Source organism: Tauraco erythrolophus, chromosome 6 (assembly GCF_009769465.1).
Source record: "Tauraco erythrolophus isolate bTauEry1 chromosome 6, bTauEry1.pri, whole genome shotgun sequence".
Classification (NCBI taxonomy): domain Eukaryota; kingdom Metazoa; phylum Chordata; class Aves; order Musophagiformes; family Musophagidae; genus Tauraco; species Tauraco erythrolophus.
Genome location: NC_141470.1, coordinates 55,083,723 through 55,148,987, shown reverse-complemented (window position 1 = coordinate 55,148,987; position 65,265 = coordinate 55,083,723). Strand labels below are relative to the sequence as shown.

The 65,265-nt window shown below is 41.1% G+C and overlaps 1 protein-coding gene across 1 annotated transcript; it reads left to right on the top strand.

Moving 5' to 3' along the window:
• The first annotated feature begins 14,933 nt into the window (after positions 1 to 14,933).
• Positions 14,934 to 33,054, top strand: TC2N (tandem C2 domains, nuclear). Its single transcript, XM_086613518.1, has 11 exons — positions 14,934 to 15,000; positions 15,871 to 16,104; positions 19,228 to 19,392; positions 23,236 to 23,327; positions 23,934 to 24,009; positions 25,487 to 25,587; positions 26,480 to 26,596; positions 27,484 to 27,675; positions 29,583 to 29,697; positions 30,173 to 30,372; positions 32,829 to 33,054. Exons 1-11 carry the CDS (start codon positions 14,934 to 14,936, stop codon positions 32,937 to 32,939), a joined length of 1,470 nt encoding a protein of 489 aa, XP_086469644.1. The 3' UTR covers positions 32,940 to 33,054.
• The last annotated feature ends 32,211 nt before the right edge of the window (positions 33,055 to 65,265 follow it).

Sequence of the window (65,265 nt, the reverse complement as noted above, 5' to 3'; positions counted from 1 at the left end):
AGAATGGAAAGGTCGGTATTGCAGCCGTTCCTACAATGTACACTTCCAGTCAGTGCCATTGTAATTGTGCAGGAAGAGAAATGAGATCTCAAGGGATGTACACAGGGCCACAGCTGTGAAGTGCTTGGCCATCTAAATGATCCTGTGGGCACCTGCTCCTCAGAGCTAGATCCTTGCAGTCCTAACCCTCGGTCTCTGACCTGTGCAGGCTCAGGTTTTTCCCAGTAATGTTTGCTGAATGCATTGAGGTCTACTGCTTGATGTGCCTTTAGTTCCTTAGTTAGGTGCCCAAGCTGTCCAGGGATCCAGAAGTGAGGTATTCCTTGACAAAGTGCTCTTGGAGAGCCCAAGTGTCTTCAAATTACATATAGATGATCAGGGCCGCTTAAAAAACATGCAGGGGAGTATATTGTCATGCTTTTTCCCTCCTCCCTCCCCTCCCTTATTCTTTCTAGGCTTTTTCTAGAGCTGTTTACCAGACGCGAAGAGCCCAGTTCTGAATTTGCGTCTTTCATTTCTCAAGAGCCATAAGCCTGTGTGTTGTTCTGGGCTAGTTGTCTCTGACTCCTTGCTTATGAAACTTTTTCACCTTGCTTTCAACAGAGAAATATTCATTAGATGAACTATGATCCTACGACTCAGTGGCTAGAGTATGAATCCAGGAGTTTGATTTATAGTCCTTTTTCCAGCTGTATGTTAAAAATTTATTTGCAGAATACATGTGGTTAAGCAATATTGAATTTCAAGAAAAATATATTTGTTACTAAAGTGTCCTTTGATTCTTGCAAGTACTTGTAAAAATCACACCTACTAAAAATGGCACGCCTAAAGGGTATGTTGTACTCCACAGAAGTCCCATCAATTCCACTGCCCTTCCCTGCCCTTAATTAAGGTGATGGATCCCCAGGTGATTAAATCCTCTTTCTTCTTATGCCATGGAAAGAGTGAATGTGGGCAGGACTGTTTAATCAGTCGTGTGTGTAGGCTGTTAATTTACAATGTTGGAGAAAAAGCTCAGAGTCTGGTCTCTTTTTCTTTGTCCTGATCATTAGGTCAGTCACTTTACTTGTTTGTTCTGTCACTTATGTTTCCTATCAGCTGGTTTGCTTTTTGCTCAGCCCCTGTTCATCATACTCATAGGTGGTTTAGTTTCAGACATATGTTCCTCTAAATGCGCTCCCCAGGGTTGTTAGTTGGCTGTGAAAAAGATATTCCTGTTCTGGCCCTCTGTTTTCTCTGCTGTCTGTTCTGACCCCACCTTGTGCAGTCAATCACAGGGGGAGTTAGAAAACTACTTTTTTAAAAAAAAAAAAAAAAAAGTTTGTTTATTTTGGTGCTTTAGTGTTGCATCTAATCAGTGAGCTGGGCCAACTCATCGTGCAGCTGCTTGTTTACTAGATCCAACAGGAACAGTTGTTGGCAAGGGAGAGCTGAGCTGCCCCTCTGGTAGCAACCAGCCCTTTAGGTGAGTTCAGGACAGGCGGACGCAGCCCCCATGTGTGGTGGGCAGAGCCAGAGGACCTGCCTGAGAAGGGCAGCCTCCCCTGGGAAGCCAGGCATTGGCTGGCATAGGCCTACTGTCTACCTATAAATTCTACCCGGTTTGGCTTGTACCAGAAGTACCCTTTGACTTTGGAGGAAACATTTATGGAACTTGTTTGCTTGATAAAAATGCTATTTGTTTCATTTAGTGAATTTTGCATGATGCACGTCCTGACCAATTGCTCCCCTCTTTGGACTCTTGTTTAATTTTATGAAAACCCAACTTTGTTTGCTCTGAATTGCTGTCTCCCAAGATACCTTAGATCTGGTAAATATTTTCTCTCTAATCTAAGTAGGACAACACCCAATCTCTGTCAGCAGAGAACCTAAGATCTCGTCTCTTGAATGTGAAAGGCAAAGCGGGCTTTGACTTTAAGTAGGACAGAATGAGTTTGGGTTAAGCCATTCTGTCATTCTGGTTAGTAATGCTATTCAGGCTCCCTCAGAAAAATTGCTTATGCAGAGAAAAATTATGTTGATAGCCTTTTGCAGCTGGGATGAATCTTCAGACCTGAACTGAGGAGCCTTGTGTGGGAAGAGGTTCAAATCCTGGGTTTGGTTTGAACTCATCTGTGTTGAATCATATCTCTCACGTTAATGCGTCAAACCTTGTGGAATTAGTGAGGACACTTGTCTTAAGCTTAGTACGAATGTTTGCTTGTCATCGCAGCTAAAGTTTACATTAATTCACTGCCAAAAAAAATTTATGTCAGAAATCTGATGCTTATCTTTCCTGTAAATTGTACTCTGGTGATTTTGTTTTGAAGCTTTGTTTTTCAGTGATCTAATAGCCACACTTAAAATGGAGGGAACAGATAACTAGCCCCCAAACGAAAGCCTTTGGTGTTTGAGGGGTTCTTGTGGTCATTGCAGTGAGCTTTGGGTCTTGCCTGGAGAGCAAGTTCTGGAGATGCTGCTTTGGTAATTAAACCAGCTTTGAAGTCAAAGAAAGCAATCTAGAAGGACTATGACCCAGTGGCCTCATAACCCATTAGGCACTTAAATGACTTTGGCACCTCTGCTTTGGACACTGGAACCTGGATGTGCACTAGTACAGTGTGCTCCAGCCTGGGCAGGCGGGTGCCCGGCTCCCTGTGGTGCTGGGTAAGGCAGAGGATGGTGTGCCAGGCCCTGGAGCCCCTGTAGCCTCATCAGCAGAGCGTGCTTGGGATACGTTAATGCACATGTGGAGTGCCGCAGCTTCATCTGAAGCATGGAGAGCTAGAAGGCTGCTTGGCTTTTGTAGGACAGCCTTGTCACCAGAGCTGTGGGAGGGTCCCTTCCACTTGCAGGAATGCAACCACTCGCTCCCACAGAGCCCTCGTGCCTCCAGGCCAAGGGGCTGGATGTGGCCCTCTGCATGTTGAAGCTGGGCCAGCGTGCACAGCGTCAGGTGGCTCATATGGCCAGAAGATGGCCCAGCCCTTGACCAGGGCTTGGCAGGGGCTGCAGGGGGCAGATAAAGGGGTGCTAAGGACAGGTTCTCTTCACAGAATTCAGGCATCCAGTTGGCTGTGTGTGTACGTCTTCCAGTGAGGAAAACGCGTGCCATACAAAGAGGAGGGTTAGTCAGAGGGAGGTTTAAAAGTAGCTTGAGCTAGCAGCACTTCTGTGGTTAGTGGTGAACTGGTACAAAAACAAGTTGTGCTTCCTGTCTGAGAGATTCAGTGCTGAACATTTTATGAGCTTCTAGGTGACAACAAAACGTTCTCAAAAACAGTTTCATTTCATAATAGAAGAAAGTTCAAGATATCTTAGTTCTGGGTTGGGTTTGCTTTTTTTTTTTCCAATTTACTTTTGCAAAATGGTATTGTTTGCCTCTAGATTGAGGACTCTGTCAGTCTGCCTTTCATGTTCTCTGTCTGCTGAGGGGTGACCGGAGTAGTTAAAGTTTCCTCCGTGAAACCTTGATCAAACCCAGAACATCTCGCTGAATTATCCTGGCTTTTGTTCAGTTCAGTGGTATGTGTACTTCCAGATTTAGTCTCACCAATGTGTGAAATCATGGGTCAAAAATCTCCTCTAAAGAGTGTTGATTTAAACTCAATGAGATAAAAAAAAAAACCAAACATACATTCATGGTGTAGCTATTGTTCACTTTGTTTTAGGCATATCTGTCCTTAGAGGGGAAAACAGGAATGATAAGCTCATGCTGCCAACTTCTGCTCTGAGGACCTCTGCCTTCTCCAAAGGGAGGGGAGCCCCACCGCTGTGCCCCATAGTCGTAGCAGAATTTGGTCAATAATAATAGGGATGTTAGATGCTCCCAAAAAATTGAGACAGTTCTGATTTTTGCTGTTTTCTCCCAATGTCTATGCAACATTACTTACAAATACCTCTTTTATGCAGTGCCTTATTACCACTCATCTGCCTGGGCAGCTGCCAACTGCTCCAGCCAGTACAGCTCTTTGAGAGGCACTGCTGGGGCTGTTAAAAGTGGTTGGGGTGATTTAAAGGAAAAAATAATAAATAGTTGCACCTTATGAAGACAGGATACTTCTGGACTTTTATTTGAAAGTGCGCTTAGGCAGCTTCGTGAGCTCAGTGCATGTGCCCTGCAGAGCCATACTCCCAGTCTGTTTTGAATTTGAATTAATTAAGATGAGTTCCCATTTACTGTTCTCAAGTGATTAATTTAATCTGTTTTCATATATAAGATATACTGGAGTCACCTGTTTCCTTTCTTAACCTCAGCCATAGTCTTTTAGCCTTCATTTATATAACTTAGATGTTTCTTTCCTCTCACCACAATGTTTTAACTGGTTATAAAGTATGACAATGAGGAGCAGAACTGCTGAACAGGGAGTCCTCATCCTATGGAAACTCCATAATAAGTTTTTTGGTTTTGTCATGAAACAAGATAATAACTGTATGTAAAATAACTAATAAAAACCTGTTTCACTTAAAACAAAACCGTAGATGTTTGTGTGCAGGTATATATAAAGAAATACTCTTATCTTGACTCTTGTAGGTCCACAGGGTTCCCTTAAAGTAGTTTTAATGGTAGTGAAACTGTATTTTTCCATGCAAAACGGTTTGGGTTTTCTTCTTTTTTTCATATGTATGGCAGGAGCTATTTTTCATTAGCTGTCTGGATATTATATGTGTATCCATGTGTTTTCTTGTGGCTCTGTGGTCATGGCAGAGACTGAGGAGTCCTGGATGCCATTCAGTCCTCTCTTCCAGTTGGTTTCCAGGGGCCGTCTTTTCAAAGCTAGACACGTTTAGCCTTGTTAGGGAACTCCACTGCACAGGCAGATGCTCTTGCCTAAAATACCTTCTTGGCTGTCCTGTTGAAAAATGCATCCAGATGTTTCCAGTTCTCTTTGGTATCAGGTCTGTAGAGGGACTGCTGACAGTTCTATTTTTGTGGCTTCCTGGCATTACTGCAGATTGAGGAAAAAAAATGGATTAAAACCTGACATGGAATATGTAAAGAAAGTCTTAAGTTTTAAATTAGATTATAAAGTAATGATCAGTGATTGTCATGATTTTTTCCTAATCTGCTTAGAGCAAAGGACTTATCTTATATTGAATTCTTTCCATGTTCTCATCAAAAGCCAAGTTCTTTTTACAGATATTTCAGTCTCTGAAGTTTTCTTTTCTGGTGTCCTGAATTCAACTCTTGCTTTGCTGTTTTCCGTCTGAGTCCAAAATGATCTGCAGTCCAACATAATGGATTTATTCTTTTGTGTTTACTGCCCCAATACATACCATATTGTACATCCTTGTCCAAGTCAGTGAATTTATCTACAGTTCACAGGAACAGTGTTGTCAGTTCAGTAATTGGATGAATTGGTTACTTGCCTAATGCAGCATTAGGCAGAAACACTCTCTCAACTTTTACAACCCAGAACATAGGGGATTCAGCATATTAAATTCCCAAGTTTTAAGCTTTATGATGGGATAGATTTATAGTGTTCCCTTCTTAATTCAAATATAAATCTTGCATGAGAAAAATTGGCTCAGATTTATGAAAATTGTTCTTTTGGCCCTTGTAAATAATATTATTAATGTTCTGCATACTGGGGCGGGCTTGGATTAAGTCTGCATTTAAGGGCTGCAGGTGCAGGACTATAATGCTAAGCCAGACTCAGGGTGTCCCTGGGAGCCCTGTTAGTAGGACGACTTTGGATCATGTTCTCGTGCCAGCGCCTGTTCCCCTTCTCCAAGGGGTGCCTGGAAAGCAGAGGCAGTTGTTCCTGTAGCACAATAGCTCAAGCATACACACCTGCTCAGCTTTATTTTTCTTCAGGGAAGTAGGCAAGAGCAATTAGTTCTTCTTCGTGACGTACTCTGTGTGGTGGTCTGTGCCTGGGCTGTGTGCGCAGATGCACTCGAGGCCATTTGGCCTCCTTCAGTCTGGAGCCCTGGGAAGAAGCAGCTGTTGAGCTGAAGGAGACCACAGCTAGATTGCACAAGTGCTCTTTCTGTAGGGTTCAGCTCAGGGCCTGCGTGAAGGGAGACACATATTAGATCATCTTTGTCTGCGCAGAGAAGCTGGCGGGAGAAAGGACAGTTGCAGTGGGACGTGGCATGGTGTCTCACAACTGCATGTAGGAAGACGCGGCTGTTCCAGGCAAAGCCTCTGCCCTGGTTCAGTTAGAGCTGGACTTCCTTGGCAGGAGAACATATGAAGCAGCTTGTGGGATCACAGCGAGCTCTGCTTTTACCACTATGCCAACAGCTCAGCTAAGGATTGACTTCTGAGGTGGTTTTCTTTGACTCAGGAGAAGCCTGCTAAAGCTGAATAAGTAATATTGTACAATTGTCATGTCCTGACTGATAGCAGTGAAGTACTGAGCATTCCCACTGATTACAAGGGTGTTAAACTTTACGCACAACTGTTCTCTCTAGGAGATCTTATCTGAATGCTACGGCAGTCACCAGAGGGGCTGTGGAGATGCTCTCCGTAGGCTCCCATCTCCCTCCTCTTCTCCACTTGCTCAGAATATAGTCAGGAGGATGCAAAGGCAACGGTGTACCTTGAGTGAGATCTCAGTACAATGCTATGGGAATGAGAGCAATCTTGCCCTTACAAGTGAAATGAAATATATTCTCACCTTAGATTATCCTGTGCCGTTGTTGAGTCTGAAGTACATAGTTTAGGTGTGGTATCAGCCTGAATAAAACTGGTCAGAGAAGCAGGATAATGTTTTGAGAAGAACCGTACAAAACAGACTTGAATGGTGTAAAACCAACAGCTTTAAACTCATCTACATGGCTTGCTTTGGTCCACTTAGGTTACTGAAGAGAAATGTAAGAGAAGGCTAGATCCTCATCTTTTAAGACCTGAATGAAGAAAAGAGATACTACTGATAATTGACAGTCTTAGTACAGCAAAGACATAAAAAACTGGGGGAAAAAAATTAAACCGGAAATACAGTTAAAATATTGACAGTGAAGACAATTAGCTATTGTAATGTTCTCTGAAATAATACCCAAGTGTCTTCCTGTTCAAGTTGCTGAGTGTAGCGCTGGAGTGACTGGTTGAAATCCAGTGGTGACAGTAGCCGAGGAGGGTGGGACAAGGGCGCATAATGGGCCTTCTGCTCTTCAAAAGTAAGATTCTGCTTTACTAAACTGTAAGTGAATGAGAGGAGTTTGCAGGACTGGGCCGTGCTGGCTTGGACCGATGGTCTGGTCAGTTCAGTTCCCTGTTTCTGGGATCACCAAGAGGAACCCATAAAGCTTCCCCCAACGGGCTGTCGTGCCATCATTTACCAGCGCGGGAAGGTGCTTCCTGTGCCGGCAGTTAGTGGTTTCTTTGCATCAGGGAGCGAGACGCTTTTCCCAGCAACTTTTAACCGTCTGTTTCTGTTCTGAGATTTAATTGTGTAACTACTTAAACAATGCCACTAGGCTCGTTGCCCCAGGGGAGCTGTGCAACAGTCCATCATAAAATCCCCATCATCTAAACCAGGTTAACGATGCATAGTTTTTTGTGGTTTTTTTTTTTCAGTTTTAAATATGTAATGACATTTTTTCTTCACTTATTTGCTGCGGTGGGAGAGCTTTGCATCTCTTCTTTATGTTTCTGTCAAACTGTTGGTAAGATGTCTCTCACCTGAATGCCATTCTGGTTGTGCCCTTCAAAGGCCTTCTCATAACCTTTCTTTTTTTGTTGTGTTATTTCAGGATCTCCTTTGTGATCCTCTGCTTTCAGAGTGAAATCCCTTTCTCTTTTCAGGCACAAAAGAAAGGAAAGTTTCATGTTTTCTTCATTTCCTTGGAAGGCGGATGAACTGGAATAATGTCTGTGTGCAAATTCCCAGAGCTTTCATGCTTTTCCCTGAGTTGCGGTTACAAGCAGAGAAGGAAGGTGTATGTACACACTCCCCTACTAGTTACTGCAGATATTACTGTTGTGGGGTTCTCATGAAACAGGCAGAGATAGGAGCCTTTTATGATGCACCTGGTAGGTGTGTTGGCATGACATCTTTTATTTCCTTTTTTTTTTTTTGTTTCCTCTTCCTCCAGACAACCTGCTGCCTAAGTTTATTGTGAATAGAGACAAAAGCTTGTGTCCTGTCTTTTCACATGCTCAGACCCACTTGAAGTGCTTCTCTCTCCTGTGTGGATGGTACAAATCAGACCTGCTTACAGTCTCAGTAGGGCTTTTTTTAAGCTCTGGACTTTGTGTCTTTGGCGAGTGATGTCTGTGCATGACACTGTATGTATAGTGGGTGTATGTGCTGTCCTTGCTGCTACAGCAGAAAAATACCTGGAGGGAAATTTCTCAAAAACATTTAAGCTGTTTTACTAGTGTTCACCAGTTTTGAGGTGCAGTGGTCACAAGCCACCCCTCTTCAGATGAAGAGCTGTGCTCAGATCAGTGCATGACTCGTAGATGCTCTCGCCCAGAAACAAAACTACAAAAGAGCTGGCCGTGGAAGTTAAACCTTTGGCATCATCTGCACCGTCAAAAGAATACCTATCTGACCGGCAGCAGAAGCAGCTTTTGCTGTGCTGTGTTTTTCTTAGTCATCTGGAGACCTGTGGTGGTATCATTATGCTCTTTAAAGGGTTTTATGACTGGGATTGACTGCATCTCCTGGATCTGAGAGGCAGAAAGGCACAGAGGTAGCATAAACATGGTGTTTGGTTGAGGTGTGAACCAGCAAGCTTGAGCTCGCTTTCTCCACAGGGCAGATCCTCAGCTGTTGCAAAGTGTTGTGGCTCCACTGGGGCTACTGGAGCTGTAGACACTTATGTCATTCAAGGATCTGTCCCAAATGCTTAATAACAACCGATCATCCCCGTTTCCGGATATTTTCTTTTACGCCTGCTGCTTTGTGAGGACTTACTGCTACTAGAAATTTTGCCATGATCTTCTGGAATGCAGATACGAGGATGTGTTTTATACATTTATGGCTGGCAATAAGTTTCATAATGTTTGAAACTTCTGGTTTAGCCAGCTTTCCCAGTTTGAGATCACCTATTTCACCTTCGTGTCTCTTGCGTAGGTTTAAATGTGTTACCTGATCAACTCCTATGGAGCAGTGCTGTGGCTAAACGCAGTAAAATACATCGGCAGCCTACAAACTTGTTGCAAAACACACCCATTCATCATAAGGCAGCAAAGACCTGACATTTCTTTTCAGACTACTTTCAGCTTTTAATATTTAATATTGCAATCATCCGTTTTCTATCATGTTCTTTTTATTTAATGAGTTGTTGAAAATATTTACTTTCTTCTCCAAATATCTCTGTCTTGTAATCATTCTGGAGGCATCTGGAACTGAAGTCTTTGATACTCTGTTTATCTGATTTTAGCTCATTCAAAATTTCTATCAGAGAAATCTGGAAATCATTAGGATAACTTATGTTCTCCATCTAAACCCATTAAAATAGTAGTGATTGTAATTCTCTAGGCTCTGTGTATGTGTGTGGTTGGATTTTAAACTTTGTTGTTTCCAGGATGTTCTAATAACCTTGGCTCTCCTTCTGCCTTAGTGTGGAAGGACTATTGCTGAGTTACATTTGATTATCTTATTTTGGCTTGATACTGGGAAGAGAGAAATGAAAAAACTTACTGAAATCTGTGGAGAACACCAAGAAAGAGAATTTGAGACAGAGTGACAAGATCTGGGTTCAGTTCCCACTTCTGCTGCAAGTGATTTGATTTCTCTGTCTCAGTTTTTTGTCTGAAAATCAGGGATAATTCTCCTTTTCCTCCTCTCCTTTTCTCAGTCTATTATCTCCAAAAAGGAGGGTGTCTTTGATGTATACATATTGCATAACAAAAACTGACCCCAAAACTGAGAGACAGGGTCAAGGAGTCCTAACTTCTCGCTAAGATGGGTGGCACTGCTGAGAAGTCAGTACTTCTTTGAAATTTGGTGGTGCACCTAACAAATGTCTCTATGGTTCAGGTTTATTTGGTAAATTTATACCCAGACAAATGCATGTGAGTACAACGTTTTAACAACTGTTAAATGAGATACTGAGGATTTTGGGGTAGCTGACACCAGCAAAAGCTTCTGGCATGTGGGAGAAGTTTAACCTTTGATAGAAATGTCAACTTCTGTCAAGATCATGGAATACTTTTTTAGTCTTCTACAAGATTTTTGTTCATTTTCAGTTAGTAAAATATACAACAGAACCTGCTAAATTTCTCTCTGTCGCATGTGGTGAAGACAAAACTTTTGCATGCAGTGAAAGTTCTGTAACTAACTGTAGGCAACTTGGGAAATACAGATAGGAGAAAATAAATGAACTGGGAGCCAAGCCATCTAATTTACTGCCAGGATTGCTCTTCTGAATTAAAACAAACAAAAAAACCAAATATATTTTATCTCTGTGGCTTAATTAAGTGAATTAAAACTTTAAAAAGTAATTGAAACCATCCATATTGTGATTTCACAAACAAGTCAAAGTGCTCTAGGTGCAATGAGAGAGTACTGTACCTAGATGATCTGTCCCTCGGCAAATGCTGTCGTTTTTTTGGTAATGTGGGTGTGATACAAGTCTAGGAACACAAGTGCAAATTTTGTCACTGAAACCATTACACTTTTAAGCTTAAAAAAAGCGTAGACAGAGTCTCTTACTCTTGGAACTTACTTTTCAAAATACTGTATTTAAGCTGAAACTGAATTGGAAACTCTAAACTATGTCTCTATGTACTTTGGCATTGGCTACTGATATTACCTTGCCTACAAAACAGTAATCTGTAAATAGTGTACTCTCTTCTGTACAATAGACAGTGATGAATTGCTTTGTATTTGTCTTTAGATAGGGAAAAAATGTAGGAATGTTTGCATATTGATAAATGGGGGAAAAAAAGATAATAGTCAAAGACTATCACAGGTTAATTAGTCTTACTGTGAAAAACATGGTCTTTTTTTAATGATAGAAGTACAGAAGATGTAGAATTGCATTATTACTGTTATATCCCCAATACCCATATGTAGCCCTTTCTAGGTAAGACATTCAGCTCCAGGATGGAAAGGCAACTACTTGTGACAGACAATTTACATTTATTTATTTGCTCACATTAATGGTTCCAGCTAAAAAATTCTGAGGAAATAAATTACTACCATGAACTGAATTTTCTCTGATGCAGAAAAACTAATTTTCCCACTTTATGTAGCTGGAAAGCAACGCGGTTACTAACATTTTGGTTTCTTTACCAGCAGTAGTGAATGAATTCAATCTGGACATTTTGAGATAAAAGACTGTTTTGCCTGTGCAAACTGCCACTGAGGCTTAGATACCATTGTTGCAAAGCTGAGAGCAAATGAAGCAGCTGTTTCAGCCCAGTTTAAACATAGTGAACAAGAGTAAAGCATATTAACTCCAGCTGTGTACTGATAACAGCTGGGAAGGAAAATCACTGCAAGGGAACCTTAAAGTAAACTTTGAATTCTAGCAGGCTTGGCTATTGTGAGTGCACTGCCGAGGGAGGAGCAGCAGTGAAAATTTGATCCTTAGTAACATGGAGAGTTTTATGAGAAATTCCTGTGCCTCTTTCTGTGCTTCTGTAAAAATCCAGAGCAGGTTCTGGAGTCAGTGGTGTTGCCTCTGAAGATTTTCGATGCAGATCTCATACTGTACTTACGCATGGGCAATTCTGAGATCACGGCAAGTACTGAATGATGGATATGATGGATTCTGTTCAGAGTAATGATGTCCCTTTAAAGCAAAATATGGCACCCAGGCCCTGCCTGGTTCGATTCAGTAGCATTTCTGTTTTCCAGAATGACATATACCAGTATTTCAGCCTGGAGAAGAGAAGACTCCGGGGTGATCTTATAGCAGCTTTCCAGTACCTAAAGGGGGCCTACAGGAAAGCTGGAGAGGGACTTTTTACAAGGGCGTGTAGTGATAGGACATGGGGCAACGGATTTAAACTGAAAGAGGGCAGATTTAGGTTAGATATAAGAAAGAAATTCTTTACATTGAGGGTGGTGAGGTACTGGAACAGGTTGCCCAGAGAAGTTGTGGATGCCCCATCCCTGGAGGTGTTCAAGGCCAGGTTGGATGAAGCTTTGGGCAACCTGGTGTAGTGGAGGATTTCCCTGCCCATGGCAGGGGGGTTGGAACTAGATGATCTTTGAGGTCCCTTCCAACCCTAACCATTCTATGATTCTATGATTCTATGATTCTATTCAGGCTACTTCTGAGGTTTTTATGTTCGGGTCACTTGCATTTTGTTCATTTTGGTCTATTGAGCACAAAGAGCAGTGTAAAACTAGAGGAATTGTGAACTGGCTGAAGGATAGAAGCCAGACAGTAGTGGTCAATGGGACAGAGTCCAGTTGGAGGTCTGTATCCAGTGGAGTCCCTCAAGGGTCAGTACTGGGACCAGTATGGTTCAAGATATTCATCAATGACTTGGATGAGGGAATAGAGTGCATGGTCAGCAAGTTTGCTGATGACACTAAACTGGGAGGAGTGGCTGACACACCTGACGCTCTGCTGCCATTCAGAGAGACCTGGACAGGCTGGAGAGTTGAACAGAGAGAAATTTAATGAAATACAACAAGGGCAAGTGTAGAGTCTTGCATTTGGGTAAGAACAACCCCATGTACCAGTACAAGTTGGGAACTGAACTGTTGGGGAACAGCACAGGGGAAAGGGACCTGGGGGTCCTCGTGGACAGCAGGATGACCATGAGCCAGCAATGTGCCCTTGTGGCCAAGAAGGCCAATGGCATCCTGGGATGTATTAGAAGGGGTGTGGTTAGTAGGTCGAGAGAGGTTCTCCTCCCCTCTACTCTGCCCTGGTGAGGCCACATCTGGCCACATCTGGAGTATTGTGTCCAGTTCTGGGCCCCTCAGTTCAAGAAGGACAAGGAACTGCTTGAGAGAGTCCAGCGCAGGGCCACAAACATGATGGAGTGGAGCATCTCCCTGATGAGGAAAGGCTGAGGGAGCTGGGTCTCTTTAGCTTGGAGGAGAGGAGACTGAGGGAGGACCTCATTAATGTTTATAAATATGTAAAGGATGACTGTCATGAGGATGGAGCCAGGCTCTTCTCAGTGGCATCCAATGATAGGACAAGGGGAAATGGATATAAGCTGGAACATAGGAGGTTCCGCTTAAACATGAGGAAGAACTTCTACCCAGTAAGGGTAACAGAACACTGGACAGGCTGCCCAGAGAGGTTGTGGAGCCTCCTTCTCTGGAGATGTTCAAAACCCGCCTGGACGCGTTCTTGTGTGATCTGATCTAGGTGGTCCTGCTCCAGCAGGGGGATTGGACTAGATGATCCTTTGAGGTCCCTTCCAATCCCTAACATTCTGTGATTCTGTGAATTAATTAATGTCACTTAGGGGTAAAACCAGAAAAAAATATTTAGAGAAATGGTATTAAACCAAATATTCCCTTAGGTCCTTGTTGCAGTAGAATAATAGTTTACTTAGGTTTTCATCTAATATTTTAAGAATATCCTTCTAATCAGTACTTTGTGATGGCTCATGATCAAGAATAATTCTGGAACAGTTATGTAATTGTAATAATAAACCTTCATTATATTTCACACTAGTATTTTAAAGATAACAAATTAATTCAAGGCTTCCTTATGAAGCCACGTGCTCTCAATGGCTTTGCAAGAACCCGTAAGTTAAAACATAAGTAGCAGTGCTGAGGTGCTGTAGAGTGCCAAAGAGCAGGTCGGTAAGTATATGCTGTGTTTGGTCAGTATTTGCAAATTGATCCATCTATCAATAACTTCCAGTTGTGTGGTTCCCTGCCTGTCTTTGAATACACATACGAAGAAAATGACAGCATTGTTCAAGATGCGTACGGGAATGATGTCTGTGCTGGAGCACAGAAGCTTTCAGCAGTTTCTTGTGGTCGAGATAACTGAGCAAACGTGCCTGTTTTTGTGTAATTGTCATCTTCTCTTTGTGCTTTCCACCTTTCTCTTGTTTTTCTCACCATCCCTTCAGCTTATGTTCTTGTTCTGTTTGGTATCTTCTGACCTCCATGGATTTCGAATCATGTCTTGGGTATGTTCTACAAAGAACCTTGTGTACTTTAGGTACATGTAAAAGGACTAGACTTAGACAGCTAAAGTTTTGGACAGGAGGCAACGCAGCTGTCTGTGTCCCTCTGAAAAGAGAACATAAGGATATGAATAAAGACATTTAAATGAGGCCAGTTAGTATTTTCATAAAGTTCTTTTAATGTTAACCAGCTGTTATAGACTTGTTCTCATTCTTTAGTAGATTACATGCCTCTTATTTTGCTGGAAGTCAGCATGCTCTATTTCTGTATGCATAGCAGACAATTATATAATAAAACAGGTCCTCAGTTCCATATGTATACAATTACGAGAAAGCAGTAGTTCCTCAAAGAAGGCAATTCTGGCATCATTTATAAAGAGTGTTTTCAAATGTATGTGGAGTATATTGAGTGAAAAATGTAAACGAGTATGGGTATATGTGAAAATAGTACATGAGTGAGAGAGGGTAGGAGAAACATGAACAAGGGAAGCAGAATAACAAACACATCTTGCAAATGACTTGACAAGACCACATCAAAACAGCTGTAAAGCTGCGTAAATTCCAGAGCCCAGTGGCACACACAAATATGAGGAGAATTTTAGTGCTCCTGAAAGACAAGGACATGTCTGAGTGAGTTACTAAAAATACTTGGATGCTGTACGTTAAAATTATTATCTCTTTTCTTGTGCTTTTATATACAAGATAATTTGTCACAGTGAGAGAAATTTGATGGCTGCGATCCTTTTATGACTGAAGTAACTTTCTCATTGACCCTGGGTCTGTGTCCAGTAAGGAAACACATATTAGAGATAACTGATGATATTGCATTTTTATTTCAATTATTCCCATCTACTATGGTTTATTTTATTGTGTTTTTCAGGTTTGATAGCTACACTGGATCTTTGATTGTGGTCTCCTGTAAATTGCAACACTGAAAACAATGGCAACAGAATGTATAAAAAACTGCTGTAAATGGTGTTTCTGCATGGAAAACGAAAAAAATGATTGTGAGTTCCAACATAATGACATCAACTAAGGGTTTTGCTATTCTGGCTTCATTAATGATGAGATTTTGCATTAAGAAAATGACTCTGTCACCCCTGATAAACTTGAATTCTTTTACAACGTTCCAAATTCTTTCTATACCTCCTCTTGGCAATTGAACACGTTTGTTAGTGTTATGAATTGAAATTGGAACTGAAAAATAACACTTGTCTGAAGTCTGCTCCTTGCAGCCTGGTATGCTGTCCAAAATAGCCAGCTTTTTTACTTAAGGTTGTGTAAAGGTCTTGTGTCTTTCCAACTCTAAAAGCGAACGCTTTTTTTTTAAAAAAAACCCAAACTCATAGAATCATAGAATATTTGGGTTGGGAGAGACCTGAAAGATCATCTAGTTCCTGCCATGGGCAGGGACACCTTCCCGTAGATCAAGTTGCTCAAAGCCTCATGCAACCTGACCTTGAACACTTCCAGGGATGGGGCATCCCCAGCTTCTCTGGGCAAGGGCAACCTGTTGCAGTGCTTCACCACCCTCAAAGCGAAGAACTCCCTATGGATTTGTTAGGATTTTCTTTGGTATCTTAGTTGTTTGAAGAACTCTTCTATGATACAAGTGTACCTCTTGTAAAAATTCACTTAAGAGCAAGGTAGCTATAAATATAGAAGCTTGGGCAACGAAGAGTTGGATCAGTACAGGTGTCATGAGGATGAATAGCTTTTCCAGGTGCTAGTCTTGAATGCTAATAGAACTGAATACTAGCAGCTGTTAAGTAACGTATCAAGCACAGATCCTGTTAAATAAGAGAGATCTATTCACAGTATTGTTCAAAACTTAATGCACATGTGGACTGTCTGTTTTTCTTGCTCTTTATTTTTAGCGGTTTCCATGGTGCAGGAATCTGAAGCAGTACCCGCAAGCAAGCCAACTATTGTAGAGAAGCCTGCATTGTCTTCTGTGTCCGTGAAGCGTCAAGTTGGCTGTTCAGAGGATTATCTGCTTTCTAAACTGCCCCTGGATGGTCAGGAGGTACCATTTGTGGTCCCTCCATTCAAATTGGCTTATGTACAGCCGAAGAACCTTCCTAGTATCTCACATGCTGGAGAGATTCAAGGTAAAACATAGCATTGCTGAAATAGTTGTTTAGTTTCTGCTACTCCTTGAAAGTTTCAAGTGTTCCTACTGAAAACGTGTGTTTGCAGAACTCTTCTAGAAGCTCAGTCTTTTTTCTTTTCCCTCTGGACATCCAGAGAGGTTTTGTGAAGGATGTCATCCCACTGTGAATCTCTGTGATGTCGCATTAATAAAACCGAAAGGGAGGATTGCACACCAGTGCCCGTACTCAAAGTAATGCAAGAGGCTTAAAGGAAACAGAAGCTTTAGTAAAGAATTTATTGGAGGCAAGGAAAGGCCTAACCTATCCCCAGTGTCCAGATCACTCAAGTAAAGGAGGAGGGTGATCTGGCATTCACGTTTAATGTACTGATATGTTTTAACATACTAGCACATCTTCCTTTTCAAATTTTGCCAAGAGATAGCATGTGCTATCCACTACATGGTGGATTTTTTTTCCCCTACTACTTCCTGCTTTTTGCTGCTCTTTCCAAAGAGGCGGTCACAGATCTCAGTAGTATAAGGTTGCACATGATAGTATGATTCTTTGCTTCAAAACAATCTTGTGCTTCAACCTCTGCCAGTTAGTGCCATGCACAGACTGCCAAAATGATGTACGTGCACAGTGACATTTTTAAAGAATAGGAGCCTGGCCCAGTAACACAAGTTGCTATTGCTAGGCTCTTGGTTCTGCCAGGAGAGGCCTAGAATTAGGTAAGAGAAGATTTTGACACAGGGGCATACCTGAATGGTCGTTCTCTCTAGAGTTGCTTTGCCTTGAGGATGTGATAAGCGAATAATATGCTTTTAGTCCTATATGAGTGTATTTCCCTTCTGAGGGTGGAAACCTCAATAACTGAAAAAAGCCAGCCACCTGTTGCATAACAACTAATGCAGTACTACCTAACCTTTTTGTGCTTGCATGGTTTTACTCCCACTCTTTTCTCCCCAGGTCCTTGCTGTTGCTTCTTTTCTCTTCCTGCATGCCTATTACCAAACTTCCTTTTCACTCTCACCCACCCCTGCTGCTAACACTGGTGCCAGAGCTGAGCCTAGCAGAGCTTTTCAATGTAGACTGGCCGTTCTGTGCCTGATCTTAGTAGTGGACAACCTATTACTTGGAGGTAGAACATCTGAGGCCCTCCTCATCTCTGAGCCTGATCTCCTTCAGCCTCCCCAGTTCCCTCCTACTTCAGCAGCTAGTTCTTGTAAGTCCATACTTGGACAAGGTATGGAACTGCAAGACATACTTCTGGTAATCCTCTTTCTCACTGGGTCTGGGTTCAGGCTCTGTCTTCCTTTGTCTTGCCTCATCCTCAAGATACTGTACAGAGAAGTCCATCAAGGGCTCTGAGGCATGAATGTTCTCTAGGGAGAAAGAAGATAGGTCTAACAACCTTTAGCTAAATGTTTTCTTTGTTCATGCTGTTTTGCACAATCTTATCAGTCAGTAACTTGTAAACCAGAGACTTGTCTTCATTGGAAATTCTGCTTCATCATCATTTCTGAAGGACGTGGTGAACAGAGTGGCCCTTAGGCTGTAAAGCTGGTAGATCTTCTGGTAGGATGACCTGACTCTTCATAATTGTCTCTCTTGAGCAAATGTTTTAAATTCTTGAACAAATATTTGAAAAGTGGCTCTTATGTCAAGTACGCAACTTCCATTTCTCTTTCCAAATATAAATACTTATCTTTTAAAGTACAGCTTTTTAAGTCTCATTGAAGTTATGTTTAAAAATGCAAAGTTTACTTTTTGGGAGATTTACTAAATACAGTGAAGTATGCTGTCATTCCTTCTGTGCATTAGCCAAAGCACCGGCATATTAAAAAAATGTATTTAGAGTATTTGTTTCTTAGACCGTTATTAAATATCTGTAGAAGTCCAAGTTCTGCTCTCAGTTGCACTTCTTTTTCTGTGCATGTCTGACCGTTTTCCTGTAGTGAAACAGGACATGCTCAGCGTTAGCTCTTGGCATCCCTTCTGAAAGCAATTAAGTTCTGGCAGCCTTTCTCTTCAGTGCTCACTGTAGCGTGTCTCATGCTGTCACAGAAGTAAGCTAGCAGGAAGGAGTGTGCTCCTGGTATGGAACACTGGCTTTTCTGTCATCTGCTGTGTATCAGTTCTTTATGGCCTCACTTCTAGCATTCATCCTAATTTACGTCATGCTCAAGCCCATTATACTTGAATTCTTGCTCTCTCATGTTCCATCTCACTGTTTTCGTTACTCTTTTTTACTTTCTCTACTAATATCTGGAGGAAAGGATTTTACAGTGATAATAGTTTGCCTCTTATGGTGCAACACACTTGCAGAATTGAAGACACTTTATAATGGAGTAAAGAACTTTCTAGCATGTAGGTTGAAATCCAGACCTTTGCAGAGTTCAGATCACCCCATCCTCATTCTCTACTCTGCTGCTATATATGACTTATTTTCACTCCAGACAGACAAAATGAAGTGCTACAGCAGTGTTCTTTACTGTTCTGCAGACCAAGACATGCATGTTTTTTCTGAGATGATTGTAAATAAGGGAAAGAAAAATAGGGCAGCTGTGCTGTAATGGGCTGAGTGAAGGGCTGGGATTCAAGCATTCTCAGATCTGTCTACTTGTGCCTCAGCCAACAATTCAAGTCATTTTGGACCAGTGATTTTACCACTGACAGACTTCCTATGGAAATTGGATGACAAGGAGACTGCAGTCACAAGTTGCTTTATATTTCCATACAAGACCCTCCTGAAGGTCTGGGGTCTGTTAGCTGAGTGAGAATGTCCTGCCATGTACACATGGCCCTACTTACTTTTCCTGTTAATTTCTGTCTTACTGTCAGTCTTTGGAGCCTTCTGTATTTTAACTAGTTAGGCATTTATTGTGGAACTCCAGGAGAGAGCATGCATAGCTTTTTATGGCCAATTTAATTCTAATGTTTGCTAGCACACTGTGGAAATCTGACATAATGTGTATGTGTATTTCCTTTACTTTTTTTTTTTTTTGGTCCTTTTCCTGAAGTAGATAATATTGAAATATTTTGTCCTTTGCCCTGAAGGCAATCTGCCTGCTTTACAAAGCCAGGCAGCACGTGTTATGTCTGGAACTCTTGCATTTGATGTTTACTTGTGCTCTGCAGAATCTGCCAGAGCCTCATTTGGTGACCGGAAAGCAGAACTGCACGGCGTGTACCAATGGCCCCGCTATGACGTCTACAACCCGTTCTATTTGGAGCATCGTGTTTCGCCAGATCTGATTAGGCGCTTCCAAGCAAAATCAGATAATAGGAAATTGTATGGATCAGGTGAGAAGGAATGCAGCCTTACATTTCTGTCTTCTTCCCTTTCCCAAGATTCATAGGTAAGAGAAAAAAGCCATTCGTCTATGGAAGACATGTTTGATTATAGCAGTTCTCAAACTGGTCTGTATGCTACGGACACTTCTTGGTTGTTGAATCGATCTGTGGAGCCAGCTCTGCTTGATTTCCAGCAGCGCTGTTACTTTCTGTCTTTTGGGGGCTTAACAAGGCTTCCGTGCATCACACGTAGGTGGACAAATTGGCAAAGCAAGCCAGCATAGCTGCCTCCTATCCAAAACAGGATGCAGTGCTGGAAATTCCAGCTAGCAGTAATAGCAGTGTTTGAGGGAGATGGAAAAAGGAAGTCGGACAGTATGTTGAGTGGAGGAATGCCTGAGGAGTATACATATGGGGAGAGGAACAAGCACCAAAAAATATTAGGGAGCAGATGATAAGAACAGGTGCAAAATGGGAAGTGATGCTATGTGCCAGCTTTTTTGTAGTTTGCTTTTGAAGGTGCAGAAATGTCCCCACTTCTCATTCGTTAAGTGTGTTTAAGAACGGGGGCGAGCTGTGAGGTTATAGAAGTTCAGATAGAAAGTGTTTGGCTACCTAGGTAAAATTTTCTGTGCTGTTCATTGGTATGTGTGTCCTATAATAAATGCTGTTTAGAGTAAAGCAATGACTGAGTGTTGCTTACTGTAAGTGAATGCTAAAGCAAATGCATTCATAAAACTCATACACTCGAAGAAATGTACGCACTTCTCTATCGTATCAGAAGCTGGCAACAGCATGCATTTTTAAAGATGTTGTATTTAGAATGGTATAGCATGCTTATTTTACAGCTGGGGGAAATTTCTCAGTCTGTGTCCTGTTTTAAAAATAATGCTGCATCACCATAGAGACTACATGAAAAGACTACTCCATATTATTTTTTCAGAGAACAAAACACACATAGAATATTAGCAGCCTTTAATGCATATGGTTTTGCTAGGCTTTGTGAGCATCCGTGGTGGGAGCCAAATGGGTTTTATAAAGCTGTCTTGAACATCTTCCCTTCAGTTCACCATCTCTTTTTCCATTTTTCTTCAAGCTAAGTAAACACTTCACTGGTTTTGTCTTAGTAAGCTTAAACACAAGAGAGATCACTTAAATGTGTCTAGAGTAGAGTTCTAAAGTGCCACCTTCCTCCAGTGTTTTTTGACAGCTGTTTCAAAAGCTAGATGATTCTCTTCCATGTGCATCTATAAACTATTTAAGCAAAACTTTAAGCCTACGTTGTTGCAGCAAGTGCTATGATGCTTTTCTTATGTGTGGGCTTAGAACTACAGAATGTGTTTATTTGGCAGGTATGAAGTGAAATTCCTGAATTTTCATGTCAAGTCCCTCCTTGTCTTTTAAAACAAAAAACACAACCCCAAAAAACCTGAAAAATAAATTTATTAATATTTTCCCAAAATTCTAGTTATTAATGGTATAGAACATATGTTTATGGTTAACATTTTTCTGCTTTTTTATATTTTGCAGACAACATTCTCAGTGTAAAACTTGTCATTTTTTTCCATTAAAAATTGAAGTTTTGAAAAAGGTACCATCTCTTCCCCCCACCACCCTCATGTTCTTTGAAAGCTTTAACCAGATTTACTAGAAACGGCAGATCATACTGTCTTTAAAGTGTTTGGTGTTTTCTAACCTGTAGGCTCGAGTAGATATTTCTCAGTAGTTTGTGAAAGTCTTGAGTACTGAATATGGAATTAATTTCCATAACCATAATCAGTTTCAAATCAAGTAATAGCCTGGTCTCCCCTCTTTGCTCCCATTATATCAAACAAGGTTTCTAGGCCTCGTATGATATTATAATGCTATTTCTACACCAGACTCAGTGAACAACTCAGCCCTTTTGTGTCATGCACCAGAGAGAATTGGAACTCATGCCAGACATACAGGCCTTCGTTAAATTTATCTAAATGATGTTGTTACTTTCCTTTCCCTCCCATGGGTTGTCAAAACTTTCATCATCTTTTGTTCTCTTTTTCTTCCTTGGGAAAAGAAATAATTATTCTTTATTGTCACATCTGACAATAAGCATAATTGGCTATTTCTTTTGCTAGCAATAAAAGGGAAGTAAATTTTCAGTAACGAGTGATGTAATTCTATTAAGATATGATCAGTAAATTATAAAGGAAGTCTTCTGAAATATCATAACACAGCACTGCAACAAAAAGCAGTTCATTGCATCAGATAATCCTAGAAGTTAAACCATACTGTTTTCATTCATTTCAGTATGGGTCAGTGTTGAAGTTAGACGGCTTTAAAAACTTCTGGAACATTACTGGAGTCAGCAAAGGTTCCTGAAACAGTGGCGTTAGTTCAGCTCATTTTCTACTGTTGCTGCATAACATACGTAAACAATGTGATTTAGCTCTGTATTGCTTCGAGGTCAAAAGGCAACTGATAGGATCTACTTAGCCACCTCCAACTGCTGAGGGAACTACCTTTCTATAAAGTAAAGATCTTGCTTTTGTGTTACAACAAGTGCGTGTCACCTTAGAATTAAGATTTGCTTTGTCTTAGATCTAGTAAGGGTGCAGAGTGTGGTGCTTTGACGATGTGATCAGTAACGCCAGGGAGATGAGGCCACATTTAGCAGGAAGCATGTTTTTGCCACTGGGATCTTTACTGTGAAAGAATTTAAAAAAGGAGACCAGGCTAAGCCCCAGTTCTTGTCTTTCAAATTTGTCAGCCAGGTCAGTACTGGGGCCAGTGCTGTTTAACATCTTTGTCAGCAACATGGACAGTGGGATCGAGCGCACCCTCAGCAAGTTTGCAGATGACACCAAGTTGTGTGGTGTTGTGGACACGCTGGAGGGAAGGGATGCCATCCAGAGGGACCTTGACAGGCTGGAGAGGTGGGCCTGTGAGAACCTCATGAAGTTCAACAAGGCCAAGTTCAAGGTCCTGCACGTGGGTCGGGGCAATCCCAAGCACAAGTACAGGCTGGGCGGAGAATGGATTGAGAGCAGCCCTGAGGAAAAGGGCTTGGGAGTGCTGGTGGATGAGAAGCTCAACGTGAGCTGGCAATGTGCACTGGCAGCCCAGAAAGCCAACCTGAGAGAGTTGGGGCTGTTCAGCCTGGAAAAGAGAAGGCTCCAGGGTGATCTTATTGCAGCCTTCCAGTACTTATAGGGGGCCTACAGGAAAGCTGGAGAGGGACTTTTTACAAGGGCGTGTAGTGACAGGACAGGGGGCAATGGATTTAAACTGAAAGAGGGCAGATTTAGATTAGGCATAAGGAAGAAAATTTTACATTGAGAGTGATGAGGCACTGGAACAGGTTGCCCAGAGAAGTTGTGGATGCCCCATCCCTGGAAGTGTTCAAGGCCAGGTTGGATGAGGCTTTGGGCAACCTGGTGTAATGGAGGGTGTCCCTGCCCATGGCAGGGGGGTTGGAACTAGATGATCTTTGAGGTCCCTTCCAACCCTAACCGTTCTATGATTCACCAAAGCATCTGCTAAAAACCCACATTTCTCTTGCGGGATTAACTTTGAGGCATGCTCCCCATTCTACCAGTGCTACTAATGTGGCCAAGTAAGTTTGAACTATTTCAAAGATGAAATTGATTGAGATGTTTTAATGACTTATTGTTTAATGACTCTCCATTTTGTCATTTCAGGAGAGCATTTTGGGAAAGGGAAGTGGGGAAAGGTGCTGACGTCCTTCTTTAGATGTTGTTTAGCTAGGCTTCAGTTCTACCATAGATCTACTTAAATTTAGAAAAAGCTTCTTAATTATTTTTTTTTCTAGCAATGATGCTTACATGATTTGTATTGTTCTCTTTGTCTTTTTAGTTAGTGATTTACGACCTAGTGCTTTGCCTGGATCGTTTGATGTAAGTCGTTCCATGTTTGATCTCAGAAGTCCGCCTCATCGATTCATGAAGGTGAGTTCCTCTTGTAAGTTAGGTTATACTGAAAACTCAGGTTATTTGGTGTATTTGTTCCTCTTGCACTGTGTTTTCAAAGTAAACACTGAAGGGCATTGTACTGTGCACTGGAAGGACCAGAGGGAAAAGTTCAGTGCCTTGAGCAACTTCAAGAGGCTGTTTCCTGATGTCTCCTCTGACTACTGCTGTTCTGGCCCAGGGAGGCTCTTAGGCAGGACAGGACAGGCAAGAGGTTGTGGTTTGTCATCTTGTGATTTCTCCCATCAGTTAAAAAGGGTGACACTAGAAGTTTCCATTGATGCAAAAAACACTGCTTTTTTGCTCCCCCCCCCCCCCCCCCCAAATAATCATCTTTTATATAGAGATGAAGTTGCATATGTAGCAGTGAGCAAAAAAAATCTGTGCTGGCCATATGTGTCCTGTATTAGCTCTTTACATCACAGTAGTAATTCCATGCTGCTGGATCAAGAGATTAGTAGGGAATGAGACAATTATTTGAAGTTGCTTGTTGTTTTGTTTTCATCATATCTTGTCTGATGGTGGAATCTCTCAGGCTTTTTGCATCTGTTGCTCTGAATGAAGTGACTTTTTTTTTGCCTCCAGAGATATGATTCATTCTCCAGTGTACCTAGCAGTACCTCTTCCAGGAAGGATTCGCAAGGCAGCAACAGGAGTCTGGGTAATATTTTGTTTGTTTACCTTGTAATGGAATGTTGCTCACCAGCCTGGGCTGTGGCTCCAAGGATGCCATTGCATCTTCTGCAACCAGGAGGAAATGGCCCGCCTTTTGTAGGCAGGGTCTCAACCTCAGTTAATTAGTTAATTACATTCAGTTTCAGTTCATGCCAGCTGGGTAATAATAATAGGATGCCATAATTCCCCCTTTTTGTTTTACCAGTTTTTTGTTTTTAGAGGAAAGTAAAGGCTTTACAGTGAGCAGAGACCCAGTCCATTCATTCCGACTCCAGCTCGCTTCCCTCCTGTGAATATCACGTCAGGGCTTGCGGCTTTACCTTCTTCACCGAAGGACTCTCGCTCCAGCCCTGGCTACTCTGGCTCTGGCGAGGGAGTCGCAGTCCTCAGGGTCTCTCAGACGTATCACATCGGGGTTACCAGATGTTGCTCACCAGCCTGGGCTGCAGCTCCAAGGATGCTGTTGCATCTTCCACAGCCAGGAGGAAATGGCCTGCCTTTTGTAGGCAGGGTCTCAACCTTAGTTAATTAGTGAATTACATTCAGTTTCAATTCAAGCCAGCTGAGTAATAATAATTGGATGATGCCACAATGGAGTATTTCCCTTTGCACTTGAAATATTAAGCTGTCTCTGCTGTTGATGTTTTTTTTTTTGGGGGGGGGGGGGCGGTCTCCCAGTGGAGTAAGAAATTAGAGATGTTCTATTAGGATAGAATGCAGCACCTTGGTCACAGCTCTAGTTCTTTTTTATGTATTGGTATTTTTCTGTGGGAAGTGCCTGGAATCCAGTACCCATATTACACTCAGAATTAGGTAAGAATATTGCATGCAAACCTAGTATCCTTATTTATGAAAGAATGCTGAAGAAGTGGAGATACTGCAAAATAAGCCCTCAAAAATGAGTCAGGCCCCCATGAAAGCCCCTTCTGGAAGTCAGAATTTCACCCAGTCTCCTCAAAAAGAAGGCTGGGGGACAATGACATAGTTTTAGTCATGACAGAGAAATACTGGATATTAAATGGCTCTTCTGACTTGGAGAAAAGCATAATACTAAAATGTTTACTAGGCTGAAATTGAAATCTAAGATAAAAAGCAGGCCAATGTGTAAACTTAACAGTGAAGGTGATTAACCTAAGGGAAGTGATAGATTATAAATGTGTTCTGGGTGTTTCAGGCACATGATTTTTTTCTTTCTAGAAGTTGTTCGAGTACAACACAAGCTATTAAATTCAATGGAGATAACTGAGGTAAATGTGAAGGCTTTCAGCTATGCAGAAGGTCAGGCTATAGGACTTCATGGATATTTTGTCCATAAAATGTAGGTATTAAGGTATTTCAAACTTATTTTTAGGGAAGTTTTCAAAGATATGCAGTCCACCTAGTAATAAGTTTTTTTTATTCCTGGAATGAACTTTTAAGATACTGCATTACTTCTAAAAGCACTAATTGGCTTTCTTCCATAGATACTATTACATTATCAGGTGATGAACGAGACTTTGGAAGACTGAATGTGAAGTTATGTTATGTTTCCTCTGTAGAACAGATTTGGATCACAGTTTTACATGTAAGCAAATATAAATAACGTGATTATTATTTACTCAAATGGCTATTTTACTGTACCTAGTGTTAATTCTCATTAAATTTGGCTCTCTGTTACTTTAAGTAATGCTTTTAGGAGAAAAAGAAAATTACTTCTAAGTATTACTATGAACAAAGTTCAATCAAATATAATACTGAGCTTCATTCAAAGTATCTTCCTCTCCTTTTTTTTTTTTTTTTTTTTCTGTTGCAGTCTCTGTTCTGCTGCAGTCAATAGTGAAAAGTAGTATGTAACTCTTTATGTTACTATATGTATGCTCTGACTGTGGAGTGAGGAACTGTTCAGCAGAGATGAGAAAGCTGAGCTGGTCAAATGCTGATCCTGCTGTGAAAATTTTCCCGTGGAAATTTGGAGGCAGCAAATAGGAGCAACTGCAGAGGCAGCATTTAACTGACTTTAAATCTAACAGTTCCTTCAGGGCAGAACCATAATAGCACTTTGAGGATGTATAGCTTCTTGTGGCTTTTTTGTTAGCTAATGTGATACCGTTCTGCTAGCTGTTTTATACATTTCCAGGAACTGCGAATATTTTTTAGGCAATGGAACTCTGAGTAGTCAGAAACCTCATAACTGCATCAAGCCATAAATGCTACATAAGGGATTTCATGATTTATCTGCTGTCAAATTGCCACATAGTGAAATCATTCAATTCTACTGAATAATGTTTCACTCTCTAGTTGAGAAAATTAATTATTAAATGATCTAAAGTGACACAATCATTACACTGGCTCTGATTTATATTAAATATTACAGGAATTATACATAATTCTAGAACAGTATAGAAGATTCAGTTTTTAAGTTGTCTGAAGGCCAGAGCCTTACGTCGTCTAAACTGACTGTGTTTTCAATATTGCAGTGCAAAGACCTGAGCTGGCCGCCTAGCTGTGGGGAAAATCCTCGTATCTATGTCAAGGGAATTCTCACACTGCCCAAACCAGTGCAGTTCAAATCTTCTGCCAAGGAAGGCTGCAATGTAAGTATAGGCAAGGAAGACATCAAAAAATCTCTTTCCCTCAAAAAATAATAGTGCAATATAAATGAATTTTTTTAATGGACCAAACATCCACTCCTGTGCCATGTTTTCTGTGGTAGTTGCCTAGATTAGGGTTACTGGGGTTTCTTTCTGTTGGATTTTTTTTTTCCTAACTTCTCAAAATCCTATTAAAAGCCTTGTTCCAATTCCTCCTCCATATCCTCTCTTTCATTGTACTGTTGCCTTCCTTTTCTCCGAGTCCACAGGACAGATGTGCTCAGAAGGGACTCAACCATGAGCTGCTGGCCTTGGCAACTCAATGGTGGGGAACTGGAGGAAGCCTGGGCATACCTGTAGGTGCACATTCACCCCAGGGAAGGTAGATGACGTTACTGCCTTTCACTAAAGTGGGAGATAAAGTTTATGTTTCCTCTCTACATGTTTCCTCTTACAAAGTAGTAAGAGTTGGTTGCATGGCACAAGATTCCTGATAGTGACAGTAAAGAGATATTAAGAGGTGGAAGGTAAAGCAACCTCCCATAATGTGAGTGAAAGGTGAAGGAAAATAAAATTAGCAGGAAAAACTGAAGCAAAAGGCCACAGCAGAATTTGCTATGACAATGTGTGTGTGCTGTTACAAAGCTCCAGAAGAGATGGCCTCAACTTGTTACGGTATTGAAAAATAATCCCAAGCTTTGTCCCTGACAGGGTGTGACAACGATGTGGCAAGTTTGTGGGGGCTTACCACTGTAAAAGCACACTTTGCCATGGCAATGTAAAACAGTATCCGGGAGCAGTGGCTATAGGACCAGGAAGCCTTGGTTTCTATGTTTCATGCTCGGTGTGACTCTCTTAGTGTGATGCTACCCCTCTGGTTTTCTTTCTAGGACATTGAATTTATGGAAACTTTTGTATTTGCTATTAAACTGCAAAGCCTGCAGACTGTCAGATTGGTATTTAAAATCCAGACACAGACTCCCAGGAAAAAAACAATTGGAGAGTGCTCCTTGGCACTGCGGGAGCTCAGCTCAGAGGAGTCAAGTCATTGGCTGGATATCTCTCCTCCTTCCAAAGCACCTGTAAGTGCCAATACTGAAAAAGTATGCTGTAATATCACCTAGAAAGAGTTGCTGTAAATGAAAGTAAGATAATTCAGTACTAATTCAAAGTTAACAACAAACAGAGTGGGGTCTTTTTTTGTTGTTGGGTTTGTTTTTTTTTCCACTTTGCTGAAGAGATGCATTTTGATGGGGAAAAAAGGCAGACTTTTGAACTCTGCACATAGCTGTTCTGGTCATAAACTGCAGCCGTTTCTGGGAAAGGAGCTAGAGCAAGCTCTTCCACACCATGGCCCACAGCTTGAGGGAGGGGCATTCTGGGGAAGCATTCAGCAAAGGACACCGGGTAATTGCCTTTTCCGACCAAAAAAGCATCAGAAGATCCCTAGGATTCACAGCAAAAACTGAGAGCAAATGGAATCTGCTTTCGTTATGGAAAAAAAGTGCTAATATCTTCAGTGGCTTGAAACTGCAGAGATAGCTTTATATTTAATGTTCAGATTGCATGCTGTGAAGTAATACTTCAGACAGTTCATTTCCGTTAGTGTAATAAGAAGCAGGTGGTTTTCACAGTGGGATTTCCTTTCCCCCTACCCTCACTTTGTTTGTTTCTTTTACAGATTGTGTCTAGACGTTTGTATTTTCAACAAATTAAACTTGAATTAGGAATTCAAAAGCAAATTTTATTTAAGTGTGTCTGAATAATATGAGTGATATAACTCTTGATTTCTAACACTTGATGTTTTTTAGTTCTAACAAGAGTAACCATATTGCTTCAAAAGCAGTAAGATTAAGTGAAAGATGAAGCTGGTTTAGAAACTGCTTCATCCCACTGCAAATTCCTGAATCATCTCATAGTTTCTCTCTCTGTATTGACTTTCCTCATCATTATATCTGAGAGCCCTCCAGACACTGCTGGAATGTATCCCTTTACTGCCCTGTGAGGCAGCGCACTACCCTTATTTGCCAATAGAGAGCCAAAGCTCAGAGCTGAGTAAGTGGCTTCCTCGGAGGGTTACACAGAAGTTTTGTGGCTGAGCTGCAAAGATAATTTGGGTCTCTTCAGTGAACTGGAGCTGGACTTCTCTTTGTCTGACCTGTTGCTATCTTGCTTGGTGCGTTTTGCTTCACTGGAGTGTGTTAAAACTTGAAGGGAACCAGGACTAGCAAAGTCCTTTTAAATGGAGGCTGTCAGGAAAGCTAGGTCTCCACTGGCTGTTCTCACAGTGGTCATAGAACGTTAGCATCTGACAGGAGAGTAAAGAGAATGCGTCAGTGCAACTTTGCCACTAGCAAAAATTCTAAAAAAATTCAGACTGGAGATCTCGTCACATTCAGAGTAGGGATGTGTGTGTGTATGTGTGTAGGCACATAAACACAAGTAATTCCGTAACATAGGAAACTCCACAGCATGGAGTCACCCTAAACATTCATGACGTTAAGTGATGGGACCTTGTATCTATGAAAAGCATTGCTTATATCTCCATACTGCAAAATTCGAAAGTGTGGGTGGAGAACTCGTAAGGTTTTTGTGTTAGTGGAGCATATCTGGTGTCTCACTTCAACACCCAGGTCTAGTAGAGCTACGACTGCATGTCTGCTCTTACCATTGAGGAATCTTTCCCAGGTGAAAACTGAGAGCTTGTTCATTTGTCCAGTGTCTCAGGCTGCAGCCAACAAGGCCCACATGTGCGCTGCACATAAGCAGTCCATCAGTGGAGCTGCTGCTATGTTCTGCAGCTATAACAAGTGCAAGATGCATTTACTGTGCATATGCAGGTTGTGTATGCAACACATGCTTATGTTTCTGTCCAGGAAATCCCAGCTAGAAATGTGGGAGCCCAGCATATGGCAGAATTCCTGTGTTTCCTGAGTTTATAAGCAACTTAATCAATCCAGATGTTACGGCAACATTCTTCTGCTTGTAGGTGTGCCACGCAGAACTTCAAGTAGGAACTTGTTTTCAAGCAATAAACAGGAGGATTCAGTTACAGATTCTTGAAGCACAAAACCTTCCAGTTTCATCTACACCGCTGTCTTCAAGTAAGTTACATCAGCTGTCTCATGCCTCCTGTCTAAAAGCACTTGTAACAGGTAAATTGCTGCTCAAATGGGTTGGCAGTTCATAACATTCCTTACAGACCTCAGACTAACATATTGTGCAGTAGATATCCATTGCCAAGGCTTGTTTCCACAGATGTCTTACTTGATTACTTTTTGTTTGGTTTGAAGCTATGTGTTTATGTATTTTGGAAGATTTTTATACTAATATTAATCCTGACATACAAGAGCATTAGCTTGCACTTGCTGTTTGGGTACTGTGTTAATCAATTCAATATTATTGAACATACTCTGTTTGTGTGACTAGTCAGGAAAGTTATTGTACAGTTCTTTTGGCCAGACTTTTGGGAAATTGTTGCAATTTGAACCACACATGTGGATCTTGTCAGTTCCTTATTGGTTGGGTTTGTGAGTAACCCTTTGTGTGCTATGCCTTTTTCCCTCCCTTTTGTGCTAGATTTCTTTGTGAAAGTTGGAATGTTTAGTACAGAAGGACTGATGTATAAGAAGAAGACTCGTCTTCTGAAGTCCAATAATGGCCAAGTGAAGTGGGGAGAAATGATGATTTTTCCAGTTAGCCAAGCTGAACAAGGAATTAGCTTTCTCATCAAGCTCTACAGCAGAAGCTCAGTGAGAAGAAAACATTTCCTTGGACAGGTTGGTTTCTGCTAACTAGCATGATATCCTTTACTTAAAATCCAGTTCCACAGGTTTCTTGGTATGAGTTTTAACATACTTTAAATAAGGTGGCATATAGCAAAACAGTAACTTCTAATAAACTCTCCTGGCTACAACCCAAGAAAGAATACTGCTGGGCTCTTAAACATGCACTAACATCAGAATGGGAGTTGACGTTTGATTTATCTTTTGAAAAGAAGTCCTTGAGTCATTTTTTTATGGAATATTACTATGTGAAAGATTCTTTCCTACAGACAGACATATGATCTTCTCCTTGCCTTTAGGCTTTCTGAAGAGAACAAACAGAGCACTCACAGGAGCTCCACAACCTGCAATGTACTGTGCAGAAAGGGAGTGTGTTGGCTTACAGAAAGGGAGTGTGTTGGCTTACCATACCAATACACTTACGGACAGGTGTGTGTAAAAGGAAGTAGCAACAGCTACAGTATCAGGTGGCTTTCCTGGGTAAAGCAATGCTGAAATCAGCACAATATTCTAAATATGTATGATCAAGTATGATAACATAGGTGAACAAACACAGAATTTTTTAGTTGAGCGCTCTTTTTTTAAAAAAAAAAGAAATTTTACATCTGGATCTTCTGTAGTATCTCTTTGAAAGCCTTTGGGTGATCATATTTATTTAACCATCATAAAACTTGCTAGTCTGGTCTCTTTTTATTCTCTCTGTCCTCTTCCCCTGGCCGTTCTAATTTACCATGATCCCGTCCCTTCTTCCTCTCCTTTTCTTCATGGTATAGTGAGGCGTAGCCATTCTTAATGCTCAGTGCTTTCCCTGACCCAGCTAGAGTTAGTAGGAGTATTTTAATACATGCATAAATGAATACTAATAAATAAAATAAAAATAATAAATACAAATAATAAATAAAATAATAAAAAATAATAAATAAAATTTAATAAATAAAAAATAAATAAAATAAAATAAAGAATATAATTACCCCAACTGTAATGTCAGTTGTCAGATAAAAGACTGCACTATCTTTATGTACAGAAGATGGTACTGTCCCATTCTGGTGATGATCTTTTGTGCCTGCTGAAGATGTGCAGTTACAGAAGATGCTGATGTGCTATAGAAATTGATGTGATAGCAAGACTTACGTGACCTTCCTCCATTTTATGGAGCCTCATGTCATGTGTATTCCATCTTTCTGTGATTCCTCTTGGTGGAATTGAATTTGTTCTGTTTAGTTGTGCTACCCTGGGGCAAAAAAAGCTGGGTATGATTTTGCATTCACTTAGCAATATGTGAGGTCATCTCAATCTGATGAGTTTCATTTAATCATGGATCTTATTTTTAGGGAGAGGAAATGAGCTGCTTCTGCTCCTCAGAGGTTATTTGGAAACGGTTGTTTCGGCTCATGCAGGCAGTCATTGCCACAGAACACATGAAGACATAAAATATGGCTCAGGGAAAAATGTACTTTGAGCAATTGGCTGGGTAGCTGGAAAAAGATGATTATAGCTGGATCTATTAACTTTGTTCTTCAGTGAATGATGTTTAATTGGATACTGCTCTAAGGAGACAATACTTAGATTAGGCTGCTTTTACAGGCATGTCTTTAATCATGAGCAAGATGTATATTGAATCTCTGTGGATGAAACGTCAGCTGTCTGTGGTATTCTGGAAGACATTATTCTCACTTCTTGAGTACTCATGCCTCAGCAGAGTAGACTAAATGTACTTCATGGTGAAGGTTTCTGAGAAGTCTTAAAAGGACTCATTCGTGGAAGAATTAAGGAAATAGAGTCCTGTAAATAATGATACCTCCTTACATAAGCAGAATTCTTTTGGCAATGGAGGCTGGTGATAATGTTCAGGAGGAAAACTTCCTACCTGTACCTCATTTCCTCGTTCAATGGCCACTATCCACTAATTGAATACTGAGAAGAAGCGGACTCTTACTGCCTGACTGTGTGTGGTACGGGCATGTTAGTAACCTCTGTGGAATGCAGGTTTCACCCCATCTGTTGGAGCGTGCAATTTTACATGCTGATGAAAATGCTGGACAGCTAGCTCGAGATGCTGGATGGCTTGCAGCCAACTGGAGTTTGAATGCATAGAGCCATCACTGGCCCTGATGAGCCCTTGACCCCAGCACGTGCATTTGAACAGAGCAAGGAATGCTTGACTTAAAACATCTTATTAAGTAGAGAAACATTAGTATGGAGTGAGTTCTCTAAACTGTTTACAAAGAGGCTAAATTTAAACCCAGACTCCCCGTGTTCACAGCTGAAAGCCAAAATATGTTAGTCTCAACAGAACTGTATTTGTTGCTATGATGCTTTGGTTGTAGTCTACGTGTTGTATTTCCTTCTACACTTCCATGGTATTCATTTGGAACTAATAAAGGCTGGGCCTCTGCGTTATATCAGGTAAACTCAATTTTTATTTTTTTTTTTTCTGTTTCTTATGGCAGATCTGGATAAGTTCTGATAGCAGTAACAGTGAAGCAGTGGAGCAGTGGAAAGATACTATTGCCAACCCTGAAAAAGTTGTGGTTAAATGGTACAGCATTGGTCCATCTTGAAGACTGGAGATGGAACTCAGGACTGATTTTTCTTGCGTTGCTAAAAGCCAGACTAACATGTACAAAGGAGTAAGCAAATATTTACTGACATAAGTGCTTTTTGATATTAATTAAAATGCAGCACAGTAAGGGACTCAGACTTTGTTTAAGAAGGTGGGCTACTACTGCAGAAGTATTTGTTACATGTCTAAGATGCTGAAAAATTATGTGTGGGAGTATATTTTTGTTACTTTTTTCTAGCAAGAAGAAATTACCATATTTTTATTGGAAATTATATTTTTCCTACAAAATCCTAAGATTATTTTTTCTATTAGTCCCCATGTTTTCCGGAGTTTATTCATAGTTATTGTTGAAGCAGGAAAATGCCATGTATGTAATTGATAATATATGCATCTAAAAGCACAGACCTCTTTTCACTACTTTAACTACTGGATTTAAAAAATACATACATTCCATTAAATTCACTGTTTACACATTTACTATTGGCCGTCTGGACTGTAGAAATACGTATGCTCATATAGATGCTGAATAATTCTCTCTTTTTTATGACTTGGCTCCCTTTCAAACATCTGACACGAACTAGAGTGGCAGTGAGAGCACTCACTGCTGGAAGGGAGAGGAACAGTGGGGAGCAGAGAAAACACTAACAGGAAAGCACATTGTGTTTAAGCATAGAGCTCAGAGCCTCTCTATTTTAACTTTTTGGACTTCGAGTAAGGGTCAAGAAAAAAATCGAATCTCAGATTTATTCTTTTTTTTTTTTAATCGGCTGATAGTTGAAGCTTCTAAACCTTCAACTATCCGTGTTTTTGTTGTTGAAATTTAGTATTTTGAAAATGGGCAGACAAAAGGATTTTCCCAGGCTCTTACATGTTCTGCTTTTTGATCAGTTTTTATAAATGAACTGAAAAAGTTTTTGCATGTTACTCAGAACAAACAGCAGTTCTAGCTCTTAACTGATACTCTTTGTAAAGCTCCCAGTAGGCCCAGAGGATCTTGACTTAACTTCTGGCCATTACAACACTTGGGATGAGCGTGGCCTGTTGGGTAAAATGAAAAGAGGAACTGGACTGAGCTGATATTCTTGGAGTGTCTTTACTTGAATACATGGATCTTGTTTATTCATTGTGGCTGAACCTGCAGTAAACAAAAGTGCAGAGGAACTGCTTCCTTATGCAGAAGGCTGGTCTCTTTGAAAGAGAGGACAGGGAATATCCCAGTGTTTTGGAGGCTTCAATTACTACGAAAGTGGTTCTACAGAGATTGCCAACTCAGAGGATACTGTGTAAAGTGGACTTTTTGGGCTGGTTTAGGACACTCAGCCTTTTAAAGGCCTAACTAGTGATGTCTCATTTTTCTATGTTAATATTTAATCTATGTATTTATAATAAAAGTCACGAACAGAAAATATTTCATATTTTTTTCAATTGTTTATACCAATGTTTACCAGCATCTCAAACTGAAGTTCAAGTCCTACCTTTTTCTCTGAGAAAATGCCAATTAAGGAACAAGTTTTTTGTGTAATGTTGCACATAGAGGAGTTGATAGCCGACACGTTGAGGAGGTAGATAAGGCCTCTCTTTGCAAGATGCGCACAGGTACTAGAGCGCTCAGAAGAACGTACTTTGAGGCACAGCTTCCTCCTGTGTTCATTCCCAGCCTTTGGGGTTTTCCGAATTTATGTGTGCATTCATGTAAGAATTTAATGAATTCTTGTTGTCTAAAGACACTGTGGGTTTTTTTTCTACAAAATTGGAGCATTTCAGTTGCTTGTTGCTCAGAATTTGTCCCGGGTTTTACAGTGTTCTTGAAGAAATCAATTGTAGTTCAGGTTTAGAAAGCAGAAAGTGCTTTATTTGTTCCACTACACAAGATCTGGCTCTGTGTGTTGCTTGTCTCAGACGACTTAGTGCCCACTCCGTCTCTGAGAGCATGGCAGCGGAGCATTGGGATGTCTGTCTCTGTGTGCACTCCAGACTTACTGTACGTAGCTGAGTAGAGAAAGAAACAGGCAATACTCAGCTGCAGTAAGACAATGAGGAAAAGAAACTTATGTTGCACTGTTGGGGATTTTTTTGGTTAGTGGTGTAGGTTTTTGGGTCTTTTTTAAACTTCCGTGTCCTACTTATGTCCTAATTACTTGCTCCCAAGATCCTGGGAGGATACCAGGAATTCTCTTTGCACTCGCTACTGAGGAAAATAATCTGGGGATGGAGAGAGACCTGCCCAGCTCGAGAACTGAAAAGTGCCCATTCATCACATCAGCATTTACCTTACAAGTAGACCAAAGCTGTGCTTCAAACAACCCGTCCTCACCTGAGATTATAGTCAGTCCCTTGGTGCTTCTGAGGATGCCTGCCAGGTAGAGGGGTTGTCCAGAGGATTGCTTGCAGTGGGTTGGAAAATGAACCTGTTTTGGAGGATGGGGGCTGCCGGTGAGTTAATTATGTGAGGTTATCTGTGTAAGAGATGTTGCAGAGAATGTATGGGAATGGAGAATGGTTGGAAGGAAAAGTTTTTGTAGATTATTTTCTTCCACGTGCATGTCGAGAAGAGACTGAGGTGCATACACACTGACTGACTCTTGAACACAGTTGGGAAAGACGGAAGATAATTTGTGGTGTGGTAGAATCAAGCAGTTAGACAAACTTACTAGCTGTCACATAAAGTATTTTTCATTGATGATTCGTTGGGTCTAGAGCTTATCAATATGTTCATTATGTTAGACAGCAGTCCTGAAGAAAAAGCATGAGACAAGGGGATACATGCGCATTCCCAGCACCAGTCCCAGGGTACACCTGGCTTTAAAATGAGTGTTCCAGTAGGTGTTATTTCAATGTGAATGTCTTAAAAGATCTGCTAGAAATCACTTGAGGTGTTTTGCCTTTTAAGTGCAGAATATTCTGCTTTACTGCTTAGTAACTGCCTCACTATAAATGCATGTGAGAGTTTGGCTCCTCCAAATTCAGCTCCTGGCTTATTTGAGACAGGCAGTTTTCCAGTAAAGGAAAATAACGCGTCCTTTGAAGACCAATCCACGATATAAATTAGCAAGGAACTTTATGTACTCCGGGATACATGCAAGAAGAAGGAGAAAAGGTGTCTCGGAGCACTCTTCTAATGGTGACAGCTGTATGCTTTCCCTTTAATGCATGCCTAGTCACTATTTTGATTTGTTACATCCAAGTTTACTGTCACTGGAAACACTGTTAGGAAAACTGTTTTGTCAGTTCACTTAATTTGTAGATATAAGGCACACATGGTTTATGGTTGGATTTGCTGCTGCTTGTAATTAGTGACTCACTCAGCTGCTTAACTTACAACAATTTTGTTGAAAGCAGCAAAGTTTCAGAAGCTGCACCAGTTTTATTTCAGACTACTCCAAAATGGATGTAGGTGAACTGGCACAACAGTTATGATCTGACATTAAATGTTATTCGTGCAGAAATCTGTGCCTGCTTAGTTAGAAACCAACCATAGACTAAACTTAATCAGATTTTCCAGGATGTGTATGTATAATTTCACTGGTTAATCAAACAATTCTGTTTTAAGTTTATTTATTTATGACTAATAGCATTCTGTATGTAAACAAGGCCAACAGATTTATTTTTCGAGTCTTTACATCTCAATGGCACAGCATGGCATTCCTTTTAAGGAAAAAAATGTAAGATTCTACCTCAAAAGACGAGTGGGTGTAACAGTTTGTAAACCACATTATCATAAAACATTATTTGGAAAATAATTGCATTTGAGTATCCCATCTTTTGTGATCACAACACAAATAGTGCCATATTGCTAAACCCACTAGACAGCCCTGGTTTGTTCTTTTGTTCACAGGACATTTGCATAAAACAAAAGGTAATTTTCTACGCATTCAGTTAAGCACATTTGCTGTTTGACTTGAAAACTGTCTGCCCAATGGAGGTTGCTTTTTTGAGTTACAAGTTGATTTTGCAGTCAAAGCGTAAGGTTGTCTAGAAACTGGGGGCAGGCTTGTCCCACTTCTTACTTTCATCCTGCCAACATGTATGACATGGGAGGGAGACTGCATAGTTGTGGAAAAGCTTGGCATCAATCATGCTGGACATGCTATACCCTGCTTGTTTTTCCAGCTTCTGTAAAATTACATCACCATGTAAATACAGCCCTGTACATGATCTCATGCTCGATGCATGGAAAAAGCCATCACTAAAATCAGCACCATGTTCCACAAACACTGCTCCAGCACATTTACATTCTTTTCCCTAGCTTGCACCAAGGGACAGGGCATCACCTCTCACAGTCTATGGCAAAACTCCCATTGCATTCAGCAGAAGCAACCAGTCTTCAAAGCTGTTTTAGTTATTTCAGCAATGTAATGGTATGATTTACCTAACAAAAGGCTACGCACTGCTTAATTTTTTTATATCTTAAAAATTGATAAAAATCTTCTCACAGTGATGTTTCTGTAGAAGCTGAGTATCACTGAAAATGGATCTATTAAACACAATGCAGTCTTCCCATAGATTTCAGTGACTTTGAAACAAATCCTCTATGCTGACTTTTTTCCACCGTATTTCTGGCTGCAACTTTTTCCTTCCTTTTATTTGCCTGTAGACTGCTCTTTTTGCTCTCTCTGCATAAACAGGTCTTTAAATGATGTCTTTGATTCGCAGTTAACTTTCTGCTTTTGTAGTAATGTTTCCCTTCTTCTTCACCTCGCATTGGGACTAGCATTATACATGCCCTAGAACCAGCTAAAAGCAGGTGGCTTTCAGTCCTAGGGCTTGGATCACACCTGATGCTCTGTGTTTCTGAGCTACCTTTGCTCACAGTTTTGATGACATGGTTCTTTTGGAGCTCCCTGAATTTCTGTGTTGTCTGCCTCCTCTGAATACCACAACGGAATAAATCAGTTTTAACTTTTTATGTGTACCTGAGTATCTTCACGTGCCTTTCTTTTCCTCCAAAAATTACCTTAGGAAATCATTTTGGGCGATGAGAAGGAGCAAGCTGTTTGTGCTTCTGACCTTTGAGGACAGGTCGGGTGAGGGATTGTTCAGGGCAGGTAGTGAAGGAGGTGAAATAAAAGCAACGCTTTTTGAAAACCATTGCTTTAGAAAAACAATGTCATGTGCCTGTAACTATTGACAAAGGTTTTATTTGACGTGACGTAAGATAGATGATTACGCATTTAGATATTTGCTTAGGTTCTTTCAGTACTTCCCTGACTTGAGACTGAATTCATCCTCTTTGTATTTAAATAATACTTCATTCTGCTGTGTTCATTGACCTTTGAACTCTAGACCTAAATATGCCTGATGTCCTATGGATTTGTCCCTTGTGGCTGATAGGCTTTGGTGGGCAAATCCGGGTAGACCTTGAATCTTTTTGCGGAACACCAGGTAGTTACAGAGTTTCTCTCCCAGATGGATTCTCTGATTTCTAATAAGAGGTGAACTCACAACAGCTATTCCTTCACCTGCGAAACTGGGAGCTGGCTCTCCCTCATCTACCTGAATGTTGTTGGGTTTTCTTGAAACCTTGGAAACAGAATTATCTGTGACATCTCCACCATCAGTCAAATTTGGCTGCAGTGACTAGTGAGCTCAAAAATTATTGTGGGCCATGGAGGGAATTGGGGAAAGCAACCCGTGCTGCTTCAGGACCCTGAGGCTCAGCTGCATTTTCCTCTGTTCTGCCACAGGCCAGAGAAGCTTTTCAGATCATTGCTGATCATGATTCCAGCAACACTAGTTCTCAAGTCTCTGAAGACACATTTGTTAAAACATGGATATTTTGAAGCAGTATGCTATGGAGCTGGCCACTTGCTAGTGTTTGACAGTAATGCAGTTTTAAAAATTTGAGTGAAGATGGTTTTTTGATGTAGCTTGAAATTACCATTGTCTGAAAGCAGAAGCAGAGGTTTAATTAAGGTTAGTATGAAGAAATGCTTTAAAAGCTTCATTTTTAGATAATAAAAAAAACAGTAGCAGCAGACATTAAGTGCCCCTCTAATCTCCAGCATGTACTTCTTATTAAGACTCCATTAAAGCTCACAGGCATTAATAATGACTTTTTTAAACCACTAGCCGTGCTTTATTTAACTTGGCGCTGAGGTCGAAAAGCTCCATGTTCCACTGGCAGAGCGCTGATTCCGATAGCTACAAACTGTCCTTGGGAGCAGGATCTGAGATTTCTAACCATTGTTTACAGACCTACCCTGTGACTTGTGCAGAGCATCAAAAAAAATCACCAGTGGAATAAGCTTGGTTTCAGGTAGTCTGACTTGCTTCTGGAGCACATACCTTATTGAGAGGCAGGAATCTGTGGATCTAGATTTACTGCACAAACATCCCCAAAGAACTGGATGATTAGACGATGACTCAAATGAAAAGTTTTGGAGGTGTTTTGGTGGTTTTTTAAGAGCAGGAGAGATAAGCCCAAGGAATTCTGGATGAAACTGTGACAATCAAATCTGCATTTGTGATTAACATGACTGACTCAAGCTGGTAAGTCTATGTAGGGAAAAAAGTGGGTTGGAATGCCCGTGAAAGAAAAGTAGGGAAAACAGGATGAACATAGAGAGAAAGGGCTGCAAAAATCAGGACTAGTACACTCCTCTAATGTCAAAGGCAAGGAAGTAGAGTCTTGGTGATGTTAGGGGCACTTTAACCAAGCTCTTGTGCTAAGGTGAAGTAGATCCTGGGAGTAGAAGAGGATCTCTGAGGCTCTGGTCCTTTGCTGTGATTTGTTAGACTTTGCTGTCTCTCCACATTACGCATTTTGTAGACCAAATGCAACCTTGCTGATTATCATTCTTCAGTGTAGACAAATCGCATTGTGTGTGTAAATTAAAGCTTTAAGTGTGATGGATTCAAAAGGATACCACAATGGAATTTCTGGTATTGACTCTGCATATAGTGCCAAAATTTTCATAGATTTCATAGATTTTTCATAGATTTCTAGGTTGGAAAAGACCTTAGAGATCATCGAGTCCAACCATCCCTAATCCCCATTAAACCATATCCCTAAGTAGATCATCCACCCTATTCTTAAACACAGCCAGGGATGGGGACTCAACCACCTCCCTGGGCAGCCTATTCCAGTGGCTGACAACCCTTTCAGAGAAGAAATACTTCCTAACATCCAACCTGAATCTCCCCTGACTAAGCTTATACCTATTTCCTCTTGTTCTATCACCCAACACTAATGTAAAGAGCCCTTCCCCTACCTTCCCACCATCGTTTCTCAAGTATTTGTAGGCTGTAATCAGGTCTCCCCTCAGCCTCCTCTTCTCCAGGCTAAATAGCCCCAACTCCCTCAGCCGCTCCTCATAAGTTTTATTTTCCAGCCCCTTGACCAGTTTAGTCGCCCTTCTTTGGACTCGCTCCAGGAGCTCAATATCTCTCTTAAAGCGAGGGGCCCAAAACTGGACACAATATTCCAGGTGCAGCCTCACCAGTGCCGAGTACAGGGGCAGGATCACTTCCCTGCTCCTGCTGGTCACACTATTCTTGATACATGCGAGAGTAAATTCATTGAGAAGGAAATGTAACATCAGTGTGGATTCAGTATTCTCTGTCAGCAACACTGTTCCTTGTCGTGGCTGTAAAAATCCTACAAACACCCTTTCTGAAAAATACAGCAGGTGCTGATACTCTAGTTGAACTGAGTGGTATTTATGGCATCCACTTGTTCTCAGCTACTTTATTTCATTGGCACTTCATTCCCTTTCCCTATCTGCACCTCTCTTAGTTGCCTAAGAGATAAACCAGAGTCAAACACATCCAGCTGGATGGACCTGGAAGGTCATCGGAATGACAACTTTCTCCTGTGCTTTAGAAATGAATGTCAAATCTGTTTGCAAATGTCCCTTTACAAACAGACCAAAGCACTAGCCTGGTCAACAAAAGCAATGAGCGTATCAGCCACGCCAACTGCATCATCACTTCAGCAGGAATTTTGGCAGAACAAGCCGTGAATCCAATATTTAGGTGCAGAGCCTCAGCTAGTTTACAACTGGACTGTGCATTGGTAGGTCTGTGCCAGGTCATCTTAGCTGGGGATCTGGACATGCAAGCCACAGAAACTACAATCTTCTGCTAAAAAGAAAGAAGTTGTGGCTGCTGCTGTTCACCCTTGGAAAGCTTCAGTAGGCTGCATTGGGGTCTGAGAAAAGTGTTCAGGGCTGGAAATACACTTTCAGCAGCTCATGTGAAAATGGGAAAGAAGAACCCTCACCCATATTCTGGACTGATGCAGAGTTATCTTTCATGGCCTTTCATATCCCTGGAGATCCATGATTTTCTTGCTCAGTTTTACTGTTTCCTGATTAAAATATAGCTTCATGATCAACTAGTAAGCTTTATCCATTTGCACCTGTCATGCTAAATAAGATTTCTTGATATGGCAGGGAAGAGGGAGGTAGAGGGGAAGAATATTTACTGTGATCTCTGTCAACACTCCAACAAGCTGCTTTAATGTTTCTCTGAACTAGTTGTCTAGTGAGCTGCAAGTGGTGGGTGACTTTTGCCTCAATAGAAAAGGTTAAGTCTTCGACGCTGACGCCAAGTCTGTTTCTTCCTGTGATGCAACAGAGAGAACTCTTACCTCACAGAAGAGACCTAAATCAATAAAATACATTAAATATTGCTTATGTTTGATGTTTTAATATATGTTCTAAAAAGCCTCCTCCAGCTAAAGCCTCACCTCCTTATATGTCCTTATCTGTGTTATTAAATACCTCGAAGAGCTGAAACAGCAATGATTTTTTCAGACCTTTGTTTTTTCATTTGAGCTCCTGCATTTCTGACTTTGGGCACTGCAAACAGATTGGCCACGTTTACTTTGAGTGAGGCTGAATTTCCTTCATGCAGCATTCATTCAATAACTGGCTTTCTGTAGAGGATGTTTAATAACTTCTTTTGTTGACTGATATTGATCTAAAATCTGAACTTATGGTTCATTTTACTATTGCATTGCCTGTTTATCTGCAGTACGCCAAATAAAAATGATGTAGGTTGTCAGTAGCAAAGGTGGCAAAGTATTTACAGGAAGGGTAGATCTTGAAGGATGCACAACGGATTACCCAGCTGTAGTTCTAAGAAGTTCAAGTACAACCCCAGCTGATTATCCCTGGAAATAGTTAAGTGTTCGAGCCTTCGCAAAACGATATGATGCTTTCAGTCCAAGGGTGTCTCCTCTGAGAAGGTGTCCACTTCTGTTGAAAGAAACAATGGGAGAGACAAGAATGAAACTGTTATTATTCCTTACTGCGGGCCTTTTGGGTGAGGCTTGAGACACAGCAGAGATGCATGAAGTGGTGAGCAGCTGCTACCCGTGCTGCGTGAACTTTGTGCCACATCAAAGACTCTGTCGCCGGTCACAGGACTTAAATCACGATATGCAGTATCAAATAATAAGCTCACAAATGTTCCAGTGAACTACTTTTGTGCAGTAGAGTAATTTCTGGTTTCTGTGATCCTCAGTTTTTTTCTGTGATCCTGTAAGGGGAGCCAACAATGCATGCTTGGAAATGCATCCACTAAACAATTAGCCCAGCAACTCCCTCTGGGATTTAATGAGTTCCCCACTGCTGAGATCACAGGTACTACAAGCACATAGCCATGTAGAACTATGCAGCAAATCTTAGTTCCAAGGATAAAATTTGGAGAATTTAGACCATTAGTCATTTTAAAGCATGCCCAGGGAAGCAGGAGTCTAGAAATCTGGAAAGCATGGCATTTGGGTGCCACAGCCTCCTAAGAGCACGCCTGGCAATGCGGTGCTTGAGGCTTTTACTACTTCTTAACGGAGATCTATTTTCTAATTAACAGAGATTAATTTAGGCTGTATATGAAACCACCTTACAGAAATATAAGGACTGCACTACATGTAAAAGCAAAAATTACTAAATTCACATTTGTAGAAAGAGAAGGTGAAGTATATTACAATCTTTCAATTTGGAGGAGTTCATTGAGGCCCCAAGAAGAGACAGGATCATACCTGGAAAATAAGGTAAATTATGACACTACAAACTGTACAGTTAATTTGTGATAAAACCATTGGACTTTGCAAAGCAGTGGAAGTCATCCAGCTCGCAGGAGCTCCTGCAGAATTACTAAGGCTACGGCAGAATGTATGTCATAGGCGATCCAAAGCACAAGGAGCAAAGCAGGTTAAACAATAAAGGCCTGCAACACTAACAAAGAGGTCATGGGGAAAAAAAAACGTGGTGATTCCCCATGCTGCAGCAGATGACACAAGCTAAAACAATGCTCAGCATTTTGATGAAGACGCAGATGAACCTGCAGCAGACTGGACAGCCACACAGGACTTTTTTTCCTCGTGCCAGTACCCTGTGCGCAGGCAAAGGCAGCGGCATTGCTACCACAAAGAAATTCTTCATGGGGAAAGGATCAGGGGGCCAAGTTGTGGCAGGTAAAGCACATGGTTCTCAGGAAAGCACACTGGCTACCGACTGCTGTTAAATGGAGTCATGGAGTGTAAGCTGAGAAACTAATGGGACTGTGTTTGTGTTGGAAACTGGCATCCAGCTGCCTGGACGTCAGTTAGAGCCAGAAATGGCAAAGAGGAAAAACACCGATATTCTGGAGTCCTGGGACCTGTCATTTACTTGGCATCATACATGCATTTACATACATACATAGAGAGAGACACACACATAGACCTGGAAACGAATGGTCTTGGCAGCAGCACTGTTAAGAGCTGGTCCTGTGTCGAGTGAGCTTGTTACTGTGAGTAGAAATACGCCAGCCAAAAAAGAAGGTGACACTTTCTTCAAATCCCACACAGCTAAACAGCACATTTTGCCCAGAGCCAGAATTCATATCATCTCCCTCCGTGAAGGTGGCATCTTTCTCTATAAATATCCCGCTGGCAGTCATTCAGTTCCAGCCACATAGTCTCCACAAGCCCATACTGAGTACTTCCATAGAAAAGGCAGTCCGGCACTTCGGCAGCAGATCTTTTTGTTGTATTGGTTGTAAATGCAGAAGGAAGGTGCAAAACAACGTGAACAGTAAAGGGGGCAGAGCTCAGTATCACATTTGCAATGTCAGATATGGGGAAAATACACACTCAGGCAACCATCAGAGAGAAAGAGAGGCTACCAAGGTCTTGGTACCACCATTCCAGCCACTGCAGTATGATACAATGACATTGATTCATTGTATTCCATTCAATTTCGAGTGCACAACCATGTCAGGGATAATATTCCAGGGTCCTGAGGTTAATTGCTCATTTACTGTTCATCCAAGCTGACTGAAGGCCTCCCAAATTACATTTACTTAAAAACACTGAAACATTTCCTGATGTCTGTAGTAAACTAGCCTGCTGTTGGAATTTACAGGAAGGAGGCAGTAAAGGCAAAACTATAGTGCAGTCATTTCTGGAGGTTTATACTGAAAGTAGAAATGGGTACAGCACACATTTTCAGAGGGTAAAACTGGTATTTTGTGCTTCAGAATAAAGATATTTGAACTGGCAACATAGTACTTGTTTCAAAATGGGAAATACCAGCATAAAACCATAGTTAAGAGTTTTGCACAGATGACACAGAGCTATGCATTGCTTCACCTGATGCTGGGAAAACCGCAGCTGGAGGACGGTCTCGAGCTATAGTCATCATCTTTCAAGACAGATATGGACAAAATGGAGAGAGTTTAGAGGAAATGATGAGATTAAGAACAAGAAAATCTGACCGATGAGTAAGGAGTAAAGGTACTGGGTTGTTTAAGCTGGAAAAAAGAGAGCATGGAGATAAAATTCTAATATACTAATAGGCAGAAGTTTGTTGAAAAGGAGGACAGAGAATGACTGTTCTCTGTGTCTGCTAGGGATGAACTGAATACTCACGTCATCACAGACAACAAGGAAGTTTCGGCTGGAAAATATCTGCTTCAACTTTTCAGTCTGCCTTGCAACACTTTAACGTCTCTATAAAATACTGGAGCAAGAAGAATGTGCTCAGGTGTAACCTGCGTATCTTAAAAGTTTGATTATTGCTGAAGATGAATGAAAATGTGGTTTTCTTTACTCCTTTAGTTTGCTGGCTTGCAGAAGTCTTTAAAACCCACCAATCCAAAAATGACATACGAAAAGTCTTTACTGAAATTAAAATGATATCTCTTTTTGTCTGGCTTTTTAGTCCTTTCATGAAAGTTTGGCAGTTCTCAGAATTAAAACTGACAAAAAGTTAATTTTGCAAAGGGAACATGAAGCACTCACCTCACTGATGGCAAGGAAATAACCTTATATAATTCACCCATTGCGTAGATACATGTTTCTGAGACAGTAATGGTATGCATGGTAAATATAATGTTAGTATTACCATAAAGCACAACTTTCAGCAAACACAGCACCTCTACCTTTTGTTTAATCCGTTAATTCCTTATTGCCTATTCTATCCCATAAATTGTTTCGTAAAAGCTTTCCATTACATCAGGTATGAGCAAAAAGGTAAAACAAAGGTGCATTGAGTTCCTCAGTCAGGGGCCTCATCACGCGTTCCTTGGGCACCTTTCATTGCAAGGGGTGTGCCAAGCACGCGCAGGGCTCCTGGTCAGGCCACCAGCCAGAAATATGGCTTTCTAAAGGACTGTTGAAAAGGTTTGGCAAGTGCTGGGTTTTAGTCTCACTTTGGAAGCTCCCTTAGGGGTTTTCACTCTCCAAGCCCACCTTCATCAGTTTAGTTGTTAACAGTGGCATTTAATGAACTAGGAAAAAGATGCCTTCAATAAAATCATGGTGGTATACAACTGGGGTGGACTTCATTCCAGTCTCTCTCCTGGAAACAAGCAGGACCATACTGAAATCAGTGAAAATGCTTTTAGTTTGTTTCTTTTCTTTTTAAGACTCATCCCATGGTACCATCAGTTTCTTTTTGACTTAGCGGCTGGAATCTGATATTTCTGTCTACAGGGACAGCAAGGATTTAGTCGGAGTGAAGAGCTATGCTAATAACATGGATTAAAACACTGGCAGCAAGAAAATATATTCCGTTCTTGGTTTAAAGCTGAATTTTCCTTAATTTGGTGAACTGGTGGCTGCTTTGAACTTGAATGTGTTTTGGCTTACTAACATGTAAAAGATCATCATTAAAAAAACCCGCATTCTATGAGGTAAAGTTTAAGAAGGTAGCTTGTGCTTGATCTTCTCTGACCTTACTGTAACGGATAGTCGGAAACTCAAGCGCCACCACTGGAGAGTTTTAAAATTAATTTGTTTACATTTCAGTCCCAACCTATTCGGGTTTATAATATGGTCTGTATTTCCAGATGAAATTGATTAAGCACATTCTGAATTTCAAAGCCCTTCTGTGTTCACTCATGTTTGTTACAAGTTTGACGCACAAGCAGCTCTTTGCTGATTCCCGAACGAGTCCAGGTACAACAGGACCGGGCCCACCATGTCTTATGTTGATTTTCTGATTACAGTATTTTGTTACACTTAATTTACACACTGAAACCTTTTTTTTTTTCCCTTTACAGAGCTTCCTGTTGGCAACGTGACATTGTGTGAATGGTATATAATCTCGACTCCTTTTGCAATATCATGTGGTCTAATGCCAACTTTCTGTTTGAAAAGGGTGTGAAAGGATCTGACCTATGAGAAAATGATGCTAAACATTAACTGTGACATCGTTTGAGCACCTGCCTCATGAATAACCCCGGATACTCTCACAGATGCAAAGTAGAATAGAATAGAAACTTTTAAAAATCAATTTCAGCAAGAATTCTGCCATAAAATCCCATGTGTCCTTTCTGGTTTTAGTTTCTAACTGAAGTAAAAGTTCTTTTCTTGTTTGATGAACAAATAACTTTTAGCTGATACCGAATACCTAACTACTATAAACTGTATGCTCTGGACAAAGGCCAACCATGATAACCATACTTTGCCTTAGTAAGCTTCTAATTAATTTTGTAAGCTGTTTAATGTGGTTATCAGCTTCCCATCTCCCCTTGTTGTGCAGCGTTGCTAGGTGCTCCTACAACACTTGTGATTCACCCCTGCCCAGCTGATTTTGTGAGTTTTCCTCTGGGCACAGAACGCAGAGGCAATAAAAACATCACAACGGAAATCATGAATAGAGATTTTTACAGACAAAAATGAATATGCAGAAGATCTTGTTTGAGTTTATTTTCTAATTACTTAGACCTTCTGCCTTGGAATGAGTATTTATTTAAATAAAAGTCCATGGCCATGAGCAGTTCCAAGGTTGCATGTGAAGCACTGCATGAAAACTGGAACTGAATTAAGTGACTTAGCTGAGTACTTACTGTCATGTTCTCTTCAGAAGCTCTTTTCTTGTGGAATAGACAGAAAAAAAAAATCATTATTCAGTTCCACTGCTCATTTTCTGTAAAAAGGCTTAGGTCTTAAGGTAAGGTCTCAACATGAAAAGCTCTGCCTTTCCATCCAGTCATTATTGCACAGATTTCCTCTAAGTGCTTCTTTGTGTATAGCTGAGGGGAAGAAAGAGAATTGCACCCAAACTCGCAAGTCTTTGGTTTTAAAATATTATATCCCATTCAAACAAAATAAACAAAAAAAGGATTTTAACGACAGAACTGAAAATATACTATAGGGAGAGGGGTAGAAAGAACTAACTACATCTCAACAAATTCAGTCACTGGAGACAGGGCAGGGGAGGTAAAAAGACAGAGCAAAAGCACACTGTAATTGAATGGATTTTTTTTGCATTTCACAGGAAATCAAAACTCCTGCAGTAGAACTGCCCTCTTGGAAAACAGCTTCCACCTCCAGTTACTCTGAGCAGAGGTGTGGTCAAAATTAACTTCAGCTGAGTAACTGCTGTAGGGAGGTGTTTGTCTTACTCTGTCAGTGAGACTGAGGAAGGTGGCCCTTACACTCCCTTGAAATGCTGAGTAGGAGCCATTTTAAGAGAGCACCTTTTCTCTGGAGTTCTAGAATGGCCCTTTGAAACCAATGGAGTTACTTTTGAAAAGTAACTTCTAATGCTATACTATTCCTAAGGAAAATATATTTTGTATTATGAAATTACAGAATCATTGTTAATTGTATATATTTTCCTCATAAAATACTCATCGCACCACCTACATTCCACAAAGACGTGGACTAAGAAAGAAGCAGAAGACTTAAGAATAAGCCATGCCCAAGTGAATACGGGGTAGTATAAAGCTGATGTGTGCTTCTCTGTCTGGTGAGTTTATACATTTGGTTTATGTGTATCTATAGGGAGGAACTGCAGAAGAAACTGGCAGAAGGACCGCAAGATAGTTGTGTACAGAGGAAGGCCCCAGGAAGAACAGAGAAGCCCGAAAGGTAGCAGGGAACTGACACGAGCAGTAGAGCTGAGCTTGGCTAGACAGCTGTGCTACTCTGGCAATAAAAAGTATTTCTGAAAACTATTTGATTATTCAGTGCACTCTGGCTGCTTTAAGATGCTTTGGAGTAAATCAAACCAAATATAACTTTTTTTCATAACTATCAAGTTACAGCATGAGATGGCAGAAACTAAAATAATTTTCATGCTCAAACGATGTATTTTCCATATCTTTAATGTGCTAGATTTTCATTAACCTTAATTCCATGTTTCCTAGGTTTATCATGTTTAGTTTAGGAATAATAACAACATTACTCTAAAGTCATCTGGAAAAAATTGCCCGCATTTTACTCTACATTATGAAATCCATTTTCAAGTAGTTTTGTCAGGGAATATAATTCCCAGCATTGGTTGAAACAGTTTTGGCAGAAAATTAGTTCTTTATTAAATGCACATTTTTAAACAAAAAGCCTGCTTTCTGGGGAAAACCTTGTTTTCTTTTAAATTAACTAATTAAATACTCAGGACTAGTCTTTTAGCCAAAAGCTGAAAAACCTCACTTTGGACGATCCCATGGGAGTCGTATCTCAAATGCCTCATTGTGCTCTATTAGGACTTGCTCTCTCTAAGGAGACTGCAACTCCAAGGAAGCACTGCAGGCAATCACCAAGAACGGAGACCGACAGACATAGTCACAACCCAAACCTGCACCCTCAGTTACAGCTCCTAGGGGACCCAGCAGGATGACATTTTGTAGACTCAAGCTTTTGGAACTCTTAGGGAATAGCTGCAAATGTGACTTCCTCTTGTGTTCCAAGATCAAACACCCTTTCTGCAACATAAAATTTCCAAGAGCAGTGGAAAAAAATTACTATCAGCTTGTCTTCCTCCTTGTACTGTAGAAACTAACATTATTCATACATCTGAACATGGGAACTATACAAAGTTTTGATGTGGTGGGTGTTTGACACCTGGTAGTACAGGTCCCACTATCTTTCAGAACTGTCATCTGACAGCTAACTTAAATCCTGTTATATCCAGTGTCTGTAAATTTGTTTGCACATACTGATTAGAATTTATAGAACCCTTAACAATATTGTAAAAGAAAGTTCTCTCACAAAATACCCACCAGCATAGCTTAATAAACAGCCTTATCTGCATTTACATGAGGCTTCCACTCTTTGCCATTCGACATATGGTTTCACTTTGAAAGAGCAGACTTAGAGTAAACTCTATCATCGGTCGGCTGATAAATGCTGTAACTCGTAACAGTACGTCTGCCTGAGGAAGATTTCCCATGCCTAGTGAATGCTTAATGCCTTTCTAAAACACTAACTTCCTTTATCTATTTTGACACTGAGTACTGTATATAGGAAAAGAAATGATGGTTCTTGCCCATCCCTCCAAGAATTTGAGCTTTTAGTTTACTTTACAAGTACATGCTGCTGTTCAGATACTTAACAGAGATGCTAACTCCAAGATCCTTTGTACTGAGGAGGCAAATGGGATCTTAATTCTACCTCAATGCCCCTGGGTTTGCTGCTCTTGTAATGTGGCATGTCAGAAGTTCTGAGTAGCGTAATCTACATTTCACAATGCAAGTGTGGTGGGATCAGCAGGTCCGCTGCTGGGTACTGGAAGGTTTCTGAAAACCTGCTGGCCCATATGAAGACTTGGGCCTGGCTGTATGAAACATTTTGCTTGGAGGTCAGCTGAGGTGCAGAAGTGACAGAGGTTCTTGAGGTTTTTGAGGTTCCTTGTGACTTTTTTTTTTCTTTCTTCCTTTTGTGAAGCAGCAAAGCTGGACCTCACCAGAACACATACGTGACTGCTGTGGATTAACCCGGCAGGCAGCTAAACACCACACAGAACTGGAAAAAAGGTAAAACGCATGGGTTGAGATAAAGACAGTTTAATAGGACAGAAAAGGAAGGGAAAAAAAAATAATAATAATAGAAGACAAGTGATGCACAATGCAATTGCTTATCACCCACTGACTGATGCCCAGCCAGTCCCCAAGCAGCAGCCACTGCCCCCTGGCCAACACTCCCTCAGTAGTGTTGTTCAACATGACATCATACGGTATGGAATATCCCTTTGGCCAGTTTGGGTCCGTTGTCCTGGCTGTGTCCCCTCCCAGCTCCCTGTGCACCCCCAGCCTCCTCGCTGGCAGGGCAGTTTGAGAAGCTGAAAAGTCTTAGTGTGCGCACTGCTCAGCAACTACTAATGCACCAGTGTGTTACCAACACAGTTCTCATCCTAGATCCAAAACACAGCACTATACCAGCTTCTAGGAAAAAAAATAACTCTATCCCAGCCAAAACCAGGATAATGATTAACAGGTGAGGAAGACAGTTCCCACTTGAACCATCAGTGTCTTTTGCCCTGAGCAGTGAAACAGATCACGGCAATGAGACTCTTTCTCTGTATGTGGTCATTGTGGATGCATCGACATAGCCCCAAACGGAGGCAAACCACACACCCTCTTAAATAACAAGTCAAGTGCAGGTCAGTGTCCAGTGCTTTGTTCTTGTAGACTCCAGTCTGCAAAGAAATGCTCCCAGAAGAGTCAGCTGAGGTAGGACACACAGGGGGTGGTATGAAGACGAGTCACACTGTAGGGCTTAGAGTCTGCCTGGTAAAGTACTGCCATGACCTGTAAACATGGGAAAGGATTTAGGTCATATCAACACACTGACGCAGGAGGTTTATTACTAAGTTAATCATCCTGTTTGAAATGCAAACTTTGCACATGCAAAGGGGCCACTGGTGCCTGGAGTCAGAAATTTCCAGGTTCTGCTCTCACGGGCACGGCAGCTGGCAAAGACAGATTCTGTAGATGGAAGAGAAGTAAGGCAGGAGAAAAAGGGAGTAGAAAATCCAGGCACCCCTCCCCTGAGTGGCACAGAATGCTAAGCCTAGCAGAAATCACCAGCGTACCCTTGGTGTTAGATGCAATGACCTGTGCCTCAGGATAGTATCATTTGGCAAAGGAAAGAGACAAACCCTGATGAAGCCTTTCATCAAACTTATCGCATTATTAAAAAGATACACATTTTGCAACACCCTCAGGCAGATGAGGTCACAATGCAAATGCTGATCCTGAAGGTATACGCCAAACAAATGCTGCATTTGGGGCTGTTCCAGTCTCTTGGGAAACAAACAATTCTCTGTGCAATTACTATTGTTGCTAGTTTTGGCCATGGGTCCACAAAGGCATTGAAAGGTTTTTTTCTTTTATGTCCACAAATCGAAGCTTTAACAACTTACAGCAAAGACACTCAGATATCCAGATATGATGGAATGAACAGTTCTCCTTCAGCTCCCAACAAGTGAATACTATATCCCAATCTGGTGTCATGCTTCAGGCTGGTGAAGTGCTGGAATGGCTAGGGAAGGCAACGTACCTGGAAAAGCTTCACTTTCCCAAGTGATATTGGCATGTTCCTTTTGTGACTGAGTAAGATGAAAGGTGCTTTAATAACACAATTTGACTTTACTTCCATTCAGTCTTGATAGAGCTGCAGCTATTTCTTAGGAGAAAATAGCTCATTTATTGTCTATATGAACCCTCATATTGCTTCCTGCTTAGTCAGTGTGTCATCCATGATCAAGATAGAATTTTCACCTGCAGCTGCTGCTGACTGTTCTAAAGTTCACATCAAAGCATAGATTTTACAACCAACTCAGCTAAATATAGCTCTAATCAGCCATAACCTCAGTGTCTCAGATATGCCATGGGAAACGGACAGATGTTGCTGCTGACAAGACAGCAAGATAAACAACCTGTTTTATACTTAAGTTGGAAGACATTTCTATGAGAAAACAGAGGGAAGGCTTAGCACGCCAATGCACTAAAACCTATCTACTGGGTAGTATGTTTATACAAGTCTGCAGGAAAAAAATGCTCAGTATGTAGACCTGATCCCGGAGACCCTCCTCAAAGTGCTAACTTGAAGCAACATTTCAACGGGTGCTACTGAAAGATATGATCCAGGACACAACCTAATCATCAGCAACACAAACAAGGTCAAACTTTGTCAGTTCTGCCTTTTGAAGAGCAACTTGAGTAACTAATCAAAGCAGGTTGTCCTGGGACATGAACTCCTGAAAGACACATCTCTTTGAACGACCAACAGTGGAGATCAGCAATACTGACTTTGAAACCTACAGGGAAAAATTGTAAACAACCCACTGAGATGCAGAGGTCAAGTTCACCCTCCTGGTGTTACTGGTTTTGGCTGGCTATGGACTTAGGAAGCTAACACACTTGATTCGTATTTCCATGATTGTCTTTGCAATCCTAAGAACGGTATTTCTTCCTCCCCCCCCCGTAGATTTTACAGTAGTTCATATAATCTATGTCAAATTCTACAGCACCAAAACTGGGATATAGCTGAATAAATGAGCAGAAGTTTGGTACAGACCAATGACTGTTTATTAAGTGCTCTCTGATTTTCACTTCGCAGTGCACAAAGAAAATCAGTCTCAAAGGTCTAGCAATTCAGTAGGACCATGTAAAAAGATCACATGAAAGACTAGGTCTTTGTGATCTGAATAAACTTGAATAACTTTGGGGTTTTTTTCCTTACTCTAGGATATTTTGTTTGTTCCATTTGGCCGATTATGACTTCTTTGGCCACTGACATGTGGATTCTGGTTCCTCATTCCATGCACACCCAAACTTCTCTCTTGAACTTTAGCCAGAGGATCAGATGTCCAAGGAAGTAGGATCAGTCTTGTCATAGCAACTTCTCGTAGCAATAGTGTCTTCAGCTGACCAACATTTAAGCTTTCTCACAGTTCTTCTTTCCTTTAGTTGCAAACCTGTTTAACCTGTAACCAGTGCAAAGTTGTTGCTCGTAGAACTGAAGAACTTACAGTCTTACGCAGGTAGTCATCCTATCAGGCTAGCTTAATCAAATTTTTTAGCAAGCTAAGTAGCTCCATTGAGACCAATGCCCACATTCATATGCTGGAAATACGTTCTATATGTTTTACAAAAGCCAGGCTACATGCACATTGCCTTTCAGGACTAATATCGTAGTTCTGTAAGACTGTACCACGAGAAACGTAAAACAAACATTTTGGCCATTGCAATGTAGTAGGGATTTGTAAGGCAGAGAAGTCTTCTCCAAACCAGGTACAAGGCACAGATCCATTACAGAATTCCTAAACATTCCCACAATGAGCAAATAAGAAGTGAATATTTATATGTGTTCCTTAAATTTTTAATTTTCATGAGTTCGTATCAAAACCATTTGCTTAAAATTTGGATCATGTTTCCTGAAACTTTTGCAAATCCATATGGGTGTTTTTGTGCTTTTGCTTTTTTTGTAGTCTTGGATTTCAACATCAATTGTTCCCATGGTTATGTTTAACACCGTTCTCTAAACAGAGTCTGGTATTGCCTGAAGTGTGTTCTGACAAAATGGCTTTAGTTAAGAGATGTAGGTTTGGATTGTTTTGGTTTGCTTTTTTCCTTTAGTTTGACAATACTTAAGGAAATGTGCTGAGACTGTAGCTTATTACTCATATTACATCATAATCATATTTGTCTTTTATTTTGCATTACTCAACTCTTGTTTATTTCTGTTGTCTACAAGCACAGAGCAGGCACCATCTTTCCTCTCTATGTATGCAATGACTACTTCAAAGAGGCCCTGACTCAATTCTAAAGCTTTTAGTATCTAATTCAAAATTAACATGAAAAAAAAAATCACATTTTTTAATTTAAACTCCTGATCAGGACATATATATACATATATATTCTGTCAGTGATTCCGCTCAGCATCGATCTTAAATACTGAAGTGCAGCTAATTAAAACTCTGCTTGTTCTTGAGATGTCTTTTTTGGTGTTATGTATGGCTAATGACACACTAGCTTTTCAGTTTGGTGGCCAAACTAAACAAATGGAAAATAATTTTGGTTTGAGTAGGACTGAAAACATTTTAGTCAACCCAAACCAAAAGGGTTTATTTTGATTTATTGTTATACATAGCCCGGAAAATCAAATTTAAAATGTATTTTTAAAATGGTAATTTTGTCCCCAGTTTGCAGCAACAACACACATTGACCTTTCTGTATTATTTTCGGGACTTGAGAAAACTTTTTATTAAGTGGCATCTGACTTCATTAATACTTGTGATGTTCTGAAAGCAAGTTTTTCAGAAAATCTACCATTTGCTAAAAATAGAGCTCCCTACTCTGCTGTGTGAGTATGGATCAACAAGTTTTCCGTTTCTTTTAAGGAACGTTGGATTGTAAGACGTGAAAAGCCATTTAATATTCCTAGTCGCGCCAACAGGAACTCCCTGGCCTTCTATTTATTGCCTTCCCTTGAGGGGATGTCGTGGTTTTAGGCTTTACTTTACTTCAGGTTTACTTTAAAATTCGGTTCTGATTCTCCTGCCTGGCTGCCCTGCACATCCACGCCCAGACAGCTCAGAACCAGCTACACCAGGACCCAGACCGCCTCTCAAACACTCCACCTCGGCGGCTCCCGCGGAGACAACCGCTGCCGCCGCCAAACCGGCCCCTGACGTGACGGGCCGGCGAGGCCGGGCCGCACTGTCCTCGGCGGTCAAGTTCATCCCAGTTATTCGCTCTGCCCATTGAACAGAACGAACTGCCTTCACCTGGACTTTTTCGCACCTCTAAAAGTAATTAGCTGTCCGCTCGTGGGCCTTTTGCTCGGCTGGCGGGTCTTAGTTCCCCGGGCTGGGCGGGTCGGCTCCCCGGGCTGGGCGGGTCGGCACCCCGACCCGCCGGGCCCCCGCACGCCTCCCGCCCCCCTCAGGCGGACAAGATGGCGCCCGCCCGGCGCCGGCGGCTGTGCGCGGCACCGCTCGCCGGCTGCCCGCCTCGGAAAATCATAGTCTTGATCTCTCCTGCCACACAGTGGCTACTGTGGAGAACAGCCTGAAAACCATCCGGCAGACTTCTGATCCATCGGGAGACTGGAGAGGAGGTTCAACATTTTTTCCCCCGTTTCGGTGAGTTCGAAGCGCAACTAACCGCCTCCTTCCTCAGCCCCGGCTCCATCCCTGTGCCTGCTCCACGCGCCCACATCAACCTACCCCGACCCTTCTCCCAGACCCTTCCCAAGGTCCTGAGCGGTTCTTTCCTTAGGAAGGAAAAATAAACGAGAACGGTAATGAACTTGATGTATTCTAACTCTGTTATTATCGCACAAAGTAATCACCTGAAAGTGGGGTAAGAGCCATACTGGGATCCGCAGAGCTCTGCACAGCTGGTACAGCTGTTGCGGATGTCCCCGTGCTGATGCTGTTCTGAGGTGACAGGACCAGGCAGTGCCACCAAAACACAAGAGTGCAGCTGGACTGTTCAACCCACCTCCCCACTCACAGGGACTGGGTGTCTCCTGGGATCTGAGCTGATGTCTTGCACTGGTGCTGAGCAGCACTGGGCTGTGTAGACATACCAAACTGTTAATTAGCTACAGCCTCTTAAATGGGCAACTATGTACAGGCATCGCTTTAGATGCTGCCAAAGTTGAAACCAGAGACAACCACTGTTAGGGAGTTGTAGATCAATGAAAGCAATTCCAGTAGGGAAGGAATCATAGAATGGTTTGGGTTGGAATGGACCTTAAAGATAATCTTAAAGATCATCTTAAAGATCATCAGCCCTCCTACCATGGGCAGGGACATCCTCCACTACACCAGGTTGCTCAAAGCCTCATCCAACCTGGCCTTGAACACTTCCAGGGATGGGGCGTCCACAGCTTCTCTGGGCAACCTGTTCCAGCACCTTACCACCCTCAGAGTGAAGAATTTCTTTCTTAGATCTAATCAAAATCTACCCTTCGCCCCTTGTCCTATCACTACATGCCTTTGTAAGAAGTCCCTCTCCAGCTTTCCTGCAGGCCCCCTTTAGGTACTGGAAGGCTGCTAGAAGGTCGTCCTGGAGCCTTCTCTTCCCCAAGCTGAACAGCCCCAACTCTCTCAGCCTATCTTCATAGGAGAGGTGCTCCAGCCCTCAGATCATCTTTGTGGCCCTCCTCTGGACCTGCTCCAACAGCTCCATGTCCTTCTTGTGTTGGAAACCCCAGAGCTGAACACAGTATTCCAGGTGGAGTCTCACAAGAGTAGAGTAGAGAGGCAGAATCATGTAGATGGGAAGAAGGAAATAGCCCTATATCCTTTTATAGTTGATGTGAAGGGAAATAAGTCTTCTCAAATCAGTTTGGCAATTTCAGCACATGTTGCTACCTTCAGTCAGGTGAGGGAACCTGCTGCTTGCTTCATTGCAGGGGGTAGGAATAAGCTGCTAGCAGGGAGCCTCTTTTGATTCATAATTCATGGAACTGGATTTATGTTGCCCGCAGAGCCTTTGATAAGGGGCATACTGAAGTAAGGAGCCATCTAATGCATTTGTCTGATGAGCTGGAAACACACAGATTTCACCACAACTCTGACTCACCTCACAACAGAGAGATTGGGAAGTGTTTCCCTTTACCAGCCCAGCTTATCTTCCTAAAAGAGATACACAAACAGACTACATCGGGCTAGATCGGATTTGCCCCATTGGCCAGGAAGGTTGTGAAACCAGTGTCTTGCCTTCCACCCCACTGCTGATACTACTTGGCAGAATGAATTCCTGATCTTCCTTGAAAAGGAGCTCTCTTCATTTAAGGTTACAAGATGTACATTCCAGATGGTATTACTTTTCATTTATACCATCCAAGAAAACTTCAGCTTAAAAATATGGCTCGGTTATGCCATTTCATTTGCCGACAAAATTGAGTTTCCATGTTACTTGAAAAGGAAAAATGATGGCACTGTGTTTCCAATAATTCACATAAACATGTGCAAAACAGCTGGTTTCTGCATTGTCTGACTGACTTCTCCATCCTTCTAGGATCCAGATTGACAAGAGAGACACTGTCAATCATTTTTATCCTTGCAATAAACATGTAGAACCTATAAGACCCTCTTTTTAGGTATTACTCCGTGAGCATTATTACTCTTATTCTCTATTACTGACCGGTCTGATTCATTGTCCATTGAAGCCAACGGCAAACTCTCCCTCGGCTGACCCAGTGGTCACAGATGAGGGCCAGGCAGGGATCAGGCCTCTGTTCTGCCAAGTTTCAGTCAAAGACACCCAAAAAAAAGGCAATATCTCTCCCAGAGATCTTACAATCTAAGATAAAAGATAATAGTAGTCTGTCATTTCCTGCTTTTCCTTGTTTGTGGGTTCATAAATTTCAAAGACTTCAGTGCAAAAAAATTCTTCAGTTTTAACATAACTGTACCAACATAGTTCGTTTGGGACATCCTAAAAGTTTTATCTCTCCCTTCTAACAATTGACATTCCAGTGTTAGTTGAGACACTTATTAGCACTAGAATGAACTTCAGAAAAAATTTCTTTTTAAATGGATGCACTCAGCCAAGCACTTTCCATGGTGCCTCTGCTAATTCTGGAGCTAAGTGTGTTTGAATAGAAATGTATCTCCTTAACCTTTGTTTTCTCATTTGGCTGAGTCTACAGTGATCCCATGTTCTATGTTTGCAAAATGAGATTTGCTGCTACAGATTTACTGCGGGTCAAGTATGATGAAAAAGGATGTTGAGAGAAAGCCAAAGCCTTCTTAAAACACAGATGTCTTAAGTATTACAGATGTCATCTATGTTTAGCAAATAGGGTAGGGGGATGGATAGCTGATGAGATTGATGATGAGTAATCAACCTCTCACTGTTAGACCCCAGCCCTAAACAAGCGTGGAACACTGAGAGCTACCAATTACATGTTTGCGTCTGATCATATGAAATATGCTTGCTGGCCATTATCCATTTCACAGTGAACAAATCTGCTCTTTTTAAGAACCTGCAGCAACACAAGAACTCATTGCTTTATCACAGACACCAACGAGTATAAAGCCTCTTTTCTTTCAGCAGCAGATCCTTTAAATTAGGATTGAGGGAAAAGTATATATTGTTCTCAGGCTGCACGTCTTCAGGCCTCAGGAATGTAAAGAGGGCACCCAGTAGTAGTAAGAAATTTAGAAAATAAAAAGTGATCCAAAACTTGTTTATGGAAACTTCTGGAGGTTAGACTTATGGACACCACTGACCTTTAGATATTCTGTGATGGGAAGGGAGTGTGCTATTTACAGTAAGTATTTGGAAAGCTGTCACAGCTTCCTTGAGACTAAGAGAAAGGAGTTTGGCAGTATGGACTGCGCTATGACCTTCTCTATCCTTCCCAGTGATTGTTGGGGTTTTTTCATGGTTGACTTTCTGATGAGAACTGAAATGAGCAGAATATTATTATATCTAGTGATTTCTTTCTTTTGAATTAAAATTCTATTTAATATAAAAGCTTCCTTTATTTTTTATTTTTTTTTCCTCTTCAAATATTTCTTTCTGTGATCTTAAATGGTAGTTTTCCTTACTAAGTACAACTTTCCACTGCTTATTTTAATTACAATGTTTCACTGGCTTATCATTGCTTTTGCAACATAATGTTTGGCAACCATTGCTCTTCTACACTAGTAATATACTGATATAATAATGACAGCATGGTCTTGTTTCTAAGAGACTGACCCAACAGCTTCTGTAATACACAAAACTTTGTACAGATTACAGTTTGCTTTGGATCAGTGTTGGATATCAGAAATTGAAATTCTGGGATCAAAAGTCTTTTCCTGGCTATGTCAGAGTCATTTTAGGTGACTTAGGGACAATAGTTATCACTGCTGTATCTTATTTTCACCACCTGCAGTGTGACTGTGCCTGTCTGCATCTCAGGCATGCTGGAACTCAGCTTGCTGGCATTTGTAAAATACTTTAACATGTTTGCAAGCGTTACTTACTATTAATTTTATGAGCTGAGCATTGTAATATATACATGTTAAGTTGTTCTAGTGTGTATGTTGTCACAAGTTAGACTGTAAAAAGACTTACTGCTATTGTCACTTCCATAGTCCTACTAATTTAAGGGGCTCTTCTGATGCTTTATAAATATCTGTGTTTATATGTTTGTATACATACATATTAATATGCACAGGGAATATATAGGATATGTAGGGCAGTAGTGTCCCTACCGTTTTTATTCCTTCCATCAGTTTCTGCTTCCACCTGTTGAACTCCCTCATTTGTTTCCTGCTTTTATTACCCTGTATTTGAAGCTCTCTCCTTTGCAGCTTGGGAAGGCAGAGGAGAAATTTAGATATGCTGATACTATCACCTGCGAATAAGGCTTTACTATAGTTTTATATATGGCCAGCTAGGAGAACTGCCTACAGCCATGTTGGCAGTATATTACTTCACAGCTGTTTATGGCACAGTAACCTGCATCCATGCTTGGCTCTCTCTGTTCTGTAAGAGAGCGGAGAAAACACAAAGCATTCAGAGCTGACTGATGCTGCGATCTTTACACACTGTCTATAGAAGGTAAATATGGATACTTATTAAAGAAACAGCATCTTCAAAAAATAGGGGCATTAGCTATTCTCTTTAGATTTTGCTCTTCACCATGTCTGGTCTGGAGTATAAGAAATCCATCATAAGCCCATCGGAGGAAATAATGTAGCTGTACCGATTAACAGTGTGATCAGATGATTGCAAGCAGATGTGTGAGTGCTGCTTCAGATGTTGCTAACCCTTCAATTCGGCTGGCTGTGAGCACACATCTAATTGTTTGCAGGGTGAAGTGAGACGTGTTAATGCCCTTGGAGGAGCGATCGATGGCAGGCAGCTCTGGTTGTCAACCTTTTTGAACTGTGAAAGGGAAAACACAAACTGCTACTGCTGGTCTTTACAGGGCCAGAAGTGAAACGCAGGTGAGCTTCAACTCCATAGTGACTGCAGCCATTGAAGCAAGACTGCTGTCCAAGGGGTGAAAGGAGACAGAGCTGACAGCTCTGTGATACTATAGGTATGTTTTGGATGTGCCTTCCAGATCTGGGTTATCTTTTGAGTTTTTCTTGAATTCCTTACTAATCCTCAACTCCCAGTTGATTTCTGGTAATGTGCTTTTTTGATGCTTCCAGCTTGCTTTTTTGTCCTGACAAGGATCTGGCCACAGCAGAACACGGGTTTGTGACATCCAAGCTAATTTTTTAATCCCTTTCTCACCGTAGTCTGATATAGCATGGCTTTCCAGGCTTTGTCCTATTCTACCAACCCAGTTAACCCAACTTCATTAGAATATCTGGAAGTGTCTGTGTTCTTGTGAGAAGGCAGATGAACAGAAACTAGCCAGATTACAATACAGCTTGCTAGTGTAGGTTGTACAGCTGTAGTTGAAAGGTATTTCCAAAATTATGTACTGAGCCTTTTTTTGCTTGTTTGGTTGGTTGGTTGGTTGGTTTTTCTTCTGTTTGGGGTTTTGTTGTTGTTGTTTTTTGGGGTGTTTTTTTTAAAGCTTTTGAGTTCTGAGGTTTTAACTTTGGCTTGTTCACTATTGCTGGGGGACTTGTTCAGAATTCTGTACCATTAGGGTACGTATGCATGCCCTCTCACTCAAAGCAGATGGATTTTATATGGAGATAAAAAGTAGAACCTAATCTGAATGTCTGTTAGAAAGATAATTACATCTAATTTAACATGTATCACTCAATAGCTTGAATGGATGGATTATAAGAGGAGCAACAGAATGCATTTTCACATGAACTAGAATGGTATCATACCCATTCTACAGGTGGTGGATCTTCCTAAACTTTCCTTAAAAATACAATTTTCAGTGTTTCTCCTTGAGTTTTCTGTATTTTCCAAAGTCTTTGCTGGTACAAATGGAGTTACTGAATAATGAAAACACACATTTATTGCTTACTATAGCAGAAATTACTGGAGTTCAGTCTTTATAAACTATTTTTTAATAACAGCTCTGCCCACTTGAGAGTTCATGTCCAGAAGTATACTGGCATATTTGGTTTCAAAATCCTGTGTTTTGTCCAGTAACACCCTATTTCTTTCAGCATTTTTGCTGCTTATATTTGTGTCTCATAAAATATCTGGGTTTCATACTGTATTTATCTTTGCAGATCTGCTTTAGCTTTCCTAGATTGAATCCTTGAAATATTCTCTTTTCTTTTTTTCTTTTTAAGTAAAAGTTTAAGACCTTTAGGTGATTTCTCAGTGCTTATTTTTGCTTACAAACTCTTCTAATTTAGTGTCTGGACACTTTAACACTACCATTTCCTGCCAATAGTGCAGATTTTTAAAGAAATCTGCCTGGCACTAATCACTGTGCATTAAATGCCCTCACCGTCTAGGCTGTTGACAAATTATTCCAGAGGAGTGGTTTTCTCAGTGTCTCCATTGCAGTGCTAATGGTGGCATGCTGCCGTTGTGATTAGGAGGAGTTTCTAAAATCATTGCTGTTAAGCAATTGTGCAAGTGTACAACTGATTTGAAGTTCTGGATGGTAGTTTTCTGCCTGGTTTAGTGCTCAGTATTGTGACAGAAGTCATTTTGGTTAAAACTCACTATTTGTCTATCAAAACTATTGACTTTCCAAAGATTGTAGTTTGTCACTTTATTTACTTTGTCCTCTTTACTTAGCTTTCACTTAATACAGCCAAGACATTTCCAGTGCATGTTTAGAGTAAGAAAACAGTATCATTTACTTGTGAAATATCCAGGTATATCAACTTCTTGTATTCCTCATATTCAGCTAACTTTTTATAAGAATTTTTTAGCTATGCATTTCTTTCTGGCTGAGTACTGGTGTCCTTGGTCAGTAATTAGTTGCTACTAAAGAGAGATCTGATGACACAGGGAAAAATGTCCCTTCTGTGAGTATCATTCTTCTATGGTATTTTGTAAGATTCAAACATTTCGTTAATATTCGCTTTATGTTCAAGAAGACATATTTTCAATAGAGGAATGGCTTGTAAAACTCAGAATGCCTCATGGATTAAATATATTTACCACTGAAGAAACGTTACTGGGTACTCTCAGAGGTGAGAATAAGATAAGGCCTAGTCCTGTTGTACGTTGAAACCAAAGAGTGAATTCAGTGTGCTCTCCTGAACCTCTTTCCATTGAAACTCAATCCCAGCCATAGCAGGCATGAGGTTTCAGATCTGGCAGCTCTTAATGTTAACTTTGCAGTCTTGATAGTGTTCTTTTTAATACAGATGCATATAATACATAATTTAAGAAACACAAAAGCTCTTAGACACAGATGCTTTTTGCCGCAGTATGTGTACTAATGCAAAGCATTTGACACTGTCCCACACAACATCCTTCTCTCTAAATTGGAGAGATGTGGGTCTGATGGATGGATCACTCAGTGGATAAGGAATTGACTGGATGGTTGCACTCAAAGAGTTGCAGTCAACAGCTTGATGTCCAAGTGGAGACCTGTAATGAGTGCAATTCCACAAGCACAAGTATGGGCTGGGTGGTGGAGAATGGATTGGGAGCGGCCCTGAGGAAAAGGACTTGGGAGTGCTGGTGGATGAGAAGCTCAACATGAGCCAGCAATGTGCACTGGCAGCCCAGAAAGACAATCGTATCTTGGGCTGCATCAAAAGGAGTGTGGCCAGCAGGTCGAGGGAGGTGATTCTGCCCCTCTACTCTCCTCTCATCAGACCCCACCTGTAATACTGCGTTCAGCTCTGGAGTCCCCAACACAAGAAGGACGTGGAGCTGCTGGAGCGAGTCCAGAGGAGGGCCACGAAGATGATCCGAGGGCTGGAGCACCTCTGCTATGAAGACAGGCTGAGAGAGTTGGGGCTGTTCAGCCTGGAGAAGAGAAGGCTCCGGGGTGATCTTATAGCAGCCTTCCAGTACTTAAAGGGGTCCTACAGGAAAGCTGGAGAGGGACTTTTTACAAGGGTGTGTAGTGATAGGACAAGGGGCAATGGCTTTAAACTGAAGGAGGGCAGATTTAGATTAGATATAAGGAAGAAATTTTTCACTCAGAGGGTGGTGAAGCACTGAAACAGGTTGCCCAGAGAAGCTGTAGATGCCTCATCCCTGAAGGTGTTCAAGTCCAGGTTGGATGAGGCTTTGGGCAACCTGGTGTAGTGGAGGGTTTCCCTGCCTATGGCAGGGAAATATGAGAATTTTGCCCCTTTTTTTTGCCATTCTTTGAGTTGAACCCTAGGTTTTCCAATCCTATAAAGAACTATATAAACACAAAGCCCTTTGTTCTTGGAGAACCTTCTTGAATTTATTAGACATAACTATCCACCCCAATGATCAGTGCAGGATGATGCACATGGTATCGTTTGAGGTATTTTAGTCAAACCATGCTATTTTGTTCACTCCTCAATTTGCTCTAAGTAGGTTTTTTTTCTTCCCCTTACTAATTTACTGTGAGAGTGTTTCTTTAGATATATGTCAAAGCAAGAGAGCTGATTAAAGTATTAAATCTCACTGCTACTCCTGTATCAGCTTAAGCTGCACAACTTTTGTCTTCTCCTCATGTGCATTATCTACTTCTATTCCCTGTATTTCTTCTTTGTAGGTTTGGAAACATATGCCAGGTCTGAGATGCAAAGAGCAAGTGTTGTCAGTTTGTACTATGACCATCAGGGGGCTTCGCATCTAACTACTTTGAACAAGTCGAAATCTAATAGGCTGGAAATAAGGCAGCTAGATGTTTTAACATCAGTGGAGGTCAGCTGTCAAAAAATTTAAAGAACTGTTGCAAAATATCCTTTAAATCTGTATGAAACAGTTTGTCACTGTGCACAACTTCAAGAAGATTTAGTTTGTGCAAGGAATTAAATCAAAAATATCCTTACTGTATGGAGAAATGCCAAGCTTTTTCATATGTACAGCTGTATGTACATTTTACATATATAAGCTAAACTGTGTGACAACTGTTCTGCATTCAGAATGATATTAAGAGAATAGATAACTATGAATCCTATAGTACCAGTCTCCGTTCTACCACAAAGAGAGTGAACTGACCTCTGTATTTAGAGCCCCTCTACAGCTCCCTCGAAATTGAGCATGCTTGAAAAGGCCTTTTGATCCAGCTTGTGTGGCCGGGCTGTACTTGTCTGGTGCAGCGGCTTTGAGCATTCGCTTCACCCTTGGAACATAGCTGGCTCCCCTGGCGTTGCTGCACAGGCAGACAGTACTGTGTACGAAAAAAGACATTTCTGACTTACAACTTTTCACTTACCTACATTGAATTTCACCTGCCCTTTTATAATCAGCTTCATAATACCATGACATCCCTCTGCAACTCTACTTAGTCAGAAACCGTCTGTACTATGCTTAGAATGATTAGTGACATTCATCACCTTGTTTTTAATTCTTTCACATTTCAGTTTTGCAAAAAATTGAACATGAATATGCTGAGTACAAAGACTGTGGGACTCTACAATGAGATACAGTGCTACTAATCGTACTGGCATAGCTAGGTCCTCTTTGTATGATTTTTACCTGACTCTTAGTTTTCTGCTGATAATGGTATAATCAGAATATTATATCTGCTGAATCAATTTAAGTAGTACCAACCATCATCCAATACTATAATTCCTATACCATTTATATTCATTTTTGCAAACACTTTAAATGATCAGTAAGAAAACGGTGCAAAGGAATACCTTGGTTGCTATTTAGAGATTTTTGTCAGCAATCACACAATTCAGCTAGACCTTTGCTATAAAAGGAAATACTTATGGTATTACAGACTCTACTATTTGGGATCAAATCAATGTGACTTTTAAAAGGATAGTTGTTCTATGGACACTAGCCACTTTTACAGAAACTAATAATTTCATTATTTCCACTTGACAATAGATTTCATAGATTTCATAGATTTTCTAGGTTGGAAAAGACCTTGGAGATCATCGAGTCCAACCATCCCTAATCCTCATTAAACCATATCCTCAAGTAGATCATCCACCCTATTCTTAAACACAGCCAGGGATGGGGACTCAACCACCTCCCTGGGCAGCCTATTCCAGTGGCTGACAACCCTTTCGGAGAAGAAATACTTCCTAACATCCAACCTGAATCTCCCCTGACTAAGCTTATACCCATTTCCTCTTGTTCTATCACCCAACACTAATGTAAAG

Bases quoted from the DNA above. Each gene is read 5' to 3' on its own strand.
- TC2N (XM_086613518.1), top strand. From the start codon at position 14,934: ATGGCAACAGAATGTATAAAAAACTGCTGTAAATGGTGTTTCTGCATG. The intron at 16,105-19,227 runs GTAAAACATAGC...TGTGCTCTGCAG, and splicing joins ACATGCTGGAGAGATTCAAG to AATCTGCCAGAGCCTCATTT. The intron at 19,393-23,235 runs GTGAGAAGGAAT...TTGTCTTTTTAG, and splicing joins TAGGAAATTGTATGGATCAG to TTAGTGATTTACGACCTAGT.